Source organism: Salmo trutta, unplaced genomic scaffold (assembly GCF_901001165.1).
Source record: "Salmo trutta unplaced genomic scaffold, fSalTru1.1, whole genome shotgun sequence".
Classification (NCBI taxonomy): Eukaryota; Metazoa; Chordata; class Actinopteri; order Salmoniformes; family Salmonidae; genus Salmo; species Salmo trutta.
The window spans coordinates 81,003-153,091 of record NW_021822351.1 but is presented as its reverse complement, the minus strand read 5'-3'; the positions used below and the strand labels follow the sequence as shown (position 1 = coordinate 153,091).

Sequence of the window (72,089 nt, the reverse complement as noted above, 5' to 3'; positions counted from 1 at the left end):
GCTCAGCCCAGTCAAAACTGTTCGCTGCTCTGGCACCCCAATGGTGGAACAAGCTCCCTCACGACGCCAGGACAGCGGAGTCAATCACCACCTTCCGGAGACACCTGAAAGCCCACCTCTTTAAGGAATACCTGGGATAAGATTAAGTAATCCTTCTACCCCCCCACCCCCCAAAAAAGATATAGATGTACTATTGTAAAGTGGTTGTTCCACTGGGTATCATAAGGTGAATGCACCAATTTGTAAGTCGCTCTGGATAAGAGCGTCTGCTAAATGACGTAAATGTTACAGCCTTATTCTAAAATGGATAAAATAAAATCCTAAGAAATCTACACACAATACCCCATGCTGACAAAACGAAAACAAGTTTATATTTTTGCGAATGTATTTCAAAATAAAAAACAGAAATACCTTATTTACATAAGTATTCAGACCCTTTTCTATGAGACTTGAAATTGAGCTCAGGTGCATCCTGTTTCCATTGATCATTCTTTCCACAACTTGATTGGAGTCCACCTGGTAAATTCAATTGATTGGACACGATTTGGAAAGGCACACACCTGTCTATATAAGGTCCCACAGTTGACAGTGCATGTCAGAGCAAAAACCAAGCCATGAGGTTGAAGGAATTGTCCGTAGAGCTCCGAGACAGGATTGTGTCAACGCACAGATCTGGGGAAGGATACTAACAAATATCTGCAGCTTTGAAGTTCCCCAAGAACACAGTGGCCATCATTCTTAAATGGAAGAAGTTTGGAACCACCAAGACTCTTCCTAGAGCTCGCCGCCCGGCAAAACTAAGCAATCGGGGGAGAAGGGCCTTGGGCACCTAAAGACTCTCAGACCATGAGAAACAAGATTCTCTGGACTGATGAAACCAAGATTGAACTCATTGGCTTGAACGTCACGTGTCAATTCTGGAGGAAACTTGGCACCATCCCTACGGTGAAGCAAGGTGGTGGCGGCATCATGCTGTGGGAATGTTTTTTAGCGGCAGGAATTGGGAGACTAATCAGGATCAAGGGAAAGATGAACCGAGCAAAGTACAGAGAGATCCTTGATGAAAACCTGCTCCAGAGTGCTCAGGACCTCAGACTGGGACGAAGGTTTACCTTCAAGACGGACAAGACCCTAAGCACATAACCAAGATATTGCAGGAGTGGATACGGGACAAGTCTCTGAATGCCCTTGAGTGGCCCAGCCAGAGCCCAGACTTGAACCCGATCGAGCATCTCTGGAGAGACCTGAAAATAGCTGCGCAGCAACACTCCCCATCCAGCTTGACAGGATCTGCTGAGAAGAATGGGAGGAACTACCGAAATACACGTTGGCCAAGATTGTAGCGTCATACCCAAGAAAACTCAATGCTGTAATCGCTGCCAAAGATGCTTCAACAAAGTACTGAGTAAAGGGTCTTCAATACTTATGACAATGTGATATTTCATTTTTTTTAAATTATATTATATTTATTATGCAAACATTTCTTTAAGACACTGTTTTTGCTTTGTCATTGGGGTATTGTGTGTAGATGAGGGAAAAAAACATTGAATCCATTTTTAGAATAAGGCTGTGAATGTGGAAAAAGAAAAAAAAGGAAAAAGGTCAAGGGATACACAGTGTTTCCTCTGGGGGAAAGTTGGTGGGGGCATTTAAGGGGAGTTCCGGGGGCCTCCCCCCAAAACAAAAATGTATAAGTCCTCAAAAGCTTGGTTCTGGTGACGTTTTTTAAAGGAAAAAACTCAAACAAACCATCTAAAATATAATTTCCATCCCCAGAAATGAGCTCAATAACGTATTGGTAAAATTATTATAGTATACAGGATGCAATTTAAGATTGAGTACTGCAGCTTTCTAAAGAAACACAACAGAGACCTTCTTTCTGAGGTAAAGTTGGATTTATATTCACACATTCAGACATTCAACAGACATTGGCCAAATGCCATTTAAAATTGTAAAAATCAATAACTAATTAATTGATTGTCACAGAAACATCAAACTAGGTATGATTTATTCTATAAATGTCTAGCCTACTTTTACCACCTTTGTTTTGAATAAAAATTACAGTTTTGATTTTATAGAAATACATAAAATCTATATAATGCTTCATTTCAATTCAGATTCATGCTACTGAAAAGAAAATAAGTGATTAATAACTAGTTTGTTTTAGTTTATCCAACACATTGGTTTCATTCACAGCATTTAAAAACAAAATGTTTTTACCTCCTCTCTGAACAGAGCCCAGAACTGCTCCCTGGTCTTTGGTCTTCTCCACCTGGCCTCTCCCTCTCCTCCTCCTCCTTGATGTTGAATGGTCCCAGACCCATTGGGTCATCGAGGTCCTGGTGGAGTTGGCTCAGAAATAAACACATAACGCTGTCGACTAGTTCAGACTAAATATGCACCAACATGTTTAACCCTTCGCCTAATTAAAGGAAATGTGACTCACCATGTGGCGTATTATAAAGCCAAGGCTTCAGTCTTATCAATTTTAAGCCACTTTGGGTTCCATATGGGTTGGCGGTGGTGCTCACTTGGCCTTCCTCCTCTCTCCTCCTCTCCTTTTATCTACTCCTATTTCTTCTCCTTCTCTACTCTCCTCTGTTCCACTCTGTCCCTCGTGCATCCCTACCTCTCTCCCAGGATTCTGCCTCTTCTCTGTCTAGAAAAGTAAGCCATACACTTGTTATAAAAATGATAGCTTAAGCTTTTAAAAGAGTTAACTAAAGAAAGTTTCATTTAATTCAGGCTGATTTGAGGTTAGCTAGCTAAGTTAACATTACCTGACACTCTTGTCCAAGCTCCCCCTTTCTCTTTCGCAGCTGTGCCTGGAAATATTTCAATAAACTCATCTGAGAAAAAAAAAATGAATGGAAGACAGATAAATGTAGCTATCTTGCTTGCGCTTGATACAGTTCCAAAACAACTAGCTAGCTAACTTGCTAGCCAAGTAACGTTAGTTAACAATGTATCCATCATCAACATACTGGTGGATATTAGATAGTTAAAGTTACAATATCATAGATCTGAATTATGTTTGTAGAGTTTGTAGGTTATAGCTAGCTGATGTAGTTAACTAGCTGGCTAGCTAACGTTAGTCAAACAAAACAAGCTAATGTACCTTTATTGCAGTTTCTCACCCAGGAGCACTCTGAGGTTGATTCAAGGCAATTGTGTTTCGCGCAGCAGAGCTTCTGTACTACGAACCGGTCACTTGCGCACTGGTCACTGGCGTGCTGTGTTTCTTGAGTTGCAGGCTGCCTGCCACAGCTCACAGAGCTAAATAACCTTCAGAACTGTGTTGAACCCAGACAGATTATCTATTTACCAAGAAAAGCAAATGTGCTTTACAGAACTTTATTGAAACTATGTTTGGTAGAAATAGGATGTTTCTTTTGGTGTGGCGGCAACGATTCTATCGTGGCGCAGAGACACACTTAAATGAGTAAACACTGACTGTATATTTGCGGCTGTTCAACCAACAGCCTGTCGACCAAACAATCAACCAGTCGACTAAATGGGGTCAGGCATTATAGCCATTGATTCTTGAAGAATATAACTTATAAATGCCTCAAATGTTTCAACTGTATTTCCCCATCAGAAACCAAAACACAAGCTTGTATAACACCACTGTTCATAAACAAGCACTGTATAGCCTCAATCTGGTTATACTATCGTAATGACATCATGGATGGCCAGTCCTTGTATTCATAGTGTAGTGAATTCAGGGGGTAGCCCTGAGCGGGACTCAAACCTGAGTCAGTGACTGTCAAGCCAACACCTTATAACTGTTATGCCAAGATGTCTGACCTTAACGAGGTCGCTAGGTTTTGGGTTAAGGTTGCTACAATAGCTTTCTCTATGAATGTGAGAGTGGTTACATTTCTCCATCCCCCATCCCTCAGCTGTTTACCAAACCAAGTCTCAGGGCTGATATTTTGTTTCTGTTTAAATCCTAGGTTGCCCCTTTAAAAAAGCCCCAATCAAATCAACCAATCTGCAGTTCAAACAGTAACAAAGCGTCACTCTGCCACTGTTTAGGTAATAAGATGATGGGGCTGGAGAAATGTAACTACTTTCAAATTCATAGACAGACCTATGGACGCAAGGACTGACCATCCATGATATCAACATTATAGTTTTAACCATGTTGAGGCTACACAGTGTTGATTTACATTGTTTCTAAACATTGGAGTAAAAAAAGCTTATTTGGGGTTCTGATGGGGTACAACAGTTTAACTAAGCTCATGAGGCATGTGTTATATTCTTCAAGAATCAATAGCTATATATAAATAATTTAAAAGTCACAATATGGATGTAGCAATTGCAGATTTCCCCTTTAACACCAAACATCAGTTCAACAACTGCAGAGTTTGTGCCTCTGTATTTAAGACAGTACTTACTAGTGTTAATCAGGGAACGGTTTCTCAAAACCATCTTACTGCTAAGTTCATCATTAGAACCATTGGACGCCTTAAGATGCATTTGGTAAACTGGGCCCAGATATCCAGTTTCCTCCTCTTCTTCATCCTCCTCCTTTTTCGATGTGACAGTCATCTCCCCCTCCTCCTCCTCCTCCACTCCTGCATCATCCTCAGTCTCTTCCTCCTCTTCTTTTACTGTAACATCCTCCTCTTCCTCTTTCACTCTGAACGCATCTTGCTCTTCTTTCACTGAAACGTCTTTCTCTTCTTCTTTCACTGTAACAGCCTCACCCTCTACTTGTTGTTGTATTGTAACAGCTTCCTCTTCCTCCTTCACGAGACCCTCTTTCTCCGTCCAGCAGACCTGCTCTTCTTTAGCAGGAGGAGAGTAGCTTAGTGAGCTCATTGTCGGAGATGTTAGCTAGCTAGGCTAATGCTAACTTAACCAGCCCGCTAGCTGACTAATAACAACAGCACCGTAAATATGAAATTAAATCGGATAACTAACTAGACGACAGAAGTGGGTTTAAAACACAGTGGCTAATATGCACGAAAGCCTCTGAAGAGCTTTATTGGTTCGGTTATTTTGTCTAGCAAGCTACCGAGGGGGCTGAATAACGGTTGTTGCTGTTGAAAGAAGCGTCCCGTCCACTAGATTATACGTCACACTAACAGCATTACCTTAAATTTCCACACCGCCATCTGTTGACTGGAGTGGGTAACGCAGTTGAGTAAAATCTATATTTTATTTTCAGACAAAAAGTTAAAGTGTAGGAATCATGAGTTTTACTCACCAGTGTAACAACACAGTGTGGTTAAAGACTTAGTAACTTAGTTGTAGTTACGATCTGGTTTCCTATAAGTACAAACAGTTATGTTTTTGCGTTATTACATATTTATTAACTTATTTCCGGACATCTTCTAAACTACCCAGAATGTACAATTTTGCAATGTAAAATTGATGTACTCTGTGCTACGGAGGTCTTATACTAACTAAAACTCTGTTTATTACATATTCTAGTTATGGAAACAGAAAACTGTATTGAGATCATCAATGAGAAATGTTTGCAGAATGTCGGCCAGAATCCATCCGGCTACTTCTTCTCCCACAGGGTTTCCTCTCATCACCATATTTGGTAGTGAGTGGAAGAGCCAACCGGATGTTTCACATTTATTCCTCAGGTGAAATATCTGGCTCATTGTTCTATCTGTAGTGGTTGTGTTATTAGGTGGTGGGCCGAAGCTGAAAATAGTGAAGTTAATCGGTCCCAGTCGAGGGAGGACCAGATTTTTTTGTATATGACCGTAAAATATTGTTATGAAGACTATAGCATTTGTTGGCACCTTCAATTCTTGCACATTTGCTCATAAAAAGTACATTTCAACACTCTGTCTTCTCAGGCAAATTTGACCAACTCCTAAACTTGGAACCAATCTGAAGTCCCTTCTTATGGAGGCAGCCAATGGCCTGCTTTTATCTACTATATAACTACAGCCCCTTGTGAAAACGTGAGCTGCTGTCTGATGAAGAGAAACAGATAAATCTATCTCCCAAAGACTGAAATATTCAGTACAAGAATTCTCTTGATAGTATGAAGAGGTAACTACACCATTTATCCAATTTATTGAAAGCTAGCCAATGTTACAGTTTGAATAGCCTAGTCAGCTACTGTACATGTCCATTTGTATTTCATTAGCTAGCTATCCATGTCAGTTAATAGCATTTTTAAAAATCATGTTTTGGCCTGATTATATGTCTCATTTCAGGTAACTAGCTGCAGGCTTAAAGATACATTCCAATCATATACTTTCCACAGAAACCCAAATAAAAGCATGTATATAGAAAGAAGTGTTTGTGTAATGTATCCTAGAATGGAGGTTTAAAGATGACTGCTGCATATTAGCCAATACATATAGTCTAGCCTACACATATAGCATAGCCAATACATATAGCGTAGTCTACACATATAGCATAGCCTACAGATATAGCATAGCCTACACATATAGCGTAGTCTACACATATAGCATAGCCTACAGATATAGCATAGCCTACACATATAGCATAGCCTACAGATATAGCATAGCCTACACATATAGCGTAGTCTACACATATAGCATAGCCTACAGATATAGCATAGCCTACACATATAGTCTAGCCTACACATATAGCATAGCCTACACATATAGCGTAGCCTACACATATAGCATAGCCTACAGATATAGCATAGCCTACACATATAGCGTAGCCTACACATATAGCATAGCCTACAGATATAGCATAGCCTACACATATAGCATACCTTACAGTACAATCTTCTCTAAAAACAGTTGTACATTGTGCTGTGCAATAAGATACCCAAAGTTTGATTTCTAAACCACATGAGTTCTCAAATAGCAGTTGACCAATACCATGGAAACTGATAAAGAGCCGGTAGGATTACAGAAAAAGCAGTTGGGAAATTCATGTTTGAGTTTCAAATACTAACTGTTCTGTGAATGTGAGTATATTTAGGTGGTTTACATGGTTTGGCTGGGGTAGGCCGTCATTGTAAATAAGACTTCGTTCTTAACTGACTTGCCTAGTTAAATAAAAGTTAAATAAAAATAAAATACAAAATTCACTTTCCTCCACACAAAATCTTACCAATCCATGCATTATTCTACTAACTATGACTGAGTGTGAGACATGATTTCCAGAATGTATGTTTCATGCATATACAGTGCCAGTCTAAAGTTTGGACAGACCTACTCATTTAATAAAAAACTGGTGCTTCCTGCTTTAGTTTTTGCTTGGTTTTGCTTGTAAGCAGGAATCATGAGGATAGAATTATGGTCAGTTTTGATAAATGGAGGGCGAGGGAGAGCTTTGTACGTGTCACGTATCTCAAGGAGCAGGAAACGGGTGAGTCAGGCGCAGGAGATGAAATGTCCGTAGAATACATATTTAATAATGTCCAGAGTGAATACAACGACTAGGCAGGGTGCAAACCACAACCAAGAAGGAGAACAGCTCCAAACTCAAAAATACACGGGGCGCAGCCCGGCAACCCTATAGCCTATCAACAATGTTGTGTAAATAAAACACATAGGAAAAAACATCCAGCCCTTAACCTTAACGTAACACAGAACAATCCCGCACAAATCCCAAACAAGAAACAGACAAACTAAATACTCTCCCACTAATTACAAACAAGGAACAAGTGCGTACTAAACAGACATAACCAACAGACACATGAAACATGGATCGGGGGCAGCTAGTAGGCCGCCGAGCGCCACTCGACCGGGGAGTGGCGCCACCTTCTGTGGACGTTATGACAGTACGTGTCTCTGTGTATGGAGTAAAGGTGGTCTAGTTTTTTCCCCTCGTTGCACATTTAACACGCTGGTAGAGATTAGGTAGAATGGATGAGTTTCCCTGCATTAAAGTCCCCAGCCACTAGGAGTGCTGCCTCTGGATTAGCATTTTCCGGTTTGCTTATGGCCTTATACAGCTCATTGAGTGCGGTCTTAGTGCTAGCATCGGTGTGCAGTGGTATATAGAACAGCTATGAAAAATATAGATGTAAACTCTCTAGGTAGATAGTGTGGTCTACAGCTTATCATGAGATACTCCACCTCAGGTGAGCAAAACCTCGAGACTTCCTTAGATTTCGTGCACCAGCTGTTGTTTACAAATATACATAGGCCGTCGCCCCTTGTCTTACCAGAGGCAGCTGTTCTATCCTGCCGAAAAAGCTTAATCATGTCGTCGTTCAGCCACGACTCGGTGAAACATAAGATATTCGTTTTAAATGTCCCGTTGGTAGGATATACGTGCTCATAGTTTGTGAATTTTATTATCGATTGATTGTACTTTGGCTAATAGGACCAATGGTAAAGGTAGATTAACTGGTTATGGGATCGTAAAATGACAGCCATCTCCTTCGGCGACATTATTATCTCTATACTATTCTGAGTGGTGACGCAAGGCTCACAACCGTGGCTAAATCCACTGGATTCTATTATGGGCCCTATAGCATTCACATGATAATGGAGTCAGATTGATGAATGTAGTTTATTATTATTATTCAACATCATTATTACACATCTACAAAATGGAGACACCTCATCCTCAGTCGATGGGGATTTCCACCAAGCTACAAAATGGTTGGATCATTTCCACCAACCTACATAATGGTTGGATCATTTCCACCAACCTACATAATGGTTGGATCATTTCCACCAACCTACATAATGGTTGGATCATTTCCACCAAACTACATAATGGTTGGATCATTTCCACCAACCTACATAATGGTTGGATCATTTCCATCAACCAACATAATGGTTGGATCATTTCCACCAACCAACAATGGTTGGATCATTTCCAAACTAAATGGTGACTCAGCCAGTTGATGAGTATTTCTATATTACACTACAATTTCAAAATGTTCAACAAAAATGTACTGGATTGGTTGAAAAGTGATAGGGAACTAACATACTATGCACTATTTAGATATACTGAATATATACTGTTTTTCATTTTTTTAAAAACATCATTTTTTCAATTTGACCTTTTATTTAACGAGGCAAGTCAGTTAAGAACAAATTCTTATTTACAATGAAGATGGGGAAGAGTGGGCTAACTGCCTTGTTCAGGTCGACAGAGTTGTACCTTGTCAGCTCAGGGATTTGATCCAGAAACCTTTCGGTTACTGGCCCAACGCTCTAACCACAAGGCAACCTGCCACCCTATACTGAATTTATAGTTTATCATACTAAGATGGACCAAGATATGTGTTGCTTTTACACACATTTGTTCATTGGTTTTGAAAGAATATGTTGATTGGTCGGTCATTCATTGGGTTCATTTGTTTTACAATATGCTCAAATCAAATCAAGCTTTATTTATATAGCACATTTCAGACATGGATGCAACACAATGGCTTCACAGGGAAAATGTAATAAAAAAAACTATGAAAATAAAAACTGAAATATTTACTACACAACAAACACAAGAGGATAAAAAAAAAAATAATAACAATAAAACTGAGACTAATGAGCATTCTAAGGAAATGCCATTGATTAAAATAGTAAGACTAGGATGTAATATCCAACCCAAAATATAAGCTTGTTTTACATTGTTTTATAAACATTTATAAAAATTGTCATTTGGTTGCAAATGTTACATAAATTGAAAATGTTATGAAATATTTAATATCAAAGCCAAATGTACACCCCTTTGTTAATAGGTATTAGCAATAATGAACTTAATGGTGAGTAATGGAATAATAAAACATGTATATTTTGTCAGACTGGATGTTTGAAATATGAGGTGATTTGAGTCATGTTTCTTCAGTAGTGGAATAACGACAATTTGCAGAAGACTGTCATCTACATTTTGGAGTGATGCATTTAAATGTAGGGGTCCCCAAAACTAAGAGAAATGCAACACTTATTTGTCATCACTCATATCGATATCACTTGGAAATAAATTTCACGAGGAGGGAGATGAGGTTGCACGTCCTGTTAAAACTAACAGATCAAAAACCACACGGAATCGGTGAATAATGTGTACATCACTGGTTAGAGCACAATTTGTAGCAAACAGCTAGCTACATTTTGAAATGTTGCATTTTAATTCAAGTGGGTCACCAATGAGGTAAATGTAACGCAACACTTTTTATGTTAAATAGTACTCTTTCAATTCAGAACCTGAATTTTTCTACAACGTTAAAACATTCTACATTGTGACATCATTAAAATACTCCTACAATGTTAACCTCTTTTAAAACATTCTACATTGTGACATCATTAAAATACTCCTACTACAATGTTAAAACATTCTTCATTGTGACATTATTTAATTGATATCATGGAACAACTCCTTCATGTATGAATTGTCTGGTGTTTAATCAGAGATCTTTTATCAGAGTATCTCTTGTCACATTGTTCACAGCTATGAGATTTCTCGCTAAGAGATTTCTCACCTGTGTGTGTTCGCTGGTGTCTTTTTAGTGAATCTGATCTGGGGAAACTCTTCCCGCAGTCAGAGCAGTGGTAAGGCTTCTCTCCTGTATGCGTTCTCTGGTGTGATATCAGGTTCTTTGACTGAGTAAAACTCTTCCCACATTGATCACAGCTATGACATTTCTCTCCTGTATGGATTCTCTGATGTCTTTTGAGGTCTGATAAAGTGGTGCATCTCTTCCCACAATCAGAGCAGCTGTGATATTTCTCTCCAGTGTGTATTCTCTGGTGTGATATCAGGTTGCTTGACTGAGTAAAACTCTTCCCACATTGATCACAGCTATAAGGTTTCTCTCCTGTGTGTATTCTCTGGTGTGATTTTAAATGTCCTGACAAAAAAAAACTCTTCCCACAGTCAGAGCAGCTATAAGGTTTCTCTCCTGTATGGATTCTCTGGTGTACTTTTAGGTTCTCTGCTCTTGAGAACCTCTTTCCGCAGTCAGAGCAGTGGTAAGGCTTCTCTCCTGTGTGTGTTCTCTGGTGTGATATCAGGTTGCTTGACTGAGTAAAACTCTTTCCACATTCATCACAGGTAAAAGGTTTCTCTCCTGTGTGTATTCTCTGGTGTGATTGTGATTTTTTCTCTGCCACATCAGCTTCATGATGTTGTTGAGGCTCCCCAGAGGATCCACAATAGTCACATCCCTCTCCTGTGCGAACAACAAAGTCAGACAGATGGTTAAAGGCCCACAACAGCAGAAATTGACTGTTTCTTTTAGCTAAAAGGTGATGCCCATAAAGTTGTACAACAATTTACGTCCTTAATGAATGTTTAAATGCTTTTACAAACTTATTTGTAGTAGTTATAGTATAGTGGATGATTCTTGACTATAAATAAATTATTGAAGTTGCTGTAACCCGAAGCAGTGTGCCAGATTACTTTTTGTCTATTGTTGTACAGCTACAGTGCTGCTCTTTGTTCACAAAACTTTAATCCTTGGGAAACATATTATTTAGAAAAGGAATACTTTCACCAAATTGTCTAAATGGCTTCTCTGAACATTATCTCACCAGGTTCCCCCATTAGGCAAACCATTAACAGTATTACATTGTCTATTGTTATATATCTACAGTGCTGCTCTTTGTTCACGCCCATTTATCATCTTTCACACCCTCTAGAGCCTTAGACCCGCCCATCTCTTAAAGAATTCACATTGGAACATGAGAATGTGGCCACATGATAAAGCAGTGAGGCTTAAAAAAAAAATATTTCAACAATAAAATACTTTATTAACTTCAAGTAGTAAAAGGTAGTAGCCTACAATTAGGAAAAACCTAAAACACATGAAGGTCAAAACAATATCTAGACTGAGGACTATATCATCAGATCCTTTGAGTAACTCTGGTTCAGGTTATTAAATGAACAAATTCATCTAGCCTGAGAGCATATTTCTGTCCTGCCCTTTGGACCAGGACATGTAATGTCCATGGCCTTTTCATTGAAAAAGTGAAAAGGCCGGGTCGTGTCCAGCCCAGGGGATGCTTTCACCTCTCTGGGAGGAAGGACGTCAACAATGAGCAGCAGCTGAAACCTGGTTCCATCTGAGTGAAAGCTCCATGGCCACAACAACACCAGGCTCCAGACAATTAAAACTGTAAAGGAGGAAAGTACACTAAAATAGTCATTCAAAGCTGTATACCAGCAATAACATGAATTGACCCCCAAGTCAAACTCCCAGCTCAGAGTACAAAGACAAAATACCTGAAGTATTACTTGTTCACCCTCGACCGTCTCCTTGTACTGGTAGACAAATTACAGAAAAACAGGTTAAAACATGAATTCATTAATGTCCTATAGCTTGTTATTGCCTGTAGACTGCTGTACTTAAATGCCCTTTTCACACTTAACCTGCTTCCAGCCCAACAATGGAAATGCAGACAAGATAACTAGCTAGATTGAGCCAACATTTAGCTTCATAATTACCAGCTGGCTAGATGTAAAAGGTATTCATCTAGCTAGCCAGCTAGTTGAACATGCAAAAAAACGATCTCAAAATCTATAACCCAATAGCTAGCTAGCTATTTAGCTATCACTTCATAGTATCTAGCTAGCCAGCCATCTTAGCATGTGTCCCAATCAACATTAACAGCAGAATGCAACTGGCCAGCTCAGCTAGCTGTCTTAACGTTGCTTCATCCCGCAACGAGACATCTGTAAACAACGGCAAGCTATAACGGTACCTGTATGCAACTGTCTAACTAGCTCTATAGCTAATATGAAAATGACTTTTTGATACAGTTGAGACAACACCATATGTACCTGTAGGTATCTTGGCATTTTAACTGTAGACTCTTACTGGTGTATGGATTATGATGATTCACAGCAGACAAACACTTTCTGAATAATCCTTCCCACTCAGCTTCAACCAGTTCAGACTGCTTTATCCACAGTAGACAGAGCTGTGTTGATACCAGCAGCTGTACTCCGCTTCGACCAGTTCAGACTGCTTTATCCACAGTAGACAGAGCTGTGTTGATACCAGCAGCTGTACTCAGGACAACCAGTTCAGACTGCTTTATCCACAGTAGACAGAGCTGTGTTGATACCAGCAGCTGTACTCAGCTTCAACCAGTTCAGACTGCTTTATCCACAGAAGACAGAGCTGTGTTGATACCAGCAGCTGTACTCAGGACAACCAGTTCAGACTGCTTTATCCACAGTAGACAGAGCTGTGTTGATACCAGCAGCTGTACTCAGGACAACCAGTTCAGACTGCTTTATCCACAGTAGACAGAGCTGTGTTGATACCAGCAGCTGTACTCAGGACAACACTGGTATTGAAATATGTAGCTACACTTTTCATGTAGTTCATGATGACAATATTAGTAAATCCAATGGATCTTTGAAATCTCCACGGTAACAGAGAGCAGGATGTGCCATTTGACAGAGAAGCCTTGAGTCACAGAATGGACTCTCTTTCTCGTGAAATTCCCAGCCCCCTCATCATCTCAACCAATCATGGCTAGGCAATATATTGTATTTTCTCCATGTCTAAACAGCTTTGAGAAATCACAGTGTATTTATAATTCACAGACAGTGATGATGTCATCTGTAATAATAATAATTCACAGACAGTGATGATGTCATCTCACGGAAACATACAGTTTGTTGCCATCTTGCAGCAAGTCTCTTTCAGGACATGAACCTCTCCCTGGGAGACCTGCAAACTGTTCTTAAGGTCTTGGACCTCTCTGGTCAGATCGTCCCTTCTTTTGTTAGTTGAATCCACCAGAATTTGGACAAGGCTGTTGAAGCTATTTTCGTATTGCTGTAAAAATTGCTTGTAGACATATTTTTTTGTACCAGGCTAAACACTCCCTACTTTCTTTGAAGTTGGAGTACGTTGGTGCTCGACACAATTCCAGTCACACCTCGTAAAGCCGATGGAAATCACAACAAATAGCAGGAATTTAAACAGACACAAGCCCGGGACTAACCGCGTTACGGGATCCAAATTAAACAGGCTAGTAAACAAAAATGTTTTAAAGGAAACCTTTTCAGGAAGTTTCATAACTTTCCAAACGTCTAACGCCTGTCCAACAGACTGTCGACCAACCGCGTTCACGTTGTCATGCCGCGTCACACGGTTGCTAAGCCAATATTCACGAAAAATCCCTTCTAAATTTCAGGGTATGAGTCGAGAAACCTGCTTATTTTCCATGAAAGTACATCATGTCATGATTACAAAGCTATGCTATATTACAGAAGGTAATTATCTCACATCCAATAAAATATGTTGTTCCTTGTTCACGTTAAGAATGTTATTAAGAATGGCGCTGCATCGGAAAGCCGGCCATCTTATGGGATCCTAACCAATTGTGCTATTTGGAGTGTTTGCTTTTTCTTCCCTGATCACAACTTTGTAGATAAAACTATAATAAATATATTCACGTCACCAAATAATAGATTAAAACACACTGTGTTTCAATGAAGGTCAACAGTAGCCTCAGCAGCACTCTGTTGGGTAGCACAAGTGTTGGAATAAAAGTACCCAAATTGTCATACTTGAGTAAAAGTAAAGAGACCTTAATAGAAAATGACTCTAGTAAAAGTCACCCAGTAAAATTCGACTTGAGTAAAAGTCTAAAAGTATTTGGTTTAAAATATACTTAAGTATCAAAAGTAAAAATATACATCTTTTCAAATTATTTATATTAAGCAAACCAGATGGCAACATTTTCTTGTTTTTTATTTATTTACGGAAAGCCAGGGGCACACTCCAACATAATTTACAAACAAAGCATGAGTGTTTAGTGAGACCGCCAGATCAGAGGCAGTAGAGGTGACCAGGGATGTTCGGTTCTTAAGTGTGTGAATTGGACTATTTTCCTGTCTTGCTAGGCAGTCAAAATGTAACGAGTACTTTTGGGTGTCAAGGAAAATGTATGGAGTAAAAAGTACAACATTTTCTTAAGGAATGTAGTGAAGTAAAAGTAGTAAAAAAAATATAAATTGTAAAGTACAGATACCCCAAAAATGACTTAAGTAGTACTTTAAAATATTTTTACTTAAACACTTTACACCACTGGGTAGCACCATGGTGTAGTTAGAGAACTGCTAGCTTCCGTCCTCCTCTGGGTACATTGACTTCAATACAAAACCTAGGAGGCTCGTGGTTCTCACTGCCTTCCATAGACTTACACAGTAATTATGACAACTTCCGGAGGACGTCCTCCAACCTATCAGAGCTCTTGCAGCATGAGCTGACATGTTGTCTACCCAATCAAAGGATCAGAGAATTAATCTAGTACTGAAATCATAACCTACAGCTAGCTAGCACTGCAGTGTATAACATGTGGTGAGTAGTTGACTCAAAGAGAGAAAGACAATAGTTAAACAGTTTTAAACAAATGTATTTCTTAAATTAAGGAGAAGCAATAGTGTGTCATTTTTTTCAGTTTGACTTTCTTAGCTAGCAAATGCAGCTAGCTCGTTTAGTCTACTCAAACACCCTGCTCAAACAGAGGGATGCTATGTTAGCTAGCTGGCTATCCAACACAAAATTGAACTCTTCTAAATCAAAGGTAAGCTTTAAGTTTTACAAAGGAAAACCACCATGGCATGCCGGTGTAACTGCTAAACTGCTTACTGACTGTACACTGTAAAGTTACTGCATGATTGTAGCAGGTTTACTAACGCGTTAGTCCTATTAGCTATGTTGACTATGACGTTACTTTAGCTAATATGGTGACAACGATGTAGGCTGTGTGTAGCGGTTATGATATGGTTTGGCTTGGAATTAGTTTTTTATCCTGGTCACATACAGCTGACGTGTTGTGCATTGAAGTCCACAAACAAAAGGAAAGGTGAGAGGAGGAGAGCGTGTTGATGCGAGAAGGAATAACTCAAGTGTTTCTCTCAACCTGTGCACCCTACGTTGTTGTAAACTTTCATTTGTGATGGGTAGCAACCTCATGATGGGTACAGTGAAAATTTTAGTACCATCTACTGGGAGAATGAAATATGACATCATCCAATATGCTCTTAGTTTCACGCGCCGGTGAGATCCAAACAGACACAGGAAGTAATCTGGCCTATTTTCTGATGTCTGCAATGAATCAGAGGACGACTTATATATTTTTTGTTATCTAAAAGGGAACGACCTAAATCTGCTACATTGAGGAACTATTGTAATTCTCAATGGATGTAAAAGCAGACTTTGTTTACTTTCTGTTTGAGGTGAAGAAAAAAATACTTTGAGAAGCTCTACAGATCATTAGTGGTGGTGCATTAAGACAATCAGAAATACTATCAGACATCCCCAAATGGGCCCATTTATAGGTCTACATTTGGGGGCCAGGCAGCCTGGGCCTGCTTCTATGTGTAATCAGGTGAGTGTCCTAGGCCTGCTTCTATGTGTAATCAGGTGAGTGTCCTAGGCCTGCTTCTATGTGTAATCAGGTGAGTGTCCTGGGCCTGCTTCTATGTGTAATCAGGTGAGTGTCCTGGGCCTGCTTCTATGTGTAATCAGGTGAGTGTCCTTATTCAAGATTGACAGGAGCGCTACAAATAAAAAGACAATTAATAAATTGACAAAACTAATAAATGGAATGAAATAAACCAACATGTTTCTCACCAGTGAGGCATAGGTTATAAGCTCTGTAAACAAGGTGTCCACTCTGACAATGACAAATAATAATAATAATATATGGAATGCATTAACAGAAGTTGCCGTAACCAAACAAACATTGTAGATGATACATGATGGGAATTAATGGTAAATGTAGAACTGGTGATATATGTATTGGGGAACTGATAGACACTAACAATCAAAAGGGCAAACAATTCACACCATGAAGTTAGGAAACAATGAATGAGCACCAATTGGTGGGAGGGAATCTGGAGAGAGACATGCCATAAGCATCTTATTTAGATTTTCTTTTAATGTATTTAAAATAAAAGTTAAGAGGAAAGTCATTTAAGAACAAACTCTTACTTACAATGACGGTCTACACCGGCCAATTCCGGACAACACTGGGCCAATTATGCGCCGCCCTACGGGACTCCCAATCACGGTCGGGTTGTGATACAGCTTGGATTCGAACCAGGGTGTCTGTAGTGACGCCTCAAGCACTGAGATGCAGTGCGTTAGACCGCTGCGCCACTCAGCACTACAGATCCTAACATCTGAGCCTTAAACATTAACATTAAATCACATTAAACAAGAGTCTTTCCTCTAGCTCCTCATGCTGTCTTATAAACGTTTATGATGTAACAATGATGTGATGATGTAATTAGATTGTTGACGTAGCTAGAACTAGCTGTGGCTCAAAGCAGCCGCATAAACCTTTTCAGTCAGACATTCACCCTTACACTACAGAGTTCAAATATCTACCAAACATTTTGAATAACATTGCTTGTGAACATCAAAGCTGTAACGATTTCACACTGGCTTTGGTTAAAGGCAAATACAAACACATACTAGTAGTCATCTCTCCTGCTGGAGTCTACACAACGTCATCATCTCCATGGCTTCTTCTCTGGCGAGCTCTCATTGGCTATTTCTGATCACCGTTCTCAAAACATGTCATTGCACATCTCACCATCTACAATGCTTTTGTAATTAGGGCCGATAAAATCAAACATGTTTTGAAAAATATTGGGACATCTGGGACTGCTCAAAGACGTGATTGGTAGCCCTCAGATTGTGTCTCTGACCAGCTCACATTAGACGAGCGTCAGTGACGGCTGCACACCCCGAGTAGGCAACGACATGGGGATTTTGTCTCCAATCACAAAAGCTTGACACAGCTAAATCAGGGCCAAAAGCATGTAGTGTACACGCCCCTTCTTGGACTGCGCCATCCCCGCAGCCTCATCAATGGATTAGTCCACTGAGACAGGAACGAATCAGACAAGTGTCTCTTGTGCCATAAAACATGTATATAATTTGCGACTGCTCAACAAAAAGATCTTGGTCGACCAACAGCCTGTTGACCAAACAATCAACCAGTCGACTAAATGGGGTCAGGCATTATGGCAATTGATTCTTGAAGAATATAACTTATAAATGCCTCAAATGTTTCAACTGTATTTCCCCATCAGAAACCAAAACATGAGCTCCTATAACACCACTGTTTGTAAACAAACACTGTATAGCCTCAACCTGGTTAAACCTCATTTTGACCTTCTGGAAGGTCCTTGTATACACAGTGAATTCAGTGATTGTCAAGGCAACGCCTTATAACCGTTAGGACCCCTACTTTTAAATGCATCACTGAAATGTAACGTACTGTCTTCTGCAGATGCTCGTAAAAAAAAATACAATTAATATGATTCCTGTTGTGGTATGTTTGTCATTTTACTACATTTTATGTTTAAATTTTCTGCATATTGGTTATTACATTTACATTTTAGTCATTTAGCAGAGGCTCTTATCCAGAGCGACTTACAGTAGTGAATGCATACATTTCATTATTTTTTTTGTGTGTGTGTGTGTACTGGCCCCCCTGTGGGAATCGAACCCACAACCCTGGCGTTGCACACACCATGCTGGCGTTGCAAACACCATGCTCTACCAACTGAGCCACAGGGAAGGCTATCATCCTGTGGGTAGATGCCCATTTTTCATTCACCACCACTAGGGTTGCAAAATTCTGTTAACGTTCCCCAAATTCTCAGGTTTTCTAAGATGTCTGAACTTCTTAACGAGGTCACTAGGTTTTGGGTTAAGGTTGATACAATAGCTTTCTCTATGAATTTGAGAGTGGTTACATTTCTCCACCCCCCATCCCTCAGCTGTTTACCAAACCAAGTCTCTGGGCAGCCATTTTGTTGCTGTTTAAATCCTAGGTTGCCCCTTTAAAAAAGCCACACATCAATCAACCAATATGCAGTTCAAACAATAACAAAGCTGTCATTCCAAATTCATAGAGAGACCTATGGATGCAAGGACTGACCACTGGCTATATATATCAATGATTTAAAAGTACAAATATGGATGTAGATTTCCCCTTTAACACCACACATCAGTTCAACAACTGCAGAGTTTGTGCCTCTGTATTTAAGACAGTACTTACTAGTGTTAATCAGGGAACGGTTTCTCAAAACCATCTTACGACTAAGTTCATCATTAGAACCATTGGACGCCTTAAGATGCCTTTGGGAAACCGGGCCCAGATATCCAGTTTCCTCCTCTTCTTCCTCCTCCTCCTTTTTCGATGTGACAGTCATCTCCCCCTCCTCCTCTTTCACTCCAAAAACAGCATCCTCCTCTTCCTCCTTCTCTTTCACCCTGAACGCGTCTTCCTCTTCTTTCACTGAAACGTCTTTCTCTTCTTCTTTCACTGTAACAGCTTCACCCTCTACTTGTTGTTGTATTGTAACAGCCTCCTCTTCCTCATCCTCTTTCACCAGAGCTTCTTTCTCCGTCCAGCAGATCTCCTCTTCTTTAGCAGAAGGAGAGTAGCTTAGTGAGCTCATGGTCGGAGATGTTAGCTCGCTAGGCTAATGCTAACTTAACCAGCCAGCTAGCTGACTAATAACAACGTAAATGTGACAGTAAATGGTATTACTAACTAGACGACAGAAGTGGGCTTAAAACACAGTGGCTAATATACACTAAAGCGTCTAAAAAGCTTTATTGGTTCGGTTATTTTGTCTAGCAAGCTACCGAGGTGGCTGACGAACTGTTGCTACTGTTGAAAGAAACGTTCCGTCCACTACATTATACGTCACACCAGCAGCATTGCCTTAAATTCCACATCGCCATATGCTGACTAGAGTGGGTAAAATATCACAGTAAAATATTGTTATGATGACTATAACATTTGTTGTCACCTTCAATTGTTGCACATTTTCTCAAAAAAGTATATTTTAACACTCTGATCAGGCAAATTTGCCAACTCCAAACTTGGAACCAATCAGAGGTCCATACCCCTGGTGATGTAGCCGGCCAATGTCCTGCTTTTATCTACTATATAACTACAGCCCCTTGTGAAAACGTGAGCTGCTGTCTGATGAAGAGAAACATATATATCTAGTTCCCAAAGACTGAAATAAGATTTATATTTATAAAACATATATTTATATCTGAAATATTCAGCATGCAATAAGAATTCTCTTGATAGTATGAAGAGGTAACTCCACCATTTATCCAATGTATTGAAAGCTAGCCAATGTTACAGTTTGAATAGCCTTGCCAGCTACTGTAAATGTCCATTTGTATTTCATTAGCTAGCTATCCATGTCAGTTAATAGCATTTTTTTTATCATGTTTTGGCCTGATTATGTGTCTAATTTCAGGTAACTAGCTGCAGGCTTAAAGTTACATTCCAATCATATACAGAACCAGTCAAAAGTTTGGACACACTTACAAGGGTTTTTCTTTATTTTTACTATTTTCTACATTGTAGAATAATAGTGAAACAATACAAAATATATTTTATATTTCAGATTCTTCGAAGTAGCCAAACTTGACTGAAAAACACCCCTACAGCATGATGCTGCCATCACCATGCTTCACAGTAGGGATGTTGCCAGGTTTCCTCCAGACGTGACGCAATCGGGGGAGAAGGGCCGTTTTGGATAGTATTCAGACCCCCTTGACTTTTTCCACATTTTGTTAGGTTACAGCCTTACTCTAAAATATATTAAATAGCTTTTTTTCTCTCTCATCAATCTACACACAATATCCCATAAAAAAAGCAAAAACAGGTTTTTAGAAATGTTAGCAAATTAATAAAAATAAAAAACAGAAATATCAGACCCTTTGTATTCCATAGTAGTCAGACCTTTTTCTATGAGACTCATAATTGAGTTCAGGTGCATCCTGTTTCCATTGATCATCCTTGAGATGTTTCTACAACTTGATTTCCGTCCACCTGTGGCAAATCCAATTGATTGGATATGATTTGGAAAGATACACACCTGTCCATATAAGGTCCCACAGTTGACAGTGCATGTCAGAGCAAAAACCAGAGCTCCGAGACAGCATTGTGTCGAGGCACAGATCTGGGGAAGGGTACCAAAAAAAATTCTGCAGCATTGAAGGTCCTCAAGGACACAGTGGCCTCCATCATTTCTAAATGGAAGAAGTTTACAACCACCAAGACTCTTCCTAGAGCTGGCCGCCAGCCAAACTGAGCAATCAGGGGAGAAGTGCCTTGGTCAGGGAGGTGACCAAGAACCCGATGGTCACTCTGACAGAGCTCCAGAGTTCCTCTGTGGAGATAGGATAAACTTCCAGAAGGACAACCATCTCTGCAGCACTCCACCAATCAGGCCTTTATGGTGGAGTGGCCAGACAGAAGCCACTTCTCAGTAAAAGGCACAATGTCAGCCCGCTTGGAGTTTCTAAAAAGACCCCTAAAGGACTGTCGTGGAAATTCAACAAAGGGACACTCGAAGTCAATAGTTAATTAATCATTCTTTATTGTCAGCTTGCTGGAGAGGTTCCAACCAACTCAATGCACCATAGTACATGTCTATCAGGAGCTCTACAGGAGCAGTCCTGTTAGTTCTCTTATATACTGCAGACAAGTTATATTTGTATGATTTAGCTTATTCATAATTCATAATTGATTAACGTTTGCTTCATTCATCTGACCAACCAATACTGGTTTATGCATGTGACAGACCAATACCTCACACGGCTTCTTCTCTCTAATCTGAGACCTTGAAACTGAGATATCTTTCGTTCTCAAAACAAGGGTCTGGGCGTACTGCCAAATTGAATATACTGATAGTGAGGATTTGTTCAATCAGTCACTTGCATGAACACAGAAATTGGTTCATTGGTCACCAGAAATTGGTTAATTGGTCACCTCTGGTGTGCCACAATATCTGTTTCTCATTCACATGTCCACCCAAAAAGTTGTCTTCAGTGACACTCTGGACACTGGGTATGCAGACGACGCAGGGCTGTCCCGAGCCATACCATAACCAGCATCAAAAGAGGACATTTCCATGGGCTTGGAGGTAAAGCAGCTGGAAGAGTGGGCCACATCCAACAACATGGTCCTGAATGGGGAAAAAGTCTGTGGAAATTCAGATGTTTTTCTAGAGACCATCCATAACCTGCACCACTAATCCTAGGAGGACAGGAAATACCAGTGGTAATAACAACTAAGTATCTTGGTTTTCATCTAGACTCTAACCTCAGTGGTGACACACGTGGAGCAGTCACTCAGGAAGGCCTCAAAACACCTGCACTTTTTGACTGTTCTTGCCCGAAATTGCCTACCCACTGAAGATCTGGTCACAGTCTATACTACACTGGTCAGGCCTTGTCTGGAATACAGTGGAGTGCTGTTAGTTGGATGCAGTGAAAAGCAGCAGGTCCAACTAGGCAGGCTGCAGAGGATGGCCTTGAGGATCATCTCCAGAGGTGGAGCAGTCCAACCACAGCTCCCCTCACTGCAGAGCAGGCTAGAGCAGGCTGCAGTGCACCTGGTGAAGGACATGCACACTCTTGACCATCCACTGAATGACCTGCTCCCTCCAACAAGAGGTAACTGCACCACCAGGCTCCTGAGAAACAGCCACGAACTGTCCTGTATAACTGCCTGTATGAACTGCCTGTGAAACACCACTCTACCCACTACTATCAGACTGTATAACTGTCCAGTAATACTGTCCTGTATAACTGTCCTGTATAACTGCCCGTACGAACCACCTGTGAAACTCCACTCTACCCACTACTATCAGACTGTATAACTGTCCTGTATAACTGCCTGTATGAACTGCCTGTGAAACACCACTCTACCCACTATCAGACTGTATAACTGTCCAGTAATACTGTCCTGTATAACTGTCCTGTATAACTGCCCGTACGAACCACCTGTGAAACTCCACTCTACCCACTACTATCAGACTGTATAACTGTCCTGTAATACTGTCCTGTATATCTGTCTGTACGAACTGTCTGTGAAACACCACTCTACCCACTGCTATCAGATTGTATATCTGTCCTGTATATCTGTCTGTACGAACTGTCTGTGAAACACCACTCTACCCACTGCTATCAGACTGTATAGTAACTCTAGCTCTTAAATGGTCCTCCCAAAAAGTATTTTTTAAATCACATTTTAATATTTAAATTTCCATCGTGAAAAATGTCCTGTAATGTTTACAATTGTTAAATATTCTATTTATGTCACGTATTATGTGTTATGTATTTTAAATTAGTGTTTTCTACATTGTGATATCATTAAAATACTTCTACTACAATGTTAAAACATTCTACATTGTGACATCATTACAATACTCCTGTTGTTTTATGTTTTTCAATTATTAGCATATTCTGCATTTCTTCAGTTTCATCTGTGAGAAAGAATATATAAACTCAAACTTTATAGAAAAGCATATAAATAGCACACAGAAATTGGTTAATAGAAAAACACAAACATAACAATTTCCATCACATGAACCAAGATTCTCTGGTCTGATGAAACCAAGATCGAACTCTTTGGCCTGAATGACAAGGCTGCAAGAAAAATACATATTTTCAACTTTGACTTTCAACCAAAACAAACGCAGATTGGACGTCGGGCAGAGTCTTATTTTCAACAACATTTTGCTAGGTGGGAAAGCCCAATGTCAAAACACAGTTTTAACGTGTCCAAATCAATAACCTTCCCTGTAGCTCAGTTGGTAGAGCATGGTGTTTGCAACGCCAGGGTTGTGGGTTCGTTTCCCACGGGGGGCCAGCACAGGAAAAAAAAAATGTATGAAATGTATGCATTCACTACTGTAAGTTGCTCTGGATAAGAGCCTCTGCTAAATGACTGAAATGTAAATGTAATAACCAATATGCAGAAAATTTAAACATAAAATGTAGTAAAATGACAAACATACCACAACAGTAATCATATTAATTGTATTTTTTTTTACGAGCATCTGCAGAAGACAGTACGTTACATTTCAGTGATGCATTTAAAAGTAGGGGTCCTGAAAACTAAGAGAAACGCAACACTTATTTGTCATCACTCGTTGAAATCAATTGCGCGAGATGAGGTTATAAACCACACAGAATCTGGGTATATCACTGGTTAGAAGACAATTTATAGAAAACAGCTAGCTATATTTACAAGTGTTCCATTTTGATTCAAGTGGGGCACCAATGCGGTAAGTGAAACGCAACACTTTGTTAATCACTTTTTGTTTATCAAATAAATATTATAAATAGTACTCATTCATTTCAGAGCCTGGATTTGTCCCCTGATGAGGCTAATATCCATATCATACTGATATCAATAGAACAGGGTGAAAATGTTTAGGGTTCTACATTGTGACATCATTAAAATACTATTTCTACTAAAATGTTAAAACATTCTACATTGTGACATCATTAAAATACTCCTTCTACAATGTTAAAACATTCTACACTGTGACATTATTTCATTGATATCATGAAGCAACTCCTTCAGGTATGTATTTTCTGATGTTTAATCAGAGATCTTTTATCAGAGTATCTCTTGTCACATTGATCACAGCCATAACGTTTCTCTCCTGTGTGTGTTCTCTGGTGTAATTTTAAATGTCCTGATGAAACAAAACTCTTTCCACAGTCAGAGCAATAGTAAGGTTTCTCTCCTGTGTGTTTTCTCTGGTGCAAAGTCAGCTGTCTAGATTCAGTAAAACTCTTCCCACATTGATCACAGCTATAAGGTTTCTCTCCTGTATGGATTCTATGATGTACTTTCAGGCTGCCTGATTGACTAAAACTCTTCCCACATTGATAACAGCTATAAGGTTTCTCTCCTGTGTGTGTTCTCTGGTGTGATTTTAAATGTGCTGACAAAAAAAAACACTTCCCACAGTCAGAGCAGCTATGAGGTTTCTCTCCTGTATGGATTCTCTGATGTATTTTAAGGGATGCTGAAGAGGTGCATATCTTCCCACAATCAGAGCAGCTGTGAGATCTCTCTGAAGTGTGTCTTCTCAGGTGTGATATCAGTGTGTTTGAGTGAGAAAAACACTTCCCACATTGATTACAGCTATAAGATTTCACTCCTGTGTGGGTTCTCTGGTGTGCTTTTAAATAACCTGAGAAAACAAAACTCTTTCCACAGTAAGAGCAAAGGTAAGGTTTCTCTCCTGTGTGTTTTCTCTGGTGTATAGTCATCTGTCTAGATTCAGTAAAACTCTTCCCACATTGATCACAGCTAAAAGGTTTCTCTCCAGTGTGAATTCTCTGGTGTACTTTTAGTGAATCTGATCTTGAGTAACTCTTCCCACAGTGAGAGCAGTGGTGAGATTTCTTCCCTGTGGGTTTCCGCTGGTGTTTCTTGGGGTGTTCTGATTTGGAGAGACTCTTCTCTGCCTTGTCAGCTTCATGATGTTGTTGAGGCTGCCCAGAGGATCCATGATAGTCACATCTCTCTCCTGTGTGAACGACAAAGTCAGACAGATGGTTAAAAGCCCACAACAGAAATCCACTGTTTATTTTAGCTGAATATGTGACCCACCGTCTCTATTCAGTCTTATCTAGCAACCTTTCAAATTGTGTTTTTTACATTGGATAAAAATACAGACTGAGCTTCTAAACGGCGTATCATAATCTGTAGTTGAAGGAAACATGGGGAAGTAATGCATCTTTAAAAAGGTGATACACTTAGAATCCCATTCAGGACAAAAAGGCATTCAAACATTTTGCTGTGATTTTCACAGCAAAATCCTTAGGAAACATATATTTAGAAAAGGAATACGTTCACCAAATTACCAAAATGGCTTCTCTGAACATTATCTCACCAAGTTACCCCATTAGGCAAACCATTAACAGTATTACATTGTCTATTGTTGTATATCTACAGTGCTTCTCTTTGGTCACGCCTATTTAGCATCTTTCACACCCTCTAGAGCCTTAGACCCACACATCTCTTAAAGAATTCACATTGAAAAATCAAATCAAAAACACATGGTTAGCAGATGTTATTGCGAGCGTAGTGAAATGCTTGAACATGTGAATGTGGCCATGTGATAAAGCAGTGAGGCTTAAAAAAACTAAGAAAATATCTCAACAATAAAATACTTTATTAACTTCAAGTACTAAAGGTAGTAGATTACAATTAGGAAAAACCTAAATCACAAAAAGGTAAAAACAATATCTAGACCTAGGCCTATATCACAAATTACGTTTCACTATGTTGGATCGAAGGTTACATATGTAACCCCGGTTACGTTTCACTATACTGGATCGAAGGTTACATATGTAACCCCGGTTACGTTTCACTATATTGGATCGAAGGTTACATATGTAACCACGGTTACGTTTCACTATATTGGATCGAAGGTTACATATGTAACCCCGGTTACGTTTCACTATATTGGATCGAAGGTTACATATGAAACCCCGGTTACGTTTCAGTATACTGGATCGAAGGTTACATATGTAACCCCGGTTACGTTTCAGTATATTGGATCGAAGGTTACATATGTAACCCAGGTTACGTTTCACTATATTGGATCGAAGGTTACATATGTAACCACGGTTACGTTTCAGTATATTGGATCGAAGGTTACATATGTAACCACGGTTACGTTTCACTATATTGGATCGAAGGTTACATATGTAACCCCGGTTACGTTTCACTATATTGGATCAAAGGTTACATATGTAACCCAGGTTATGTTTCACTATATTGGATCGAAGGTTACATATGTAACCCAGGTTACGTTTCACTATATTGGATCGAAGGTTACATATGTAACCCAGGTTACGTTTCACTATACTGGATCGAAGGTTACGTATTAAAACCCGGTTATGTGAGCAATATTGGATCACTCCAATATATTGGTATCACTCCGAGGCGGAGGGATACATCCGAGGTGAGTATTTACAGATTCACTCCGGTGTACAACTGTGTCACGGCTGGGGTCCGACCCTGTATATTAACCCCATGGCGGCGACACACGTTCTCTTTCATTTTATTGGCAGACGTCCGTATGGTTTGAGGTACAACATTTCTGAAGTTCGCTTTGTAAGTCACTGGTAAGTGTAATATCTTACGTGGAAGGAAACTCCCTGGCTGTTTGCAGCCTGGAGCAGCTGGCCACAATACTACAACTCGGCGTGTATCCATTAGTATGGTGGCGCTTGCTGCCACAAACTGTAATTGACCTTTTACACAACTTGACGACTGGCTTGTTCTATGTGTGTGTTGTGAATTGCTTTAACATGTTGCTCCGGGTTCTGCTCCGCCGTAGCGTGGGTTCTCTGCTAATTACTAATTACTGAACGACGGTGGGGTCCCTCTCCTGCCCCATCGTCTTGTGCTGGGGGACGACAGAGGGGGGGGGGGGGGGGGGCACTGCGTGCAGTGGAGCTACGACCTGTCAACCGTCACCGCCATAGGGACGTGCCTGGGGGACCCAGGCACTCGGGGCGCCAGAGGAGAGATGGGCCTCGGCAGGACCCCTGACACACCCTTCCCTGGCCTCGGCCGCTTTTCCCAGTCTCAAAGGGCAAATTGGGAGGAGGGTGTGGAGTTCCCCTGGGGTATTGTCCACAATGCTCGAGGGGTACCGACTACAAAATCATGTAGTGTACACGCCCCTTCATGTACTGCGCCACCACCGCAGCCTCATCAATGGATTAGTCCACTGAGACAGGAACGAATCAGACAAGTGTCTCTCGTGCCATAAAACATGTATATAATTTGCGACTGCTCAACTAAAAACATGTTGGTTGACCAACAGCCAGTCAACCAAACAATCGACTAGTCGACTAAATGGGGTCAGGCATTATAGACATTGATTCCTGAAGAATAGAACTTATAAATGCCTCAAATGTTTCAACTGTATTTTCCCATCAGAAACCAAAACATAAGCTTGTATAACGCCACTGTTTGTAAACAAACACTGTATAGCCTCAATCTGGTTAAAACTATCATTTTGACCTTATGGATGGCCTGCCCTAAATATATATATATTTCCCCTTTAACACCACACATCAGTTCAACAACTGCAGAGTTTGTGCCTCTGTATTTAAGACAGTACTTACTAGTGTTAATCAGGGAACGGTTTCTCAAAACCATCTTACTGCTAAGTTCATCATTAGAACCATTGGACGCCTTAAGATGCCTTTGGGAATCCAGGCCCAGATATCCGATTTCTTCCTGCTCCTTTTTCGATGAGACAGTCATCTCCTCCTCTTTCTCCTCTTCTTTTACTGTAACATCCTCCTCTTCCTCTTTCACTCTGAACGCGTCTTCCTCTTCTTTCACTGAAACGTCTTTCTCTTCTTCTTTCACGGTAACAGCTTCACCCTCTACTTGTTGTTGTATCGTAACAGACTCCTCTTCCTCCTCCTCTTTAACGAGAGTTTCTTTCTCCGTCCAGCAGGCCTCCTCTTCTTTAGCAGGAGGAGAGTAGCTTAGTGACCTCATGGTCGGAGATGTTAGCTAGCTAGGCTAATGCTAACTTAACCAGCCAGCTAGCTGATTAATTACAACAACACCGTAAATATCAAATTAAACCGGATAACTAACTAGACGACAGTAATGGGTTTTAAAACACAGTGGCTAATATACACTAAAGCGTCTAAAAAGCTTTATTGGTTCGGCTATTTTGACTAGCAAGCTACCGAGGTGGCTGACGAACTGTTGTTGCTGTTGAAAGAAGCGTCCCGTCCACTACATTATACGTCACACCAGCGGCATTGACTTAAAATCCACATCGCCATATGCTGACTAGAGTGGGTAAAATATCACAGTAAAATATTGTTACGATGAATATAATATTTGTTTTCATCTTCAATTCTTGCACATTTTCTCATAAAAAAATATATTTGAACACTGTCTGATCAGGCAAATTTGCCAAACGCCTAAACTTGGAACCAATCAGAAGTCCCGTACATACCCCTGGTGATGTAGGCAGCCAATGGCCTGCTTTGATCTACAATGTAACTACAGCCTTTTGTGAAAACGTGAGCTGCTGTTTGATGAAAGATATATGTTTTAGAGTGCATTTGAAATATTCATCATGCAATAAGAATTATCTTGATAGTATGAAGAAGGAAAAAGGAAGTAAAGACATTACCTTGTTATTTCTAGCAGCTTGAAGAGGCTGGTGGGAGAGAGAGGAGCGAGGGTATAATGGTGCTCCTAGAAATAGAACTTGAGGTTTGCTCACAGCGTTTGATGACTCACCAGGTTAATGGTTTCTCTAGGCTGCAGACGGGACGGGAAGAGGCTGGTGGGAGAGAGAGGAGCGAGGGTATAATGGTGCTCCTAGAAATAGAACTTGAGGTTTGCTCACTGCGTTTGATGACTCACCAGGTTAATGGTTTCTCTAGGCTGCAGACGGGACGGGAAGAGGCTGGTGGGAGAGAGAGGAGCGAGGGTATAATGGTGCTCCTAGAAACAGAACTTGAGGTTTGCTCACAGCGTTTGATGACTCACCAGGTTAATGGTTTCTCTAGGCTGCAGACGGGACGGGAAGAGGCTGGTGGGAGAGAGAGGAGCGAGGGTATAATGGTGCTCCTAGAAATAGAACTTGAGGTTTGCTCACAGCGTTTGATGACTCACCAGGTTAATGGTTTCTCTAGGCTGCAGACGGGACAGGAAGAGGCTGCTGCTAACTGTCTCTTATAAAAGTTGAAAATCTTACCAGTCATTATTCTACTAACTATTTAAAATATATATATTTAACCTTTATTTCACTAGGCAAGTCAGTTAAGAACAAATTCTTATTTACAATGACGACCTACTCCAGCCACTGGGCCAATTGTACGCCGCCCTATGTGACTCCCAATCACAGCCAGATGTGATGCAGCCTGGACTCGAACCAGGGACTGAAGTGACACCTCTTGCACTACAGATGCAGTGCCTTAGACCACTGTGCTACTTAGGAGCTATGACTGAGCGTGAGACATGATTTCCAGAATGTACGTTTCATGCATTTACAGTACCAGTCTAAAGTTCGGATCTACTCAGTTAAAAAAAATACAAAATTCTACTATGAAATAACCCGAACCCATTCTTAAATGGAAGAAGTTTGGAAACACCACTGACACGTCCTAGAGCTCTCCGCCCGACCAAACTGAACAATCAGGGGAATAGGGCCTTGGTCAGGGAGCTGACCAAGAACCTGATGGTCACTCTGACAGAGCTCCAGAGTTCCTCTGTGGAGATGGGACAACCTTCCAGAAGGACAACCATCTCTCCAGCACTCCACCATTCAGGCCTTTATGGTAGAGGGGCCAGACGGAAGCCACTCCTCAGTAAAAGGCACATGAGAGCCCACTCAGACCATGATAAAAAAGATTCTCTGGTCTGATGAAACCAAGATTGAACTCTTTACCCTGAATGCCAAGCGTCACATCTGGAAGAGACCTGGCACCATCGCTACGGTGAAGCATGGTGGTGGCAGCATCATGCTGTGGGGATGTTTTTCAGAAGCAGGGACTGGGAGACTAGTCAGGATTGAGGGAAAGACGAACGGAAAAAAGGACAGAGAGATCCTTGATGAAAACCTGCTCCAGAGTGCTCAGGACATCAGACTAGGGCGAATGTTCACCTTTCAACAGAACAACAGCCCTAAGGACACAGCCAAGACAATGCAGGAGTGACTTCGGGACAAGGCTCTGAATGTCCTTGAGTGGCCCAACCAAAGCCCGGACTTGAACAGAAAATAGCTGTTCAGCCACACTCCCCATCCAACCGGACAGAGCTTGAGATGATCTGAAGAGAAGAATGGGAGAAACTCCCCAAATACAGATGTGCCAAGCTTGTAGTGTCATACCAAAGAAGACTTAAGGCTGTAATCGCTGCCAAAGGTGTTTCAACAAAGAGTAAAGGCTCTGAATACTTATGTTAATGTTATATTTACGTTTTTTATTTTTTTTATAAATTAGCAAAAAATCTAAAAATCAGTTTTTGCTTTGTCATTATGGGGTATTTTGTGTAGATTGATGAGGATTATTATTATTTTAAATCCATTTTAGAATAATTAGTTGATTAATAAGACCCGTTTAGAATAATAACAATAATATGTGGGAAAATGATATTTATGTATATTTATTTATTATTTTTATGATATTTCAAACACACTGTACATAGCATATATGCTCAGTCTCTAACTGTGCATCTCTGAGCTAAGGTTAACTCAATCATTTAATGCTAATACATCAATTGAAAGATATTAGCTCCTTGTTCCTCAACTTAATAATAATTGCATAATGGTAAACCTCGACACTTGCATCTTATATCAAATCAAATAAATGTTTATTGTCACATGAGCCGAATACAACAGCTGTAGACCTTACAGTGAAATGCTTACTTACAAGCCATTTACATTTACATTTACATTTAAGTCATTTAGCAGACGCTCTTATCCAGAGCGACTTACAAATTGGTGCATTCACCTTATGATATCCAGTGGAACAACCACTTTACAATAGTGCATCTAAATCTTTTAAGGGGGGGGGGTTAGAAGGATTACTTTATCCTATCCCAGGTATTCCTTAAAGAGGTGGGGTTTCAGGTGTCTCCGGAAGGTGGTGATTGACTACCCCTAACCAACAATGTTTAAGTTTTAAGAAAAAAAAAGTTACAAATAATTAAACAACAGCATTAAAATAACAGTAGCGAGGCTATATGCAGGGGTACCGGTACAGAGTCAATGTGCAGAGCACCGGTTAGTTGAGGTAATTGAGGTAATATGTACATGTAGGTACAGTTAAAGTGACTATGCATAGATGATAACAACAGAGAGTAGCAGCAGCGTAAAAGAGGGGTCTGGGTAGCCCTTGATTAGCTGTTCAGGAGTCTTATGGCTTGGGGGTAGAAGCTGTTAAGAAGCCTTTTGGTCCTAGACTTGGCGCTCCGGTACCGCTTGCCGTGCGGTAGCAGAGAGAACAGTCTATGACTGGGGTGGCTGGGGTCTTTGACCATTTTTAGGGCCTTCCTCTGACACCGCCTGGTGAGGTCTTGGATGGCAGGAAGCTTGGCCCCAGTGATGTACTGGGCAGTACACACTACCCTCTGTAGTGCCTTGTGGTCGGGGGCCGAGCAGTTGCCATACCAGGCAGTGATGCAACCAGTCAGGATGCTCTCGATGGTGCAGCTGTAGAATCTTTTGAGGATCTGAGAACCCATGCCAAGTCTTTTCAGTCTCCTGAGGTGGAATAGGTTTTGTCGTGCTCTCTTCACGACTGTTTTGGTGTGCTTGGACCATGTTAGTTTGTTGGTGATGTGGACACCAAGGAACTTGAAGCTGTCAACCTGCTCCACTGCAGCCCCGTCGATGAGAATGGGGGCGTGCTCGGTCCTCTTTTTCCTGTAGTCCACAATCATCTCTTTTGTCTTGATCATGTTGAGGGAGAGGTTGTTGTCCTGGCACTATACGGCCAGGTCTCTGATCTTCTCCCTATAGTCTGTCTCATCGTTGTCGGTGATCAGCACGCACCCCTGAGGAATCCCCTTTATGAGGATCAGCGTGGCGGATGTGTTGTTCCCCACCTTTATCACCTGGGGGCGACCCGTCAGGAAGTGCAATATCCATTTGCAGAAGGAGGTGTTTCGTCCCAGGATCCTTAGCTTAGTGATGAGATTTGAGGGCACTATGGTGTTGAACACTTGAGCTGTAGTCAATGAATAGCATTCTCACATAGGTGTTCCTTGTGTCCAGGTGGGAAAGGGCAATGTTGAGTGCAATAGAGATTGCATCATCTGTGGATCTGTATGCAAATTGGAGTAGGTCTGGTTCCCGTACCCCTTCTAACATTCAACCTCCAGCTGTACCCCCTCTAGCACCAGGGTCAGCGCACTCTCAAATGTTGTTTTTTTGCCATCATTGTAAGCCTGCCACACACACACTTTTCGATACATTTATTAAACATAAGAATGAGTGTGAGTTTTTTGTTACAACCCGGCTAATGGGAAGTGACAAAGAGCTCTTATAGGACCAGGTCGCAAATAGTAATATAATAATAATCAATAATGTTGCTCTTTATTTAACCATCTTACATATAAAACCTTATTTGTTCATCGAATAACTCACCACAGGTTAATGAGAATGGTGTGCTTGAAAGGATGCACATGTTGGGTTGTATTGGAGAGAGTCTCAGTCTTAAATCATTTTCCACACACAGTCTGTGCCTGTATTTAGTTTCATGCTAGTGAGGGCTGACAATCCCTTCTCACATAGGTAGGTACGTGGTTGCGAAAGGCATCAGTGTCTTAATAGTGCGATTTGCCAAGGCAGGATACTCCGAGTGCAGCCCAATCCAGAAATCTGTCCGTGGCTTCTAATTAAATTACATTTTCACAGAACCGCTTGTTGCAATTTCGATGAGGATTTTTTGTTCAGATATCGGTAAGTGGACTGGAGGCAGGGCATTAAAGGGATAACGAATCCAGTTGTTTGTGTCATCCGTTTCGGGAAGTACCTGCATAATTGCGCACCCAACTCACTCAGGTGCTTCGCTATATCACATTTGACATTGTCCGTAAGCTTGAGTTCATTTGCACACAAAAAAAATCATACAATGATGGAAAGACCTGTGTTTTGTCCTTGTTAATGCAGACAGAGAAGAGCTTCAACTTCTTAATCATAGCCTAAATGTTGTCCAGCACATTGAATATATTTGCGAAGAGTCCCTGTAATCCTAGATTCAGATCATTTAGGCAAGAAAAAACATCACCCAGATAGGCCAGCTGTGTGAGAAACTCGTCATCATGCAAGCAGTCTGGTGAGTGAAAATGATGGTCAGTAATGAAAACTTTAAGCTCGTCTCTCAATTTAAAAAAATGTGTCAATACTTTGCCGCTTGATAACCAGCACACTTCTGTATGTTGTAAAAGCGTTACATGGTCGCTGCCCATATCATTGCATAGTGCAGAAAATACACGTGAGTTCAGGGGCCTTGCTTTAACAAAGTTAACCATTTTCACTGTACAGTCGTGACACAAATATTAATTTCCACAAAGTTTGCTGCTTCAGCGTCTTTAGAAATTTTTGTCAGATGTTACTATGGAATACTAAAGTATAATTACAAGCATTTCATAAGTGTCTAAGGCTTTTATTGACAATTACATGAAGTTGATGCAAAGAGTCAATATCTGCCGTGTTGACCCTTCTTTTTCAAGACCTCTGCAATCTGCCCTGGCATGCTGGGCCACATCCTGACTGATGGCAGCCCATTCTTGCATAATCAATGCTTGGAGTTTGTCAGAATTTGTAGGTTTTGTTTGTTCACCCGCCTCTTGAGGATTGACCACCTGTTGTCAATGGGATTAAGGTCTGGGAAGTTTCCTGGCCATGGACCCAAAATATCGATGTTTTGTTCCCCGAGCCACTTATTAATGATCACTTTTGCCTTATGGAAAGGTGCTCCATCATGCTGGAAAATACATTGTTCATCACCAAACTGTTCCTGGATGGTTGGGAGAAGTTGCTCTCGGAGGATGTGTTGGTACCATTCTTTATTCATGGCTGTGTTCTTAGGCAAAATTGTGAGTGAGCCCACTCCCTTGGCTGAGAAGCAACCCCACATATGAATGGTCTCAGGATGCTTTACTGTTGGCATGACACAGGACTGATGGTAGCGCTCACCTTGTCTTCTCCGGACAAGCTTTTTTCCGGATGCCCCAAACAATCGGAAAGGGGATTCATCAGAGAAAATGACTACCCCAGTCCTCAGCAGTCCAATCCTTGTACTTTTTGCAGGATATCAGTCTGTCCCTGATGTTTTTCCTGGAAAGAAGTGGCTTCTTTGCTGCCCTTCTTGACACCAGGCCATCCTCCAAAAGTCTTTGCCTCACTGTGCGTGTAGATGCACTCACACCTGCCTGCAGCCATTCCTGAGCAAGCTCTGTACTGGTGGTGCTCCGATCCCGCAGCTGAATCAACTTTAGGAGACGGTCCTGGCGCTTGCTTGACTTTCTTGGGCGCCCTGAAGCCTTCTTCACAACAATTGAACCGCTCTCCTTGAAGTTCTTGATGATCCGATAAATGGTTGATTTAGGTGCAATCTTACTGGCAGCAATATCCTTACCTGTGAAGCCCTTTTTGTGCAAAGCAATGATGACGGCACGTGTTTCCTTGCAGGTAACCACGGTTGATAGAGGAAGAACAATGATTCCAAGCACCACCCTCCTTTTGAAGCTTCCAGTCTGTTATTCGAACTCAATCAGCATGACAGAGTGATCTCCAGCCTTGTCCTCATCAACACTCACACCTGTGTTAACGAGAGAATCACTGACATGATGTCAGCTGGTCCTTTTGTGGCAGGGCTGAAATGCAGTGGAAAGTTTTTTGGGGGTATTCAGTTCATTTCCATGGCAAAGAGGGACTTCATCTGATCACTCTTCATAACATTCTGGAGTATATGCAAATTGCCATCATACAAACTGATGCAGCAGACTTTGAGAAAATTAATATTTGTGTCATTCTCAAAACTTTTGGCCACAACTGTAGTGTCCAAAACATATTTCAAGCTGTCAGGCATTCCCTTGGCAGCAAGAGCCTCTTGGTGGATGCTGCAGTGTACCCAAGAGGCATGGGGAGCAACTGCTTGCACACGTGTTACCACTCCACTATGTCTCCCTGTCATGGCTTTTGCGCCATCATTACAGATACCAACACATCTTGACCACCAAAGTCCATTTGATGTCACAAAGCTGTCCAGTACTTTAAAAATATCCTCTCCTTTTGTCCTGGTTTCCAGTGGTTTGCAGAAGAGGATGTCTTCCTGAATTGACCCCCCATAAACGTAATGGACATATACCAGGAGCTGTGCCAGGCCCGCCACATCTGTTGACTCATTCAGCTGTAATGCATAGAATTCACTGGCTTGTATGCAAACCAGTAATTGTTTCAAAACATCCCCTGCCATGTGACTGATAAGTCGTGAAACAGTGTTGTTTGATGAAGGCATTGTCTGTATAGTTTTTTTGGCCTTTTCCCTGAGCATTGTCCTAGCCATATCCACGGTAGCAGGAAGAATTAAGTCCTCCACAATAGTACGGGGCTTGCCTGTCCTAGCCACTCGGTAGCTCACCATATAAGACGCTTCTTTTTTCCCCTTTTTTAAAATTTAAGTAGACGCTTCTAGCCCCTTCTTATTAATGGTATCTGTTGCTGTTATGCATGTCTTACTACTTGAAAGTCATCTTAATTCTCGCTCCAAAAAAACTAGTGGCTTATTTTTCGCTTTGCCTGTTTGATGGTTCGTCGGAGGGTATTGTTGGGGTAAGTTCCTTGTTCCTTGTCAATCATTGGCTTATTGGTGAAATCAGCAATCAGACAATATCTTCTTTAAGTAAATCAATCAAACCTTTATTAATGCAATTGCAGACAGAAGTTGACAACGGAAACACAGCACATATGTTTCAGAGTAAGTTCTGCAAAATAAAAAAGGTCCAAGTTGTTTTAATATGCTTGCAGTCAACCCCTAGTGATGTAACTGCTTACGTCAACACCTTCTACTCATGAGACCAAGCCCATGCATATACAGTTATACAAACTTGCAGGAGAGAACAATAGTCCAGTGTTTTCTAAGGGCTCAGCAGTAATGTTCCATTCCTGTGTGGCTTACAGTGGTATGTCTGACTTGTCTCTTATCTCTTTCACTCCCCTGCAGGGTTCTGTGTCTTTGAATCTCTTTTAGCCTTGAGGCGCTTTCTCACAGAGGCTGCAATATCTGACTGCAATATCTCACACATCTCTCAGACCATTTCATATGAGGCAGAGACTAGAAAAGAACCGTGGAACAGTATTTAAACCTTATAATGCATATATATATATATATAATATATATATATATATTGTTAATCTGTGGTCCAGGACCCAATAAATGTAGTGGGGGAGGGTCTTATTGCCCTTCACCTTCTAGTAATTCAACATAAGCATAATCAATTATTATAATACATCAATCATTTGGTGCAGCCCCTATCATGACCCCAAGGTGACCCCATCAGTATAGCGGGATTCCTTATAAGCTTCCGGGTTAGAGTCCCGCTCCTTGAAAGCGGTAACTCTACCCTTTAACTCAGCGCGGATGTTGCCTGTAATCCATGGCTTCTGGTTGGGGTATGTACGTACGGTCAATGTGGGGGGGACGTCGTCGATGCACTTATTGATGAAGCCAGTGACTGATGTGGTGTACTCCTCAATGCCATCGGAAGAATCCCGGAGCATATTCCAGTCTGTGCTAGCAAAACAGTCCTTAGCATCTGCTTCATCTGACCACTTTCTTATTGACCGAGTCACTGGTGCTTCCTGCTTTAGTTGTTGCTTGTAAGCAGCAATCAGGAGGATAGAATTATGGTCAGATTTGCCAAATGGAGGGCGAGGGAGAGCTTTGTACGCGTCTCTGTGTTTGGAGTAAAGGTGAGCTAGAGTTTTTTCTCTTGTTGCACATTTAACATGCTGATAGAAATTAGGTAGAATGGATTTCAGTTTTCCTGCATTAAAGTTCCCAGCGACTAGGAGCGCCACCTCTGGATAAGCGTTTTCCTATTTGCTTATGGCCGTATACAGCTCATTAAGTGCGGTCTTAGTGCCAGCATCGGTCTGTGGTGGTATATAGACAGCTACAAAAAATATAGATGTAAACTCTCTTGGTAGATAGTGTGGTCTACAGCTTATCATGAGATACTCTACCTCAGGCGAGCAAAACCTCGAGACTTCCTTCGATTTCGTGCACCAGCTGTTGTTTACAAATATACATAGCCCTTCGCCCCTTGTCTTACCAGAGGCTGCAATTCTATCCTGCCGAAAAAGCTTAAAACCCGCCAGCTGTATGTTAATCATGTCGTCGTTCAGCCACAACTCTATGAAACATAAGATATTACAGTTTTTAATATCCCGTTGGTAGAATATATGTGCTCGTAGTTCCTCTATTTTATTATCGATTGATTGTACGTTGGCTAATAGGACCGATGGTAAAGGTAGATTACCCTCTCTGCGACGGATCCTTACAAGGCACCCAGACAGTCGTGCACAATATCTCTGTCTTTTCCTCCTGTGAGTGACGGGGATGAGGGCCTTGTCAGGCGTCCGAAGTAAATCCTTCCCATCCGACTCGTTGAAGAAGAATTCCTCCAGTACGGGGTGATTAATCACTGCCCTGATATATAGCATTCACAGAATAATGGAGTCAGATTGATGAATGTAGTTTATTATTATTCAACATCATTATTACACATCTACAAAATGGAGACACCTCATCCTCAGTCGATGGGGATTTCCACCAACCTACATAATGGTTGGATCATTTCCAAACTAAATGGTGACTCATCCAGTTGATGGGGATTTCCACCAAACTACATAATGGTTGGATCATTTCCACCAACCTACATAATGGTTGGATCATTTCCACCAACCTACATAATGGTTGGATCATTTCCACCAACCTACATAATGGTTGGATCATTTCCAAACTAAATGGTGACTCATCCAGTTGATGGGGATTTCCACCAAACTACATAATGGTTGGATCATTTCCACCAACCTACATAATGGTTGGATCATTTCCACCAACCTACATAATGGTTGGATCATTTCCACCAACCTACATAATGGTTGGATAATTTCCACCAACCTACATAATGGTTGGATAATTTCCACCAACCTACATAATGGTTGGATCATTTCCACCAACCTACATAATGGTTTGATCATTTCCACCAAACCTACATAATGGTTGGATAATTTCCACCAACCTACATAATGGTTGGATAATTTCCACCAACCTACATATTACACTACAATTTCAACATTTTCAACAAAAATGTACTGGATTGGTTGAAAAGTGCTAAACTTACATACCATGCACTATTTTTACACAATGGAAACTATTTTTTTCTTTAACCTTTATTTAAATAGGCAAGTCAGTTGAGAACAAATTCTTATTTACAATGACGGCTTACCAAGGAACAGATTTTTACCTTGTCAGCTCTGGGATTCGATCCAGAAACTGTTCGGTTACTGGCCCAACGCTCTAACCACAAGGCAACCTGCCACCCTATACTGAATTTATACTTTATCGTACTAAGATGGACCAAGATATGTGTTGCTTTTACACATATTTGTTCTTTTGTTTTGCAAGAGTCTGTTGATTGGTCGGTCATTGTGTTAATTTGCTTTACAATATGTTCAAATCAAATCAAGCTTTATTTATATAGCACACGTCAGACATGGATGCAAAGCAACGTGCTTCACAGGAAATTAATATATTTTTTTTTATTAAAAATAAATTCTGAAATATTTACTACACAACAATCATATGGATAACAAACTAAAGAATAACAATAAAAGCTGAAAGACTAATGAGCATTCTAAGGAAATGCCATTGATTAAAATAGTAAGAATAGGACGGAATATCCAACCAAAAATATAAGCTTGTTTTACTACATTGTTAGAAAACAATATAATTGTACCAAAAAATTGGTCGGTGCTTGGGTTATTTTGTTTTGCAATATGTTCAAATCAAATCAAGCTTCATTTATACAGCACATTTCAGACATGGCTTCACAGGAAAAAACTAATGGAAAACAATGAAAATAAAAACTAATATTTCCTACACAACAATCATAAGGATAAAAAAACTAAAGAATAACAATAATATCTGAAAGACTAATGAGCATTCTAAGGAAATGCCATTGATTAAAATAGTAAGAATAGGATGTAATATCCAACCCAAAATATAAGCTTGTTTTACAAACATGTATAAAAATTGTAATTTGGTTGCAAATGTTACATGAATTGAAAATGTTATGAAATATTCAATATCAAAGCCAAATGTACACCCCTTTGTTAATAGGTATTAGCAATAATGAACTTAATGGTGAGCCATGGAATAATAAAACATGTATCTTTTTGTCAGGCTGAATGTTTGAAATATGAGGTGATTTGAGTCATGTTTCTTCAGTAGTGGAATAACGACAATTTGCAGAAGACTCATCTACATTTTGGAGTGATGGATTTAAATTTAGCGGTCCCCAAAACTAAGAGAAATGCAACACTTATTTGTCATCACTCATATCGATATCACTTGGAAATAAATTGCGCGAGAGGGGGGAGATGAAGTTGCACGTCCTGTTAAAACTAACAGATCAAAAACCACACGGAATCTGGGAAAAATGTGTACATCACCGGTGAGACAACAATTAGTAGCAAACAGCTAGCTACATTTTGAAATGTTGCATTTTAATTCACGTGGGTCAACAATGCGGTAAATGTAACGCAACACTTTTTTGTTGTTAAATAGAACTCTTTCAATTCAGAACCTGAATTTTTCCCCTGATGAGGCTAATATCCATATTACCCTGAAATGAATAGAACATCATTAAAATACTCATTATTATTTAATTGATATCATGGAACAACTCCTTCATGTATGAATTGTCTGATGTTTAATCAGAGATCTTTTATCAGAGTATCTCTTGTCACATTGTTCACAGCTATGAGATTTCTCACCTGTGTGTGTTCTCCGGTGTCTTTTTAGAGAATCTGATCTGGAGAAACTCTTCCCGCAGTCAGAGCAGTGGTAAGGCTTCTCTCCTGTATGTGTTCTCTGGTGTGATATCAGGTTGTTTGACTGATTAAAACTCTTTCCACATTGATCACAGCTATAACATTTCACTCCTGTGTGGATTCTCTGGTGTATTCTAAGGGTTACTAAAGAGGTGCATCTCTTTCCACAATCAGAGCAGCTGTGATATTTCTCTCTTGTGTGTGTTCTCCGGTGTGATATCAGGTTGCTTGACTGAGTAAAACTCTTCCCACATTGATCACAGCTATAAGGCTTCTCTCCAGTGTGTCTTCTCTGGTGTGATTTTAAATGTCCTGACCAAAAAAACCTCTTCCCACAGTCAGAGCAGCTATAAGGTTTCTCTCCTGTATGGATTCTCTGGTGTACTTTTAGTGTATCTGTTCTTGAGAAACTCTTACCGCATTCAGAGCAGTGGTAAGGCTTCTCGCCTGTGTGTGTTCTCTGGTGTGATATCAGGTTGTTTGACTGAGTAAAACTCTTCCCGCATTGGTCACAGTTATAAGGTTTCTCTCCCGTGTGTATTCTCTGGTGTGATTTTAAATGTCCTGACCAAAAAAACCTTTTCCCACAGTCAGAGCAGCTATAAGGTTTCTCTCCTGTATGGATTCTTTGATGTATTTTAAGGGTGACTAAAGAGGTGCATCTCTTCCCACAATCAGAGCAGCTGTGACATTTCTCCCCAGTGTGTTTTCTCAGGTGTAATATTAGTGTTTTTAAGTGAGCAAATCGCTTTCCACATTGACTACAGCGATATGTTCTCTCTCCTTTGTGAATTCTTTGGTGTACTTTTAGTGAATATGATCTTGAGTAACTCTTTCTAAAGTCAGAGCAGTGGTGAGGTTTCTTCCCTGAGGGTCTCTGCTGGTGTTTGAGATGTTCTGATGTGGAGAGACTCTTCTCTGCCTTGTCAGCTTCATGATGTTGTTGAGGCTCCTCAGAGAATCCACAATAGTCACGTCTCTTTCCTGTGTGAACAACAAAGTCAGACAGAAGGTTAAAGGCCCACAACAGCAGAAATCAACTTTCTTTTAGCTAAAAGGTGATCCCCATGATGTTGTACAACAATTTACGTCCTTAATGAATGTTTAAATGCTTTTACAAACTTATTTGACAAAAAAAAAAACAGTCAAGTGAGCAACAATATACATATTTTGTCTTATTGTTTTCACAGTAGTATAATGGATGATTCTAGGCTATAAATAAATTATTGAAGTTGCTGAAACCTGAAGCAGTGTGCCAGATTACTTTTTGTCTATTGTTGTACAGCTACAGTGCTGCTCTTTGTTCACAAAACATTAATCCTTGGGAAACGTATTATTTAGAAAAGGAATACTTTCACCAAATTGTCTAAATGGATTCTCTGAACATTATCTCACCAGGTTCCCCCATTAGGCAAACCATTAACAGTATTACATTGTCTATTGTTGTATATCTACAGTGCTGCTCTTTGTTCACGCCCATTTATCATCTTTCACACCTTCTAGAGCCTTAGACCCGCCCATCTCTTAAAGAATTCACATTGGAACATGAGAATGTGGCCATGTGATAAAGCAGTGAGCTAGTGGTTAAAAACACAAAGATTTCAACAATAAAATACTTTATTAACTTCAAGTAGTAAAAGGTAGTAGCCTACAATTAGGAAAAACCTAAAAACACATGAAGGTCAAACCAATATCTAGACTGAGGCCTATATCATCAGATTCTTTGAGTAACTCTGGTTCAGGCTATTAAATGAACAAAATCATCTAGCCTGAGAGCATATTTCTGTCCTGCCCTTTGGACCAGGACATGTAATGGCCATGGCCTTTTCATCGAAAAAGTCCCGATCTTCTCCAAAATATATGTTCGCTGGATTGTGTCCAGTCAAGGGGATGCTTTCACAGCAGAATGCAACTCGCCAGCTCAGCTAGCTGTCTTAACGTTGCTTCATCACGCAACGAGCCATCTGTAAACAACGGCAAGCTATAACGGTACACTGGTATTGATGTAGCTACACTTTGCAGCAGTTTATTTACAAGTAATAACCTGGTAAATCTAGACTGTTGAATGGTCCCAGATGGTGAACAGTTTATTTAGTAATAACCTGGTAAATCTAGACTGTTGAATGGTCCCAGATGGTGAACAGTTTATTTAGTAATAACCTGGTAAATCTAGACTGTTGAATGGTCCCAGATGGTTAACAGTTTATTTAGTAATAACCTGGTAAATCTAGACTGTTGAATGGTCCCAGATGGTGAACAGTTTATTTAGTAATAACCTGGTAAATCTAGACTGTTGAATGGTCCCAGATGGTGAACAATTTATTTAGTAATAACCTGGTAAATCTAGACTGTTGAATGGTCCCAGATGGTTAACAGTTTATTTAGTAATAACCTGGTAAATCTAGACTGTTGAATGGTCCCAGATGGTGAACAGTTTATTTAGTAATAACCTGGTAAATCTAGACTGTTGAATGGTCCCAGATGGTGAACAGTTTATTTAGTAATAACCTGGTAAATCTAGACTGTTGAATGGTCCCAGATGGTGAACATCAGTTGTTTTCCCCCACGGTGGTCATTCTACTTGTTTATGACGTGACTCTGAGTCATCAGGTTAACATGGGCTACATGGGGTGTTTTGGTTTCACTCTGGGTTGAGTAGACAAACAGAGAGAGGACAAAGACTCTCCTATTTCAGTGGCTGATAATACAGGTGGCGATCCAGGATTGGTCCATTTTAGTTTTAAACTAATACTATATATGAGTCTTTCTATTAATAAAGAGGACAATGTGGGACATTGGGATCACATTTCTAAATGACTGGAAACTAAAACACATTTCATGCAGTTCCACATGTGAACTTACCGGGACAGAAGACTTTATACACTGAGTGCACAAAACATTATGAACACCTGCTCTTTCCATGACAGACTGGCCAGGTTAAAGATATGATCCTTATTGATGTAACTTGTTAAATCCAGTCCAATCAGTGTAGATGAAGGGGAGGAGAGTTGATGTCTGCACCCCCCCTGAAAACAAATTAGCATAATACAACCCCCCCATAAAAATCTATCTGTTTAAGTTGTGGTGAAAGAGCTACAGCGATGTTTGTCAAACAGTGAGACATCTAACAATCAAAGGGCAAACAATTCACACATTGAAATTAGGAAACAATGAATGCGCACTAATTGGGGGGAGACAGAGCGATTGTGTCTCTGACCAGCTCACATTAAACGACCGTCGGCGATGGCCTTCTGGCCGTCTTACCAACGTAGTGGTGGTGAGCAAACTGACCATCTGTCACATTCTACAAGATTATTCACTTGGTCTAGTCTTACCAACGTAGTGGTGGTGAGCAAACTGACCATCTGTCACATTCTACAAGATTATTCACTTGGTCTAGTCTTACCAACGTAGTGGTGGTGAGCAAACTGACCATCTGTCACATTCTACAAGATTATTCACTTGGTCTAGTCTTACCAACGTAGTGGTGGTGAGCAAACTGACCATCTGTCACATTCTACAAGATTATTCACTTGGTCTAGACTTACCAACATAGTGGTGGTGAGCAAACTGACCATCTGTCACATTCTACAAGATTATTCACTTGGTCTAGTCTTACCAACGTAGTGGTGGTGAGCAAACTGACCATCTGTCACATACTACAAGATTATTCACTTGGATCAAGATGGCGCCAGAAGAAATGGCAGCAGTTTTACGGGCGCCCAACCAACTGTGCTATTATGTGTGTTTTTCTGCGTCAATTGTAACTTACTTTGTACATAATGTTTCTGCCACCGTATTTTAGGGCAAAAAAAGAGCTTCTGGATATCAGGACAGCGATCACTCACCTCAGATTAGACAAAGGTTTTTCTTCAACGAGCAGGAAGCACAGGATGTACATCAGACACCCGACAAGGCCAACATACCCGTCATTGGCAAGAGAAAGAGACGCAGGTATATTGGAAGGATCAGCCGACGGCAAGAAATCTGCCCTTACCATCAACATTCCTTGCCAACATTGGACAATACATTAGACTACGATCACAAATATCCTACCAACGGGACATCAAAAACTGTAATATCCTATGTTTCACCAAATCGTAGCTGAATGATGACATGGAAAACATTCAGCTAGCGGGAAATACGCTGCACCGGCTAGACAGAACAGGGGGGCGGTCTGTGTATATTTGTAAACAACTGCTGGTGCACGAAATATAAGGAAGTCTCGAGATCTTGCTCGTCTGAAGTAGAGAATCTCATGATAAGCTGTAGACCACACTATTTGCCAAGAGAGTTTTCATTAAAAAAGAAATGTGGCTCTTTATTTACCACCACAGACAGACGCTGGCAGTAAGACCGCACTGAGTCAGCTGTATAAGGAAATAAGCAAACAGGAAACCACTCACCCAGAGGCGGCGCTCCTAGTGGCCGGAGACTTTAATGCAGGGAAACTTAAATCAGTTCTACCAAATCTCTATCAACATGTTAAAATGTGCAACCAGAGGGGGAAAAAAAATTCTAGATCACCTGTACTCCACACACAGAGACGCGTACAAAGCTCTCCCTCGCCCTCCATTTGGTAAATCCGACCACAACTCTATCCTCCTGATTCCAGCATACAAGCAAAAATTAAAGCAGGAAGCACCAGTGACTGTCTATAAAAAAATGGTCAGATGAAGCAGATGCTAAACTACAGGACTGTTTTGCTATCACAGACTGGAACATGTTCCAGGATTCTTCCGATGACATTGAGGAATACACCACATCAGTCACTGGCTTTATCAATAAGTGCATTGAGGACGTCGTCCCCACAGTGACTGTACGTACATACCCCAACCAGAAGCCATGGATTACAGGCAACATTCACACTGAGCTAAAGGGTAGAGCTGGCGTTTTCAAGGTGCGGGACTTACAAGAAATCCCGCTATGCCCTGCGACGAACCATCAAAACAGGTAAAGCGTCAATACAGGGCTAAGATTGAATCATACTACACCGGCTCCGACGTTCGTCGGATGTGGCAGGGCTTGTAAACTATTAGACTACAAAGGGAAGCACAGCCGCGAGCTGCCCAGTGACACGAGCCTACCAGACGAGCTAAGTCACTTCTATGCTCGCTTCGAGGCAAGCAACACTGAGGCATGCATGAGAGAATCAGCTGTTCCGGACGACTGTGTGATCACGCTCTCCGTAGCGGACGTGAGTAAGACCTTTAAACAGGTCAACATTCACAAGGCTGCGGGGCCAGATGGATTACCAGGACGTGTGCTCCGGGCATGTGCTGACCAACTGGCAGCTGTCTTCACTGACATTTTCAACATGTCCCTGATTGAGTCTGTAATAACAACATGCTTCAAGCAGACCACCATAGTCCCTGTGCCCAAGAACACAAAGGCAACCTGCCTAAATGACTACAGACCCGTAGCACTCACGTCCGTAGCCATGAAGTGCTTTGAAAGGCTGGTAATGGCTCACATCAACACCATTATCCCAGAAACCCTAGACCCACTCCAATTTGCATACCGCCCAAACAGATCCACAGATGATGCAATCTCTTTTGCACTCCACACTGCCCTTTCCCACCTGGACAAAAGGAACACCTATGTGAGAATGCTATTCATTGACTACAGCTCAGCGTTCAACACCATAGTACCCTCAAAGCTCATCACTAAGCTAAGGAACCTGGGACTAAACACCTCCCTCTGCAACTGGATCCTGGACTTCCTGACGGGCCGCCCCCAGGTGGTGAGGGTAGGTAGCAACACATCTGCCAAGCTGATCCTCAACACTGGAGCTCCCCAGGGGTGCGTGCTCAGTCCCCTCCTGTACGCCCTGTTCACCCACGACTGCATGGCCAGGCACGACTCCAACACCATCATTAAGTTTGCTGACAACACAACAGTGGTAGGCCTGATCACCGACAACAACAAGACAGCCTATAGGGAGGTCAGAGACCTGGCCGGGTGGTGCCAGAATAACAACCTATCCCTCAATGTAACCAAGAATAAGGAGATGATTGTGGACTACAGGAAAAGGAGGACCGAGCACGCTCCCATTCTCATCTACGGGGCTGTAGTGGAGCAGGTTGAGAGCTTCAAGTTCCTTGGCGTCCACATCAACAACAAATTACAATGGTCCAAACACACCAAGACAGTCGTGAAGAGGGCACAACAAAGCCTATTCCCCCTCAAGAAACTAAAAAGATTTGGCATGGGTCCTGAGATCCTCAAAAGGTTCTACAGCTGCAACATCGAGAGCATCCTGACCGGTTGCATCACTGCCTGGTACGGTAATTGCTCGGCCTCGAACCGCAAGGCACTTCAGAGGGTAGTGCGTACGGCCCAGTACATCACTGGGGCAAAGCTGCCTGCCATCCAGGACCTCTACACCAGGCGGTGTCAGAGGAAGGCCCTGAAAATTGTCAAAGACCCCAGCCACCCCAGTCATAGACTGTTCTCTCTACTACCACATGGCAAGCGGTACCGGAGTGCCAAGTCTAGGCTTCTCAACAGATTTTACCCCCCAAGCCATAAGACTCCTCAACAGGTAATCAAATGGCTAACCGGACTATTTGCATTGTGTCCCGCCACTCCCCCTCTTTTACGCTGCTGCTACTCTCTGTTTATCGTCTATGCATAGTCACTTTAACTATACATTCATGTACATATTACTTCAATTAGCCCGACTAACCGGTGTCCCCGCACATTGACTCTGTACCGGTACCACCTGCATACAGCCTCCACATTGACTCTGTACCGGTACCACCTGTATACAGCCTTCACATTGACTCTGTACCGGTACCTCCTGTATACAGCCTCCACATTGACTGTACCGGTAACCCCTGTATACAGACTCCACATTGACTCTGTACTGGTACCACATGTATATAGCCTCCACATTGACTCTGTACCGTAATACCCTGTATATAGCCTCCACATTGACTCTGTACCGTAATACCCTGTATATAGCCTCCACATTGACTCTGTACCGTAATACCCTGTATATAGCCTCCACATTGACTCTGTACCGTAACACCCTGTATATAGCCTCCACATTGACTCTGTACCGTAATACCCTGTATATAGCCTCCACATTGACTCTGTACCGTAATACCCTGTATATAGCCTCCACATTGACTCTGTACCGTAATACCCTGTATATAGCCTCGCTACTGTTATTTTCACTGTCATTTTACAGTTTTTTTAAAATTGTATTTCTACCTTTCTTTTTACTTAAAAATTGCACTGTTAGTTAGAGCCTGTAAGTAAACATTTCACTGTAAGGTCTACCCTACACCTGTTGTATTTGCACATGTGACAAATAAACTTTGATTTTATTTACCACCACGCTGTCTCTCTAAAACAATGACGTGGTGATGTAATTAGATTGTTAACCTCTTACATATACACGCTAGCGGAACGTCTGCTCCAATATCCAATGATGGGCGGGGCGCGAAATACAAACTCCTCTAAAATCCGAAAACTTCCATTTTTCAAACATATGACTATTTTACACCATTTTAAAGACAAGACTCTCCTTTATCTAACCACACTGTCCGATTTCAAAAAGGCTTTACAGCGAAAGCAAAACATTAGATTATGTCAGCAGAGTACCCAGCCAGAAATAATCAGACACCCATTTTTCAAGCTAGCATATCATGTCACATAAACCCAAACCACAGCTAAATGCAGCACTAACCTTTTATGATCTTCATCAGATGACACACCTAGGACATTATGTTATACAATACATGCATGTCTGTTCAATCAAGTTCATATTTATATCAAAAACCAGCTTTTTACATTAGCATGTGACGTTCAGAACTAGCATTCCCACCGAACACTTCCGGTGATTTTACTAAATTACTCACGATAAACGTTCACAAAAAGCATAACAATTATTTTAAGAATTATAGATACAGAACTCCTCTATGCACTCGATATGTCCGATTTTAAAATAGCTTTTCGGATGAAGCACATTTTGCAATAATCTAAGTACATAGCCCAGCCATCACGGGCTAGCTATTTAGACACCCAACCAGTTTAGCCTTCACCAAAATCACATTTCCTATAAGAAAAATGTTCTTAACTTGCTTGTTCTTCGTCAGAATGCAGTCCCAGGACTTCTACTTCAATAACAAATGTAGGTTTGGTCCCAAATAATCCATCGTTATGTTCCATCAAGACGTTTTGTTCGTGCGTTCTAGACTCTATCCCAACGCTAAATCTCGGCCACGAGCATGACGCAGAATGTGACAAAAAAATTCTAAATATTCCATTACCGTACTTCGAAGCATGTCAACCGCTGTTTAAAACCAATTTTTATGCAATTTATCTCGTAGAAAAGCGATAATATTCCGACCGGGAATCTGCCTGTCTGTATACTGAGGGAAAAACCGAAAGCCGGGGGCGGGGTGGGTCGCGAGCGTAAGGCTTAGTCCACTGAGTGACCACTTAGCTTTTGCTCTCCTTTGTTTCAGCCAGGGCTTTGAATTACGTCATTTCTGTTTTTCCCGGGCTCTGAGACTTCATTGGAGACGTGGGAAGTGTCACGTAACAGCAGAGATCCTTAGTTTTTGGGAGAGATGTCAAACAAAGAAAATAAAAGGTCTGACAGGGTACTTCCTGAACAGAAGCATCTCAGGTTTTTGCCTGCCATAGGAGTTCTGTTATACTCACAGACACCATTCAAACAGTTTCAGAAACTGTGGAGTGTTTTCTCTCCAAAGCTAATAATTATATGCATATTCTAGTTTCTGGGCAGGACTAATAATCAGATTAAATCGGGTACGTTTTTTATCCAGCCGTGAAAATACTGCCCCCTAGCCATAAGAGGTTAACGTAGCTGGAACAAGCTGTGGCTCAAAGCAGCCGCATAAAACTTTTCAGTCAGACATTCACCCTTACACTACAGAGTTGAAATATCTACCAAACATTTTCAATAACATTGCTTGTGAACTTCAAAGCTGTAACGATTTCCCACTGGCTTGCGTATATCCTACCACTGGGGGCGCCACAGCGCATTTTGGAAAAAAATCGTTCCCATTTTCAACGGCCTACTAATCAAACTCAGAAGCTAGAACATGCATATACTTATTTTATATGGATAGAAAACACCCTAAAGTTTCTAAAACTGTTTGAATGGTGTCTGTGAGTATAACAGAACTCGTATGGCAGTCAAAACCCCGAGACCGATTGAAACAGGAAGTGGGATTCTGAATTGTGGACTCGACTTCACAGCCTTCCCTGTAATTCACAACGTGAAAAATCGATAATTGAGCACTTTCTAGTGCTTCCATACATGAAGGGACGTCGCGTGCGCCATCCGTATGGTTAGTGAGAAAGTCCATGTTGCAAATGTACCCTCCCTTACTAGACGTCCGACCACGTCCGATAAATCCGCGGACGGCGTCGGGCCGATCGCGGGGGCCGGATCTTCCAGGAAGTCATCGAACGGAGTCTCTCGGACCTTCGGTTTCCGTTTAATTAAATTTTCAAATTTTTGTCATTTTCTTGCAGTCCCGGATTATTCCACGAGAGGGCGTATGGAATCATATTGCAAATGTAACATATATCACCAAATGCGACACGGCTTTTTCTCCTAAACCGAAGATAATTCGAAGACAAAACTCGGTCTGCGTGGGTTTGGCATAATGGGCAGTTGGCCCCGAACAGGATGGAGTCGAGGCCTCGACGCTTTTCGAGTTAAGGCTATTTTTCTGGGATTGAAAGTCAAACAGGAAAATAGAGTGCTGATTTGACCGCTTCACATCAAACTACATGAGCCTACGGTGTCAGGAGAAAAGGAACCATGCATTTACCAATGTTCATTTCAGAGAAATTGTACAATGACACATTGGTGATATTCAACAACAAGAGGTTTTTTTTCAAAAACGTTACATATCCAGTTGCAGCGTGTTCAGATGAGTCCGTTAAGGCAGGTTTCGGAGCTCTGCGAGATTTCTGTGATTTTCTGAAACAACACACACTTGTTCAACCCTCTGTAAATAAGTCAGTTCTTAACAGAAACACTTAAAACTCAATATTCTATAAGAGCCTAACGTTCAGATTCCTGTGTCAACCAGAAATGCCTTATAATGGTGTCATAGGGGCTGTTTTGAAGGGTTAAAAAGGTCAGATCTTTCCACAACTTCATATGTGTGACTAGGCAACCCTCATGAACTGTAAATCAGTCATTTATCCCATCAGATGTCAAAGAAAAGCTCTCTCAAACACACACACAGCAAGGACGGAGTGACACAGTGCGGTGCTTAAAGACACAAAGAGCCTGCAATGGCATTACCATTGTCTCTAGGCTGAGACAAGTTCAATGAGACGCCCCTCTTGACCGTAGCTTGCTCGGTATGAGCGCAGCGACCGTGAGAAAACTAGGCCCAAAATGAGGCCTGCACCAATATGTCAAGTGCTTATGGGTGACAGTGAGAGAACCATTAGGGTTAGAAGCACAATTCAACCTGAGGAGCGTTCCTGAGGTCCTCCCGATCTGTGCAAGCCTAACCTTGACCCTGTGGCATTAACCCTTCACAGTGAAAAGAAGGTGTTTAGATCAAACTGTGTGCAATGACTTCTCTCCCCATAGGAATACATTGACAATTCTCTTAAATTCAACCTGAAGTCTATGTGGGTTATGAATGCCTTATGAACCTGTCTTCTATAACAATCCATCAGGCTACTGTGAGGTCTACCTGTGTCGATTCTAAGGTTCCTGGAGCAACCGGAAGTTGTTAAAAACAGCCAAGAGCTATTGTCATATGGTCAACCTGCATATGGTGAAAATCACGCAACTCAACCATCTGTTATTCAGTCAATTCTTAAGGTAGAGACTTCATATTCAGGATTCTGTTTATGTCTAACCCAAAGACAACGTGTGTTGAGCAAGAGCTTCCTGTGACAACCGGAAGTGGTTAAAAACAGCCAAGAGCTATTGTCATATAACCTGCACATAGTGAAAATCACGCAACTCAACCCTATGTCATCCAGCCAATTCTTTAGGTAGAGACTTCATATTGAGGATTCTGTATATGCCTACCCCAAAGACAACGTGTGTCTATTCTTTTTGCAAAAAAAACAAAAACACACACACACAATTTGGCCATAGGGACATAGTGTGGGGCTTAGAGTCTTATACCGCCTTCAATAGTTACTTTCGTTCAAACGATTCAAGAACCGTCAGACCTAGAGCTCCGAAATTTTAGAAACCTGTTCTAGAGCTCAAGTCGATAGTGCACAGTGATTTATGGGGCTCTAGAAGGTTCTCTGACCGAGAAACCGCCTCGTACATTTGCAATATTTTCAATTCATTTTGAATATCACGTACATGGCGTCATGTAGAAATGTCCCAGAGTCACAAGACTAGGTGCATTGAAACCGCCTCGGCCCATAGAGGCGGACCCCAATGTCTCTGTCCGATAGCTCATTCAGGGACCCCGTAGTAACGCCCTGAAAAAGTGGATTTTCAGCACCAATTAAGGCCATTGCTCGAGCACCGAATGACCTATTGAGCCGAAACTTGGGATTCGGGGTCGCCTCACATAGGCCTACACATAATGTCAGAGCTGGACCCGCAGCTATAACGTAACTATGTGTTTTATGTTTTTTTATGGTTAAAATTGAAAGCACTGTGAATTATGGGCCTTCTCTGACATATGTGATAGTTGGCTTCTATACGAGTTGGAAAAAGTGGATTTGGTGTCAGATGCTATCAGTTTGGTGTCAGAATGACAACTAATTGACTGATGGACGCTGACTGCTGGGTGACGAGCAATGGAGATTAACCACAGTCACTGCCCGGCCATCCCGAGTTCATCGGGCCAGTCAATTATGCATTTCTGCAGGATTTTTGAGCATGCCTAAATTTGTAATGCTAAATGCCCATTAAATCATATTGCAAACGTAACGCGCTATATTGCAAACGTAACGTGCGTTTGCAATATGATTCAACAGCAGAAAATATCACCAAAGTTGACATGATGAAATCAACACAATGAGCGACAGAGAGGAACCACAGTCACTGCCCGGCCATCCCGAGTTCATCAGACCAGTCAATTATGCATTTCTGCAGTATTTTTGAGCATGCCTAAATTTGTGATGCTAAATGCCCATTAAATCATATTGCAAACGTAACGCGCTATATTGCAAACGTAACGTGCGTTTGCAATATGACTCAACAGCAAAAAATATCACCAATGTTGACATGATGAAATCAACACAATGAGCGATAGAGAGGAACCACAGTCACTGCCCGGCCATCCCCAGTTCATCGGGACAGTCAATTTTGCATATCTTTAGTGTTTTTGAGCATGCCAAATTCGTGATGTTGAGGCCCGTTGAATCATATTGCAAATGCGCATCCGTGCACATGGTGACCCGAAATGGGTTACCAGGAGTAATTTTTTAGAATGGTTTTAAATGCCTTTAGGGTGGTGCAAGGGGTGCACGGTTGGGTAGGGAGCACCTTCCATCAGTGCCCATCCAGTATGGGGCGCCCCTAGTCATTTTGGACATTTTTCAAAAAAATCGCAAAAAAACGACAATCCCACTTCTCTCATGTCACCATCAAGCCATGGAGAGGAACCACAGTCACTGCCCGGCCATCCGCAGTTCATCGGGACAGTTAATTTTGCATTTCTGCAGTGTTTTTGAGCATGCCAAATTCGTGATGTTGAGGCCCATTGAATCATATTGCAAATGCGCATCAGTGCACATGGTGACCCGAAATGGGTTACCAGGAGTAATTTTTTAGAAGGGTTTTAAATGCCTTTAGGGTGGTGCAAGGGGTGCACGGTTGGGTAGTGAGCACCTTCCATCAGTGCCCATCCAGTATGGGGCGCCCCTAGTCATTTTGGACATTTTTCAAAAAAATCGCTAAAAAACGACAATCCCACTTCTCTCATGTCACCATCAAGCCATGGAGAGGAACCACAGTCACTGCCCGGCCATCCGCAGTTCATCGGGACAGTTAATTTTGCATTTCTGCAGTGTTTTTGAGCATGCCAAATTCGTGATGTTGAGGCCCATTGAATCATATTGCAAATGCGCATCAGTGCACATGGTGACCCGAAATGGGTTACCAGGAGTAATTTTTTAGAAGGGTTTTAAATGCCTTTAGGGTGGTGCAAGGGGTCCACGGTTGGGTAGGGAGCACCTTCCATCAGTGCCCATCCAGTATGGGGCGCACCTAGTCATTTTGGACATTTTTTAAAAAATCACTAAAAAACTCACCATCAAGCCATGGAGAGGAACCACAGTCACTGCACGGCCATCCCCAGTTCATCGGGACAGTCAATTATGCATTTCTGCAGTATTTTTGAGCATGCCACATTTGTGATGCTAAATGCCCATTGAATCATATTGCAAACGTAACACGCAATATTGCAAATGTAACGCGCATTTGCAACATGATTCAACAGCAAAAAATATCACCAAAGTTGACATGATGAAATCAACACAACGAGCGATGGAGAGGAACCACAGTCACTGCACGGCCATCCCCAGTTCATCGGGACAGTCAATTATGCATTTCTGCAGTGGTTTTGAGCATGCCAAAGTTGTGATGCTAAATGCCCATTGAATCATATTGCAAATACGCATCCGTGTATTTGTAATATGATTCAACAGAAAAAATTGTCACCAAAGTTGACATGATGAAATCAACACAACGAGCGATTGAGATGAACCACAGTCACTGCACGGCCATCCCCAGTTCATCGGGACAGTCAATTATGCATTTCTGCAGTGGTTTTGAGCATGCCAAAGTTGTGATGCTAAATGCCCATTGAATCATATTGCAAATACGCATCCGTGTATTTGTAATATGATTCAACAGCAAAAATTGTCACCAAAGTTGACATGATGAAATGAACACAACGAGCGATGGAGAGGAACCAGGAGCATTCCTGAGGTCCTCCGGATCTGTGCAAGCCAACCTTGACCCTGTGGCATTAACCCTTCACAGTGAAAAGAAGGTGTTTAGATCAAACTGTGTGCAATGACTTCTCTCCCCATAGGAACACATAGACTATTCTCCAAAATTCAACCTGAAGTCTATGTGGGTTATGAATGCCTTATGAACCTGTCTTCTACAACAATCCATCATGCTACTGTGAGGTCTACCTGTGTCGATTCTAAGGTTCCTGTGACAACTGGAAGTGGTTAAAAACACCCAAGAGCTATCGTCATATAACCTGCACATAGTGAAAATCACGCAACTCAACCATCTGTTACTCAGTCAATTCTTAAGGTAGAGACTTCTTATTCAGGATTCTGTTTATGTCTACCCCAAAGACAACGTGTGTGAAGCAAGAGCTTCCTGTGACAACCGGAAGTGGTTAAAATCACCCAAGAGCTATTGTCATATTACTTGAGCATAGTGAAAATCACGCAACTCAACCATCTGTTTCTCAGTCAATTCTTAAGGTAGAGACTTCTTATTCAGGATTCTGTTTATGTCTACCCCAAAGACAACGTGTGTTGAGTAAGAACTTCCTGTGACAACGGGAAGTGGTTAAAACAGCCTAGAGCTATTGTCATATGGACAACCTGCATATAGTGAAAATCACGCAACTCAACCATCTGTCATTCAGTCAATTCTTAAGGTAGAGACTTCTTATTCAGGATTCCGTTTATGTCTACCCCAAAGACAACGTGTGTGAAGCAAGAGCTTCCTGTGACAACCGGAAGTGGTTAAAAACACCCAAGAGCTATTGTCATATTGCCACCTGCAGATAGTGAAAATCACGCAACTCAACCATCTTTTACTCAGTCAATTCTTAAGGTAGAGACTTCTTATTCAGGATTCTGTTTCTGTCTACCCCAAAGACAACGTGTGTGAAGCAAGAGCTTCCTGTGACAACCGGAAGTGGTTAAAATCACCCAAGAGCCATTGTCATATTACGTGCGCATAGTGAAAATCACGCAACTCAACCATCTGTTTCTCAGTCAATTCTTAAGGTAGAGACTTCTTATTCAGGATTCTGTTTATGTCTACCCCAAAGACAACGTGTGTGAAGCAAGAGCTTCCTGTGACAACCGGAAGTGGTTAAAAACAGCCTAGAGCTATTGTCATATTGCCACCTGCAGATAGTGAAAATCACGCAACTCAACCATCTGTTACTCAGTCAATTCTTAAGGTAGAGACTTCTTATTCAGGATTCTGTTTATGTCTACCCCAAAGACAACGTGTGTGAAGCAAGAGCTTCCTGTGACAACCGGAAGTGGGTAAAATCACCCAAGAGCTATTGTCATATTAAGTGCGCATAGTGAAAATCACGCAACTCAACCATCTGTTTCTCAGTCAATTCTTAAGGTAGAGACTTCTTATTCAGGATTCTGTTTATGTCTACCCCAAAGACAACGTGTGTTGAGTAAGAACTTCCTGTGACAACGGGAAGTGGTTAAAACAGCCTAGAGCTATTGTCATATGGACAACCTGCATATAGTGAAAATCACGCAACTCAACCATCTGTCATTCAGTCAATTCTTAAGGTAGAGACTTCTTATTCAGGATTCCGTTTATGTCTACCCCAAAGACAACGTGTGTGAAGCAAGAGCTTCCTGTGACAACGGGAAGTGGTTAAAATCACCCAAGAGCTATTGTCATATTACGTGCGCATAGTGAAAATCACGCAACTCAACCATCTGTTTCTCAGTCAATTCTTAAGGTAGAGACTTCTTATTCAGGATTCCGTTTATGTCTACCCCAAAGACAACGTGTGTGAAGCAAGAGCTTCCTGTGACAACCGGAAGTGGTTAAAATCACCCAAGAGCTATTGTCATATTAAGTGCGCATAGTGAAAATCACGCAACTCAACCATCTGTTTCTCAGTCAATTCTTAAGGTAGAGACTTCTTATTCAGGATTCCGTTTATGTCTACCCCAAAGACAACGTGTGTGAAGCAAGAGCTTCCTGTGACAACCGGAAGTGGTTAAAATCACCCAAGAGCTATTGTCATATTACGTGCGCATAGTGAAAATCACGCAACTCAACCATCTGTTTCTCAGTCAATTCTTAAGGTAGAGACTTCTTATTCAGGATTCCGTTTATGTCTACCCCAAAGACAACGTGTGTGAAGCAAGAGCTTCCTGTGACAACCGGAAGTGGTTAAAAACACCCAAGAGCTATTGTCATATGGTCAACCTGCATATAGTGAAAATCACGCAACTCAACCATCTGTTATTCAGTCAATTCTTAAGGTAGAGACTTCTTATTCAGGATTCTGTTTATGTCTACCCCAAAGACAACGTGTGTGAAGCAAGAGCTTCCTGTGACAACCGGAAGTGGTTAAAAACACCCAAGAGCTATTGTCATATTAAGTGCGCATAGTGAAAATCACGCAACTCAACCATCTGTTACTCAGTCAATTCTTAAGGTAGAGACTTCTTATTCAGGATTCTGTTTATGTCTACCCCAAAGACAACGTGTGTGAAGCAAGAGCTTCCTGTGACAACCGGAAGTGGTTAAAATCACCCAAGAGCTATTGTCATATTACGTGCGCATAGTGAAAATCACGCAACTCAACCATCTGTTACTCAGTCAATTCTTAAGGTAGAGACTTCTTATTCAGGATTCTGTTTATGTCTACCCCAAAGACAACGTGTGTGAAGCAAGAGCTTCCTGTGACAACCGGAAGTGGTTAAAAACAGCCTAGAGCTATTGTCATATTGCCACCTGCAGATAGTGAAAATCACGCAACTCAAACATCTGTTACTCAGTCAATTCTTAAGGTAGAGACTTCTTATTCAGGATTCTGTTTATGTCTACCCCAAAGACAACGTGTGTGAAGCAAGAGCTTCCTGTGACAACCGGAAGTGGTTAAAATCACCCAAGAGCCATTGTCATATTAAGTGCGCATAGTGAAAATCACGCAACTCAACCATCTGTTTCTCAGTCAATTCTTAAGGTAGAGACTTCTTATTCAGGATTCTGTTTATGTCTACCCCAAAGACAACGTGTGTTGAGTAAGAACTTCCTGTGACAAAGGGAAGTGGTTAAAACAGCCTAGAGCTATTGTCATATGGACAACCTGCATATAGTGAAAATCACACAACTCAACCATCTGTTACTCAGTCAATTCTTAAGGTAGAGACTTCTTATTCAGGATTCTGTTTATGTCTACCCCAAGGACAACGTGTGTGAAGCAAGAGCTTCCTGTGACAACCGGAAGTGGTTAAAATCACCCACGAGCTATTGTCATATTTAGTGCGCATTGTGAAAATCACGCAACTCAACCATCTGTTACTCAGTCAATTCTTAAGGTAGAGACTTCTTATTCAGGATTCTGTTTATGTCTACCCCAAAGACAACGTGTGTGAAGCAAGAACTTCCTGTGACAACCGGAAGTGGGTAAAATCACCCAAGAGCTATTGTCATATTAAGTGCGCATAGTGAAAATCACGCAACTCAACCATCTGTTTCTCAGTCAATTCTTAAGGTCGAGACTTCTTATTCAGGATTCTGTTTCTGTCTACCCCAAAGACAACGTGTGTGAAGCAAGAGCTTCCTGTAACAACCGGAAGTGGTTAAAAACACCCAAGAGCTATTGTCATATTGCCACCTGCAGATAGTGAAAATCACGCAACTCAACCATCTGTTACTCGGTCAATTCTTAAGGTAGAGACTTCTTATTCAGGATTCTGTTTATGTCTACCCCAAAGACAACGTGTGTGAAGCAAGAGCTTCCTGTGACAACCGGAAGTGGGTAAAATCACCCAAGAGCTATTGTCATATTAAGTGCGCATAGTGAAAATCACGCAACTCAACCATCTGTTTCTCAGTCAATTCTTAAGGTAGAGACTTCTTATTCAGGATTCTGTTTATGTCTACCCCAAAGACAACGTGTGTTGAGTAAGAACTTCCTGTGACAACGGGAAGTGGTTAAAACAGCCTAGAGCTATTGTCATATTACTTGCGCATAGTGAAAATCACGCAACTCAACCATCTGTTTCTCAGTCAATTCTTAAGGTAGAGACTTCTTATTCAGGATTCCGTTTATGTCTACCCCAAAGACAACGTGTGTGAAGCAAGAGCTTCCTGTGACAACCGGAAGTGGTTTAAAATAGCCTAGAGCTATTGTCATATTGCCACCTGCAGATAGTGAAAATCACGCAACTCAACCATCTGTTATTCAGTCAATTCTTAAGGTAGAGACTTCTTATTCAGGATTCTCTTTATGTCTACCCCAAAGACAACGTGTGTGAAGCAAGAGCTTCCTGTGACAACCGGAAGTGGTTAAAATCACCCAAGAGCTATTGTCATATTACGTGCGCATAGTGAAATTCACGCAACTCAACCATCTGTTTCTCAGTCAATTCTTAAGGTAGAGACTTCTTATTCAGGATTCTGTTTATGTCTACCCCAAAGACAACGTGTGTGAAGCAAGAGCTTCCTGTGACAACCGGAAGTGGTTAAAAACACCCAAGAGCTATTGTCATATTGCCACCTGCAGATAGTGAAAATCACGCAACTCAACCATCTGTTACTCAGTCAATTCTTAAGGTAGAGTTTTCATATTCAGGATTCTGTATATGCCTACCCCAAAGACAACGTGTGTCTATTCTTTTTGCAAAAAAAACAAAAACACACACACACAATTTGGCCATAGGTACATAGTGTGGGGCTTAGAGGCTTATACCGCCTTCAATAGTTACTTTCGTTCAAACGATTCAAGAACCGTCAGACCTAGAGCTCCGAAATTTTAGAAACCTGTTCTAGAGCTCAAGTCGATAGTGCACGGTGATTTATGGGGCTCTAGAAGGTTCTCTGACCGAGAAACCGCCTCGTACATTTGCAATATTTTCAATTCATTTTGAATATCACGGACATGGCGACATGTAGAAATGTCCCAGAGTCGCAAGACTAGGTGCATTGAAACCGCCTCGGCCCATAGAGACGGACCCCAATGTCTCTGTCCGATAGCTCATTCAGGGACCCCGTAGTAACGCCCTGAAAAAGTGGATTTTCAGCACCAATTAGGCCATTGCTCGGGCACCGAATGACCTATCGAGCCGAAACTTCGGATTCGGGGTCGCCTCACATAGGCCTACACATAATGTCAGAGCTGGACCCGCAGCTATAACGTAACTATGTGTTTTAGGTTTTTTTATGGTTAAAATTGAAAGCACTGTGAATTATGGGCCTTCTCTGACATATGTGATAGTTGGCTTCTATACGAGTTGGAAAAAGTGGATTTGGTGTCAGATGCTATCAGTTTGGTGTCAAAATGACATCTAATTGACTGATGGACGCTGACTGCTGGGTGACGAGCAATGGAGAGGAACCACAGTCACTGCCCGGCCATCCCGAGTTCATCGAGCCAGTCAATAATGCATTTCTGCAGTATTTTTGAGCATGCCTAAATTTGTGATGCTAAATGCCCATTGAATCATATTGCAAACGTAACGCGCAATATTGCAAATGTAACGCGCATTTGCAAGATGATTCAACAGCAAAAAATATCACCAAAGTTGACATGATGAAATCAACACAACGAGCGATGGAGAGGAACCACAGTCACTGCACGGCCATCCCGAGATCATCGGGCCAGTCAATTATGCATTCTGAGCATGTCAAATTCGTTAAAAATGTTAAAAGCAACAGAGTCCCACTTCTCCCTCATCATACATGACAAGTAGACCATCTGCGTTGATTGATGGCTCAACATAGGGATATATATCATTTGGGCAGTATAAATGCCATTTGGACCATGGTTCACTGACTTTTGGGTTTGGAAACCGACTTCCTATGATCGTACATGGCAAACGGACAAACATACTGATTTGGCACATTCAATACTTTCATACATGTATAATTGACAAAAAAAGAATTGGACATTTCATTTGCACATTTTTAATGGCATTTGGCAAAAAATATAAATTTGTCACTTTTGACTTCCTATGAAATCATATTCCAAATGCACAAATCATATGCCTTATGCACAAGCAAATATGTCACTTTTGACTTCCTATGAAATCATATTCCAAATGCACAAAACATATGCCTTATGCACAAGCAAAAACAACCCAAAAAATTATGTCAATAAAATATGTCAAAAGTATGTCCATACAGCTCTTATACATGTGTAATTGACATAAAAATCAAAAAAATTTCGAAAAACGGTCCAGAAACCACTTTTTTAGGGTTGAAAAGTTTTCAAAAAATATGTCATTTTTTCAAAATTTGACACTTGGGACTTGAATTGTGTTACATTTGCAATATGAAAATTCACTGCGGAGAGCTCTAGCTATCTTTTGGATATTTGCTGTAATTTGGCACTTGCAATACTTCCAGAAGTGACAAAAAAAAGCATTGGATATGTCATTTTGCAAAAAAAATGAACAAAAAAATGTCACTTTTTTCCTATGAAATCATATTCAAAATGCACAAATCATATGCTTTGCGCACAAGCAAAAGCAACCCAAAAAACGACATCAATAAAAAACGTCAGAAGCATGTTCATACAGCTCTTATACATGTGTAATTGACATAACAATCGAAAAAATTTCGAAAAAACGGTCCAGAAACCACTTTTTTACAAGGTGCTAAGTTTTCAAAAAAAAAATCATTTTATCAAAATCTGAGACTTGGGTAAGAATTGGGTATCATTTGCTGTATGAAAATCCAAGGTGGAGCGCGCTCGCCATCTAAAGGAAATTTGGGGTGTTACAATTGGCAATTGCCATCGGAAAATTGCCATATGATTGGCCCGGAGATGGGCCGCTTTGGGTGGTTTTTGCAATCGTGTGTATGATTCGTGCTATGCCAATATGTTGCCATGTTATTTTGTCCAAATCAGGGGGGTATTCCCTTACACTAGATGTCCCCAGTCTTTACAAAGTGTTTTGAGGCTTCTACTGTCGAAACTCAGTGTAGGAGACGATGTGGCAATTGGTCACAGTAGGAGGGCCATCAGCATTGTGACGTCGGCGGCCGTGTCTACCCCCACCTTTGGAAACGTTTTGAAACACAATGAAATCGTCCCACTCGAATCTTATTGGCTCTCTTGTTGAAACAGGCCCTGAAGATTAATGTTATACAACGTTTGAACGAACCTAAAGGAGGGAAAAAAGTCATTTTTCGTTAGCCAAGTCCCGCGCCCGACGGAGCATTTGGTTACAGCCTTCGGACGCGCTAACAACAGCAAGCTAATGGAACATAAAGGATGGACTTTTTCGACCGAAAATACATTTGTCGTGGACCTGGGATTCCTGGAAGTGCTTTCTGATGAAGACAACTAAAGGTGAGGGATTATTGACGATATTATACAAGATCAGATGTGATTTGCGATTGTTCCAAGATGGCGACGAGTTAGGTTTTCTGGCACATTTTCTGAGTATCGCATCCCCTTTTATCTCAAAGTGTAATTACCCTGTAAAGTTAATTTAAAATCTGTTATGACGGGTGTTTTCAAGAGATATTCATCTATAAATCTTAGATTGACAATATAAAATAAAAAAATCGTTTTCGAATAGTAATTTATGAAAATGTAGCACTGTTTCCCGGGACGCATTTTATGGGAAAATAGTTAGTCAACGTCAGGTGCCGATGTAAAATGCTGTTTTTATATAGAAATATGACCTTTATTGAACAAAAGATTGCATGCTGTGTGTAACATGATGTCCTAGGTGTGTCATCTGATGAAGTTTGTAAAAGGTTAGTGCTGCATTTAGCTGTTTTTTGGTTATATGTGATGCATGTGCTTGGTCGGAAAATTCATATGATGCTACTTTTACCATGTACTCCTCTAACATAATCTAATATTGTGCTTTTCCTGTAAAACCTTTTTGAAATCGGACAACGAGGGTCGATTCAAGAGAGGTGTATCTATAAAACGATATGAGACAGTCCTATATTTGAAAAAAAGAAATATTGAATTTCGTTATGCTAATGTTGCTAGAAGTTTTTCGCTGGAAAATGATTCCGCTAACGGGATGAGACGCTCAAGAGGTTAAAGGCAAATACAAACACATACTAGTAGTCATCTCTCCTGCTGGAGTCTACACAACGTCATCATCTCCATGGCTTCTTCTCTGGCGAGCTCTCATTGGCTATTTCTGATCACCGTTCTCAAAACATGTCATTGCACACCTCACACTACAAGAGCATTGCATATTATGTGCAGATAAAATCAAACATGTTTGAAAATATCAGGACATCTGGGACTGCTCAAAGATGTGATCAGTAGCCCTCAGATTGTGTCTCTGACCAGCTCACATTAAACGAGTGTCGGTGACGGCTGCACACCCCGAGTAGGCAACGACATGGGGACTTCGTCCCGATCACAAAAACTTGTCAGACAGCTAAATCGGGGCCAAAATCATGTAGTGTACACGCCCCTTCTTGTACTGTGCCACCCCCACAGCCTCCGCAATGGATTAGTCCACTGAAACAGCGCAAGACAGGTGTCTTGTGCCATAAAAAACATATATAATTTGCTCGACTAAAAAGATGTTGGTCGACCAACAGCCTATCTACCAGTCGACTAAATGGGGTCAGGCATTATAGACATTGATTCTTGAAGAATATAACTTATAAATGCCTCAAATGTTTCAACTGTATTTCCCCATCAGAAACCAAAACACAAGCTTGTATAACGCCATTGTTCATAAACAAGCACTGTATAGCCTCAATCTGGTTATACTATCGTAATGACATCATGGATGGCCAGTCCTTGTATTCATAGTGTAGTGAATTCAGGGGGTAGCCTTGAGCAGGACTCAAACCTGGGTCCAGCGACAATCAAGCTTATGACAGTACTGTGCAGCCGTCTTCATCGACCTGGCCAAGGCTTTTGACTCTGTCAATCACCGTATTCTTATCGACAGACTCAGTAGCCTTGGTTTCTCTAATGACTGCCTCGACCTGGGTCACCAACTACTTTGCAGACAGAGTTCAGTGTGTCAAATCGGAGGGCCTGTTGTCCGGAGCTCTGGCAGTCTCTATGGGGGTGCCACAGGGTTCAATTCTCGGGCCGACTCTTTCTCTGTATATATCAATGATGTCGCTCTTGCTGCGGGTGATTCCCTGATCCACCTCTACGCAGACGACACCATTGTGTATACTTCTGGCCCTTCCTTGGACACTGTGCTAACTAATCTCCAAACAAGCTTCAATGCCATACAACACTCCTTCCGTGGCCTCCAACTGCTCTTAAACGCTAGTAATGTTTTTCAACCGGGCGCTGCCCGCACCTGCCCGACTAGCATCACCACCCTGGACGGTTCTGCCCTAGAATGTGGACAGCTATAAATACCTAGGTGTCTGGGTAGACTGTAAACTCTCCTTCCAGACTCATATTAAACATCTCCAATCCAAAATCAAATCTAGAATCGGCATTCTATTTCGCTCCTTCACTCACGCCGCCAAACTTACCCTAGTAAAACTGACTATCCTACCGATCTTCGACTTCGGCGAAGTCATCTACAAAATAGCTTCCAATACTCTACTCAGAAAACTGGATGCAGTCTATCACAGTGCTATCCGTTTTGTTACCAAATCACTTTATACCACCCACCACTGCGACCTGTATGCCCTAGTCAGCTGGCCCTTGCTACATATTTGTCGCCAGACCCCCTGGCTCCAGGTCATCTATAAGTCTATGCTAGGTAAAGCGCCGCCTTATCTCAGCTCACTGGTCACGATAACAACACCCACCCGTAGCACACATTCCAGCAGGTATATCTCACTGATCATCCCCAAAGCCAACACCTCATTTTGCTGCCTTTACTTCCAGTTCTCTGCTGCCAATGACTGGAACCAATTGCAAAAATCGCTGAAGCTGGAGACTTATATTTCCCTCACCAACTTTAAACATCAGCTATCGCTGCAGCTGTACATAGTCCATCTGTAAATAGCCCACCGAATCTACCTACCTCATCCCCATTCTGTTTTTATTTACTTTTCTGCTCTTTTGCACACCAGTATCTCTACTTGCACATCATCATCTGCTCATTTACCACTCCAGTGTTAATCTGCTGAATTGTAATTATTCGCTACTATGGCCTATTTATTGCCTTACCTCCTCACGCCTTTTGCACACACTGTATATAGACTTTCTTTTTTTTCTACTGTGTCATTGACTTGTTTATTGTGTTATTGGCTTGTTTATTCCATGTTATTCCATGTGTAACTCTCTGTTGTTGTCTGTGTCACACTGCTTTGCTTTATCTTGGCCAGGTCGCAGTTGTAAATGAGAACTTGTTCTGGTTAAATAAAGGTAAAATAAAAAACATTAAAAAAACTTATGCCAAGATGTCTTAACTTCTTGACAAGGTTGCTACAATAGCTTTCTCTATGAATTTGAGAGTGGTTACATTTCTCCAGCCCCCAGCTGTTTACCAAACCAAGTCTAAGGGCTGCCATTTTGTTGCTGTTTAAATCCTAGTTTGCCCCCTTAAAAAAAGCCACACATCAATCAACCAATCTGCAGTTCAAACAATAACAAAGCTGTAATTCCACCAGTGTTTTGGTAATAAGATGATGGATGGGGCTGGAGAAATGTAACTACTCTCAAATTCATAGACAGACCTATGGATGCAAGGACTGACCATCCATGATATCAACATTATAGTTTTAACCATGTTGAGGCTATACAGTGTTGATTTACATTGTTTCTAAACATTGGAGTAAAAAAAGCTTATTTGGGGATCTGATGGGGTACAACAGTTGAACTAAGCTCATGAGGCATGTGTTATATTCTTCAAGAATCAATGGCTATATATATAAATCATTTAAAAGTCAAAATATGGATGTAAGTGCAGATTTCCCCTTTAACACCAAACATCAGTTCAACAACTGCAGAGTTTGTGCCTCTGTTTTTAAGACAGTACTTACTAGTATTAATCAGGGACCGGTTTTTCAAAACCATTTCACGGCTAACTTCATTAGCCGGCTTAAGTTGCCTTTGGGAAACCGGGCTCAGATATCCAGTTTCCTCCTCCTCCCCTTTCGATGTGACAGTCATCTCCCCCTCCTCCTCTTTCACTCCAAAAACTGCATCATCCTCAGTCTCTTCCTCCTCTTCTTTAACTGTAACTTCCTCCTCTTTCACTCTGAACGCGTCTTCCTCTTCTTCCTTCACGGTAACAGCCACAACCTCTATTTGTTTTTGTATTGTAACAGCCTCCTCTTCCTCTTTCACGAGAGCTTCTTTCTCCGTCCAGCAGGCCTCCTCTTCTTTAGCAGGAGGAGAGTAGCTTAGTGAGCTCATGGTCGGAGATGTTAGCTAGCTAGGCTAATGCTAACTTAACCAGCCAGCTAGCTGACCAATAACAACACCGTAAATATCAAAATAAATCGGATAACTAACTTGACGACAGAAGTGGGTTTAAAACACAGTGGCTAATATACACTAAAGCGTCTAAAGAGCTTTCTTGGTTCGACTATTTTGTGTAGCAAGATACCGAGGGCTGACTAACTGTTGTTGCTGTTGAAAGAAGCGTTCCGTCCACTACATTATACGTCACACCAACAGCATTGCCTTAAAGCCTCAGATCGCCATCTGCTGACTGGAGTGGGAAAAATATTGTTATGATTATAACATTTGTTGTCACCTTCAATTATTGCACATGTTCTCATAAAAAGTATATTTCAACACTCTGTCTGCTCAGGCAAATTTGCCGAACTCCTAAACTTGGAACCAATCAGAAGTCCCGTACATACCCCTGGTGATGTAGGCAGCCAATGTCCTGCTATTATCTGCGATATAACTACAGCCTCTTGTGAAACGTGAGCTGCTGTCTGATGAAGAGAAACATATGTCTAACGCCCAAAGACTGAAATAAGATAAATATATGTTTTAGAGTGCATTTTCAATTTTCAGTATGCAATAAGAAGAGGTAACTCCATGGACCATTTATCCAATTTATTGAAAGCTTGCCATTGTTGCAGTTTGAATAGCCTAGCCAGCTACTGTAAATGTCAATTTGTGTTTCATTAGCTAGTTATCCATGTCAGTTATAGCATGTTTAATCATGTTTTTGCCTGATTATATGTCGAATTTCAAATAAATAGCTGCAGGCTTGAAGAATCATTCCAATCATATACTTTGAACAGAAACCCAAGTGAAATTCCCCCATTGTATTTACCCAAGGTCTCTATAGCGCCAGAAGAGAGACTCTCACACTGAAAACGCCTCCATTAATTGCCACAGTTTAGACTACCAAATAGAACAGCTTTCTAACTCCCCCTTGTTGTAGTCTGGTGAAATGACAGAATGCCACCGTCTACCACTAACAGTCACTGCATAAACTCATAACTTTTAAAGGAAGAACCACTATATGCCAATGTTGTTGACTGTGTGTGTGACTGTGTGTCCAGGTGCTGCGGTCTCTGTGCCAGGCCTGGGCCAACACCCTTTGTAGCAGCAGCCCTATGTGAGCAGGCTCTGCTGCTGCTGTGAGACTACTGAGTGGTGCAGAGATACAGTACAGGTCAGCACCTCAGGAGTAAATGTCAGTTGGCTTTTCATAGCCGATCATTCAGAGTACCTCTACCGCTCCTGCTGTCTCTAGAGAGTTGAAAACAGCAGGTCTGGGACAAGGTAGCACGTCCGGTGAACAGGTCAGGGTCCCATAGCCGCAGGAAGAACAGTTGAAACTGGAGCAGCAGCACGACCAGGTGGACTGGGGACAGCAAGGAGTCATCAGGCCAGGTAGTCCTGAGGCATGGTCATAGGGCTCTGGTCCTCCTCCTCCGAGAGAGAGAATTAGAGAGAGAGAGAGAGAGAGAAAAACAAACAGGCAGGATATAACCCCACCCACTTTGCCAAAGCACAGCCCCCACACCATTAGAGGGATACCTTCAACCACCAACTTACTATCCTGAGACATGGCCGAGTATAGCCCACAAAGATCTCCCCCCACGGCACAAACCCATGGACCGAGTACTGTATCTCTGCACCACTCAGTAGTCTCACAGCAGCAGCAGAGCCTGCTCACATAGGGCTGCTGCTACAGAGGGTGTTGGCCCAGGCCTGGCACAGAGACCGCAGAACCTGGACACACAGTCACACACACAGTCAACAACATTGGCATATAGTGGTTCTTCCTTTAAAAGTTATGAGTTTATGCAGTGACTGTTAGTGGTAGACGGTGGCATTCTGTAATTTCACCAGACTACAACAAGGGGGAGTTAGAAAGCTGTTCTATTTGGTAGTCTAAACTGTGGCAATTAATGGAGGCGTTTTCAGAGTGAGAGTCTCTCCTCTGGCGCTATAGAGACCTTGGGTAAATACAATGGGGGGAATTTCACTTGGGTTTCTGTGCAAAGTATATGATTGGAATGACTCTTCAAGCCTGCAGCTAGTTATTTGAAATTAGACATATAATCAGGCCAAAACATGATTAAACATGCTATAACTGACATGGATAACTAGCTAATGAAACACAAATTGATATTTATCTTATTTCAGTCTATGGGCGTTAGACATATCTGTTTCTCTTCATCAGGCAGCAGCTCACGTTTCACAAGAGGCTGTAGTTATATCGTAGATAATAGCAGGCCATTGGCTGGCTACATCACCAGGGGTATGTACGGGACTTCTGATTGGTTCCAAGTTTAGTAGTTCTGCAAATTTGCCTGAGCAGACAGAGTGTTAAAATATACTTTTTATGAGAGAATGTGCAATAATTGAAGGTGACAACAAATGTTATAGTCATAACAATATTTTACTGTAATATTTTTCCCACTCCAGTCAGCAGATGGCGTTCTGGGAATTTAAGGCAATGCTGTTGGTGTGACGTATAATGTAGTGGACGGAACGCTTCTTTCAACAGCAGCAACAATTCGTCAGCCACCTCGGTAGCTTGCTAGACAAAATAGCCGAACCAATAAAGCACTATAGACGCTTTAGTGTATATTAGCCACTGTGTTTTAAACACACTTATGTCGTCTAGTTAATTATCCAATTTAATTTCATATTTACGGCGCTGTTGTTTTTAGTCATCCAGCTGGCAGTTAAGTTATCACTAGCCTAGCTAGCTAACATCCCGACCATGAGGTCACTAAGTTACTCTCCTCCTGTTAGAGAAGAGGAGGCCTGCTGGACGGAGAAAGAAACTCTGGTTAAAGAGGAGGAGGAAGGGGAGGCTGTTACAGTGAAAGAAGAGGAAGCCGCGTTCAGAGTGAAAGAGGAGGAGGATGTTACAGTAAAAGAAGAGGAGGATGTTACAGTTAAAGAAGAGGAGGATGTTACAGTTAAAGAAGAGGAGGATGTTACAGTAAAAGAAGAGGAGGATGTTACAGTTAAAGAAGAGGAGGATGTTACAGTAAAAGAAGAGGAGGAAGCTGTTTTTGGAGTGAAAGAGGAGGGGGAGATGACTGTCACATTGAAAAAGGAGGAGGAGGAAGAAGAAGAGGAAACTGGATATCTGGGCCCGGTTTCCCAAAGGCAACTTATGGCGTCCAACGATGAACTTAGCAGTGAAATGGTTTTGAGAAACCGTTCCCTGATTAACACTAGTAAGTACTGTCTTAAAAACAGAGGCACAAACTCTGCAGTTGTTGAACTGATGTGTGGTGTTAAAGGGGAAATCTGCACTTGCTACATCCATATTGTGACTTTTAAATTATTTATTTATAGCCATTGATTCTTGAAGAATATAACACATGCCTCATGAGCTTAGTTCAACTGTTGTACCCCATCAGAACCCCAAATAAGCTTTTTTTACTCTAATGTTTAGAAACAATGTAAATCAACACTGTATAGCCTCAACATGGTTAAAACTATAATGTTGATATCATGGATGGTCAGTCCTTGCATCCATAGGTCTGTAGATGAATTTGAGACTAGTTACATTTCTCCAGCTCCATCAATCATCTTATTACCAAAACACTGGTGGAGTAACGCTTTGTTGTTGTTTGAACTGCATATTGGTTGATTGATGTGGCTTTTTTAAAGGGACAAACTAGGATTTAAACAGCAACAAAATGGCAGCACAGAGACTTGGTTTGGTAAACAGCTGAGGGATGGGGGGTGGAGAAATGTAACCACTCTCACATTCATAGAGAAAGCTATTGTTGGAACCTTAACCCAAAACCTAGTGACCTCGTCAAGAAGTTCAGACATCTTGGCGTAACAGTTATAAGGTGTTGGCTTGCAAGTCGCTGGACCCAGGTTTGAGTCCTGCTCAGGGCTACCCCCTGAATTCACTACACTATGAATACAAGGACTGGCCATCCATGATGTCATTACGATAGTTTAACCAGATTGAGGCTATACAGTGCTTGTTTATGAACAGTGGCGTTATACAAGCTTATGTTTTGGTTTCTGATGGGGAAATATAGAAATACAGTTGAAACATTTGAGGCATTTATAAGTTATATTCTTCAAGAATCAATGTCTATAATGCCTGACCCCATTTAGTCGACTGGTCGATAGGCTTGTTGGTCGACCAACATCTTTTTAGTCGAGCAAATTATATATGTTTTTTATGGCACAAGACACCTGTCTTGCGCTGTCTCAGTGGACTAATCCATTGTGGAGGCTCTGGGGGTGGCACAGTACAAGAAGGGGCGTGTACACTACATGATTTTGGCCCCGATTTAGCTGTCTGACAAGTTTTTGTGATCGGGACGAAGTCCCCATGTCGTTGCCTACTCGGGGTGTGCAGCCGTCACCGACACTCGTTTAATGTGAGCTGGTCAGAGACACAATCTGAGGGCTACTGATCACATCTTTGAGCAGTCCCAGATGTCCTGATATTTTCAAACATGTTTGATTTTATCTGCACATAATATGCAATGCTTTTTTTAGTGGTGAGATGTGGAATGACAAGTTTTGAGAACAGTGATCAGAAATAGCCAATGAGAGCTCGCCAGAGAAGAAGCCATGGAGATGATGACGTTGTGTAGACTCCAGCAGGAGAGATGACTACTAGTATGTGTTTGTATTTGCCTTTAACCAAAGCCAGTGTGAAATCGTTACAGCTTTGATGTTCACAAGCAATGTTATTCAAAATGTTTGGTAGATATTTCAACTCTGTAGTGTAAGGGTGAATGTCTGACTGAAAAAGTTTTATGCGGCTGCTTTGAGCCACAGCTTGTTCTAGTTACGTTAACCTCTCTAGGGTAGGTGGCACCAAATCGTCCCACCTACGTAACAGCCAGTTGAATCCTGTGGCGCGATATTCAAATACCTTAGAAATGCTATTACTTCAATTTCTCAAACATATGACTATTTTACAGCATTTTAAAGACAAGACTCTCGTTAATGTAACCACACTGTCCGATTTCAAAAAGGCTTTACAACGAAAGCAAAACATTAGATTATGTCAGCAGAGTATCAAGCCAGAAATAATCAGACACCCATTTTTCAAGCTAGCATATAATGTCACAAAAACCCAGAAGACAGCTAAATGCAGCACTAACCTTTGATGATCTTCATCAGATGACACACCTAGGACATTATGTTGTACAATACTTGCATGTTTTGTTCAGTCAAGTTCATATTTATATCAAAAAACAGCTTTTTACATTAGCATGTGACGTTCAGAACTAGCATACCCCCCGCAAACTTCCGGCGAATTTACTAACAGTTTACTAAATTACTCACGATAAACGTTCACAAAAAGCATAACAATTATTTTAAGAATTATGGATACAGAACTCCTCTATGCACTCGATATGTCCGATTTTAAAATAGCTTTTCGGTGAAAGCACATTTTGCAATATTCTAAGTAGATAGCCCGGCATCACAGGGCTAGCTATTTAGACACCCAGCAAGTTTAGCCTTCACCAAACTCCGATTTACTATTAGAAAAGTTTGATTACCTTTGGTGTTCTTCGTCAGAATGCACTCCCAGGACTTCTACTTCAATAACAAATGTTGGTTTGATCCCAAATAATCCATAGTTATGTTCCAACAGCGGCATTTTGTTTGTGCGTTCAAGACACTATCCGAATGGTAAATAAGGGTCACGCGCACGGCGCATTTCGTGACAAAAGATTTCTAAATATTTCATTAACGTACTTCGAAGCATGTCAACCGCTGTTTAAAATCAATTTTTATGCCATTTTTCTCGTAAAAAAGTGATAATATTCCGACCGGGAATCTGCAATTAGGTAAACAGACGAAAGAAAATAAAGCATGGTGTCGACTCGGGCACACGCCTAAGTCCTTTGTCCTCTGATCGGCCACTTGGCAAAGGCGATAATGTGTTTCAGCCAGAGGTTGCCTCGATATCGTTCAGCTTTTTCCCGGGCTCTGAGAGCCTATGGGAGCCGTAGGAAGTGTCACGTTACAGCTAAGATCCTTAGTCTTCAATAAACAGAGGCAAGAACAACAACACCTTGTCAGACAGGCCACTTCCTGCATGAAATCTTCTCAGGTTTTTGCCTGCCATGAGTTCTGTTATACTCACAAACACCATTCAAACAGTTTTAGAAACTTTAGGGTGTTTTCTATCCAAAGCCAATAATTATATGCATATTCTAGTTACTGGGCAGGAGTAGTAACCAGATTAAATCGGGTACGTTTTTTATCCGGCCGTGTAAATACTGCCCCCTAGCCCTAACAGGTTAACTCTTACATCTAGACGTTCCGCTAGCGGAACACCACTCCAATATCCAATGATAGGCCATGGCGCGAAATACAAACTCCTCGAAAATCCGAAAACTTCCCTTTTTCAAACATATGACTATTTTACACCATTTTAAAGACAAGACTCTCCTTTATCTAACCACACTGTCCGATTTCAAAAAGGCTTTACAACGAAAGCAAAACATT

General features: G+C 41.3%; 2 protein-coding genes and 3 long non-coding RNA genes across 6 annotated transcripts in view; all 5 read right to left on the bottom strand.

Moving 5' to 3' along the window:
• Positions 1-3,490, bottom strand: part of LOC115181937 (uncharacterized) — an 11,408-nt gene extending 7,918 nt beyond the window's left edge. Inside the window, exons 1-2 of one of the 2 annotated variants that reach the window (XR_003873563.1) lie at positions 3,119-3,490; positions 2,221-2,849 (exon numbers count right to left, since the gene is read on the bottom strand). This is a non-coding gene — a long non-coding RNA (uncharacterized LOC115181937). Of the gene's footprint in view, positions 1-1,876; positions 2,850-3,118 lie in introns of those variants that run through there. The other variant, XR_003873564.1, reaches the window with a different exon arrangement.
• Positions 3,491-8,456: 4,966 nt separating this feature from the next.
• On the bottom strand, positions 8,457-8,998 carry LOC115181920 (uncharacterized). The gene is made up of 2 exons (XR_003873560.1): positions 8,588-8,998; positions 8,457-8,557 (listed from the first exon to the last, which is right to left on the bottom strand). It is a non-coding gene; the product is annotated as an uncharacterized LOC115181920 (long non-coding RNA).
• Positions 8,999-10,194: 1,196 nt separating this feature from the next.
• On the bottom strand, positions 10,195-18,972 carry LOC115181930 (zinc finger protein 239-like; the record flags this gene model as incomplete). Its single annotated transcript, XM_029743623.1, has 2 exons — positions 10,195-11,080; positions 18,951-18,972. Coding segments are annotated over 2 exons (813 nt in total), but the record flags the coding sequence as incomplete, so codon positions are not given.
• Positions 18,973-37,980: 19,008 nt separating this feature from the next.
• Positions 37,981-38,748, bottom strand: LOC115181919 (uncharacterized). The gene is made up of 2 exons (XR_003873559.1): positions 38,450-38,748; positions 37,981-38,073 (listed from the first exon to the last, which is right to left on the bottom strand). It is a non-coding gene; the product is annotated as an uncharacterized LOC115181919 (long non-coding RNA).
• A 224-nt stretch (positions 38,749-38,972) lies between these two features.
• Positions 38,973-65,351, bottom strand: LOC115181933 (zinc finger protein 501). Its single transcript, XM_029743627.1, has 2 exons — positions 65,198-65,351; positions 38,973-41,337 (listed from the first exon to the last, which is right to left on the bottom strand). The coding sequence occupies exons 1-2, from the start codon at positions 65,325-65,327 to the stop codon at positions 40,211-40,213; spliced, it is 1,257 nt and encodes a 418-aa protein (XP_029599487.1). The 5' UTR covers positions 65,328-65,351; the 3' UTR covers positions 38,973-40,210.
• Positions 65,352-72,089: the final 6,738 nt, after the last annotated feature.

Coding starts and splice junctions, on each gene's coding strand:
- LOC115181933 (XM_029743627.1), bottom strand. CDS start 65,327: ATGACTGTCACATCGAAAGGGGAGGAGGAGGAAACTGGATATCTGAGC. Junction 41,338..65,197: donor CCGGTCCCTGATTAATACTA/GTAAGTACTGTC, acceptor TTGTTCACACAG/GAAAGAGACGTGACTATTGT.